Genomic DNA, 71,106 nt, shown 5'->3' on the forward strand with positions numbered 1-71,106 from the left:
TGCTGGTCAGGATGGTCTCGATCTCCTGACGTTGTCATCTGCCCGCCTCCACCTCCCAAAGTGCTGGGATTACAGGTGTGAGCCACCAAGCCCAGCCACCAAAAAGAAAAAAAATTTCTTAAAAGGCCATATAGGAAATAGTTTAGGCTTCAAGGCCACACAGTCTCTCTCTGTCAACTACTCAATTTTGCCTTCGAATCTGAAAACAGCCACAGATAAAACAAACACAAATGGGTCTGGGCTGTGTTCCAATAAAACTTTATTTACAAAAACAAATGGCCAGCCCCAAGAGCCTGGTTTGCAACTCTTGCTCGGGAGCAGAGCAGAATGTGTACTCTCTGAACTGCAACAAAGTTTGTGCTGCAAAAGCAGCACCTCTGCTGTCACGCCCCTCCTCTCTGTCCAGTGGCTCTGGACGTCCATGTAGACGTCCATGTGAACAGGCTTGCCAAGAAGGGCGAAGCGGGCAGGTGAAGCCGAGGGGGCCACAATCAAGATCCCAACACCCCTATCTTTAACAGGCAGTGCCAAGAGAATCCCATTTCAGGGGACCCACTCTACCTCACCGCCTACGGTGTCTTCCCATCTTACAGCCTCTTGATTACTATGCAGTTACCAAGTTGGCTACCACCTTACTAAGATTCTTGCCATTTTCTCATTCTAGTCAAAAGAATAAGTCAGTTTGGTGGAGAGGGTGGCTAAAGCCCAAGTTTATATTTGATAAAGATGTACAACAGGTTCTTTAAAAAAATAAATTACATAAAATTTTCTGGACGCAAACTCCTATCCAGACCACTAGTCATGGAGAAGACCAGAAGCCAAAAAATACAGTCCTCACGGAGAACCAGCTTATTCACTGTCTGTGCACTCTGCGACTGGTAAGCCTTCCCTGGGGGTCTTACTCTCAGAACTCTGGCTTGTAGGACATAACTGGTACCTCCTGCAATTCCAACAGAATATTCTCCTAGATTGGTCGACAGCAGACCCTGGACCCCTGGAGTGAACCTTTCCCAGGGTGCTCCACTATGGCACGTGGCAGCAGAATCCAGGCCACTGTTGCCATCATCCCCAGCCTGGCTGCCTTGAACAGGCAAGCTTAAAAGAATGATGCAACCTCCCTGCTCCCTTCTCAGCCAGGACAGACCAGGCATGGTCTTTCGTGGAAGCCATCCTCTCTCATCATCACTGTTGCTCAGGTGCCTGTTTAGGAGACGGAGCTGTAGTCACAACAACAGTGGAGACCGCTTTGGAGGAGCCAGAAGCTGTTCCCTGTTGGAGATGGGATGCAGGGACAGTCTGGATGCGCACCTGTTTGCAGAGAGAGAAGGTCAGGTCAATGGACTGCAAGTGGGCGCACCAGTTAAGAACAGCAGTGGAATCAGAGAGGAGCCCGATATGGCGAAGAATTTGCCCTGGGCCTTACCTGTGTGGCCTGACCTTGCTGCTGAAGCTGCTGCAACTGCTGAGCAGTGAGGAAACTAACAGGCTTATTGCCAGCAATGAGCTTAGTGCCCGCTGGCATAGTTGTGAGGATGATGTTGCGGCCCAACCCACTGAGGCTGTGGAGGGAAAGCAGGGGTGAGGTGTAACGATATCGGTGGGTATTCTCTGGCCCAGATTTAGGCCATGCATTGAAGGACAACAGGGAGGTCTGTGCCAATGAAAATCCCAGCATTTCAGATTGAAATGGAAACCAATTGCTGAGACCACCTTTCTTCTAGCTTTTCCACTTCCCATGGCAGGAGAAGACAGTAATCCCAGAAGCCCCTAGTGCTCTGGATAAAATGGCCCTTGGCTCCTGGCCCTGACCAGCAGGAATAGTGGACAGGGCCCCAGAGAGGTATGCATGTCTGCAAGAAACCCTCCCCCTAATAGCCACATCTCATAGGCTGCCCTGAGACTGCCGGACTGACTTCAATGTGCCCTTTATCCCTGTTTAAATCAAGGCCACAGGTCGCCCTCATTCCCTGAACTGCTTCGGTTCAGAGCTCAAATGTCAAAGGGAGGGCCGCAGGTGGCCCTCACATCTAGCTGAGCCCCAGATTAGCACTCCCCACACCCTTTTTTCTCCAGTATGTACCACCACGCATGCTGCTTTATTATTACTTCTCTACTTTACAATGTATACTTGGAGAACAGCAGGGATTTTCATCTGTTTTAATCACGGCACCTAAAACAATACTAGGTGCTCAATAAATACTGTTGATGAGCACAATAAAGGAGAGGTGTCAGAGGAGGGACCCAGAAAGACCAGCCACTTTGCCATTCGGTAACAAGGACTGGTAAGCCCTGCCTGCCACCTCCACCCTGAAACTGGTTCCTTCACAATGACATAGCACTCACTTGGCTCCAAGGTTGCCTTTGATGATGGGGGCTGTGACCACACTCTTGCCCTTCATTGGCTGGCTGATCACAGACAGGGGAACAGTGATCCGTGTAGGCAACTTCCCCTAGAAAGAAAAGGCAGTCAGGTTTTGTAAGACAGGAGGTAAGGAAAACCAGCAAGTGTCACCTCCAGGGCATCAGGAACTGAGGAGCGAGCACTACAGATGCTGTGAGTCCCCAGAACCCACCAGGGTCTCCAGACTCCTATGGTTTGGGCCCAGGAAACCCTAACGAAACTACTTATATACCATAGCCAGGTGATATCTGATCTTTTATCATCCTCTTTCATGCTACCAAAAGCAGCAACAACCCTACCTATCTGCTTTCAATAGGATAAAACCTGTATCTAAATCACAAAGGCAGGTGTGTCCTCGCTTTAGCACAGTCCAAGATTCTCAGTTCCTTGGAGGACAGAGACTTATCTCTGTATCCCTCAGTACATGGCACAGTGCTGGGCACACAATCACTACTTGGTGAAATAAATTCGAGGAAGGACAGAGGGCCTCAAGAGTTAATACCTAAAGCACACAACTACTCACTGCAGTGGAGGGCCACTGGTGAGGAACAAACAGCAGGGCGTGCTAGATTAGGGAGAGGCCATGCTCTCTGGTGCTTTCCATTTCTCCCGGAGATAAGAGAGATTAGCTAGGGGACACTAACAATAAACTCAATCAAGTTTTGAAGGCCGGGCGCGGTGGCTCAAGCCTGTAATCCCAGCACTTTGGGAGGCCGAGACGGGCGGATCACGAGGTCAGGAGATCGAGACCATCCTGGCTAACACGGTGAAACCCCGTCTCTACTAAAAAAATTAGCCGGGCGAGGTGGCGGGCGCCTGTAGTCCCAGCTACTTGGGAGGCTGAGGCAGGAGAATGGTGTAAACCCGGGAGGCAGAGCTTGCAGTGAGCTGAGATCCGGCCACTGCAGTCCAGCCTGGGAGACAGAGCGAGACTCCGTCTCAAAAAAAAAAAAAAATCAAGTTTTGAAAAGTCCAACCCCCAAGCTAATAAAGCCTAAAAAGAATTTTTTTTTTAGAAACTGAGAAGGCCTAGAGTCTTTGGGACTTGGATGGTTAAGACAGGTCACTGCGTCACCTGTTTTCAGACTGCCTTGGTTTTAATGCTTGACTGGTAAAATTTATATGCAGTAAAATCTTATGTAAATTAAATCTGAGTTTTAAAAAATTCAAGAGGGCTGGCTGACAGGATGCTGGGAGAGGGCATCAGCATTCCACAGAGGCAGGCTAACTCTAAGGAGATGGGCACTCAGCTGCAAAACTGCGCCGCAGGTCCCTGCACCTATCTCCATGGGGTTCACCCACAGCCTGGAGCCTGTTAAAAAAGCATGCAGAGGGCAACAGGCAACAGAATACCTTGAGATGGTGCCTCCAGATACATTTACTTATGGTTTTATTTTCTTCCTCAAAATGCCTTTGTTGCTTAAAACATCTCAGACCAGTGTATCACCTAGAATGATCCCCTCAGGAACTACCTAAAAAGCTGACTAGACAATGGGAAAAAGCACCATCAATACTTCCTGCCCCTCCAAATGCTCTCCAGTTGCACCTACCCAGGTTGATTATAACAGGACAGATGACACTTGATACAACCTTTCTATGTTAGAGGGATTCAACAGAAACAAAAGTGGATCAAGTGAGTGCAGTTTCTCCGCTTCCTTATTTCAACTTTTATGATGTAGAAACCTAAGTAACTACTATTGTGTGTGTGTCTGTGTGTGTGTGTGTGTGTGTGTGTGAGAGAGAGAGACGGAGTCTCACTCTGCCACCTAGGCTGGAGTGCAATGGTGCAATCTTGGCTCACTGCAACTTCCACCTCCCGGGTTCAAACAATTCTCCTGCCTCAGCCTCCTGAGTAGCTGGGATTACTGGCACCCATCACCACGCCCGGCTAATTTTTGCATTTCTGGTAGAGACGGGGTTTCACCATGTTGGCCAGGCTGGTCTCGAACTCCTGACCTCAGGTGAGCCGCCTGCCTTGGCCTCCCAAAGTGCCGGAATGACAGGTGTGAGACACTGTACCTGACCAACGATTTCTTTTTTAACCACACTATGTTAGGGTTTTCTGTTTTGGGTGTTCATTTGACTTAGGTTTATATCCTTCTTCATTGCTCTGGCTTTTATGCCAATTAATGAAGGTTTCCCTACATAGCTTGCTCAGTAAAGTGAAACTGTATTTTATACTGTCCATACACACCTCTCTTCTGAACAATGCTCCTTACCTAGAGGCTAAAGCATAAACACACATGTATCCACAGACACCTGTGTGGATATGAGGATTTGGTTTATGATAAATGTAGCCTTTCAAGCTAGTGGGGGAAGCAACAGTTGATTAGTCTGGCAAATTTGAAAACTGGGAAATGAGATTTCAACTTCATCCTATTCACAAAAATATATTTCAAATGCATTAACAATTCTACTTTTTTTTTAAACTCAAGGTATTTTATGAAAATAAAGGTTAACATTTTATAACCTTGGGGTAAGGAAGACACAGACACAAAACCTACCAGCCATTAAAGGAAATGCTGATAGATCTAATTAGATACAATTACAAAGCTCTGTAGAGCAAGAGACTCCATACATAAGGTTAAAAGATGACAGGTTGGAAAAAAATATTTTCTATGCATATAAAGAATTCACATCCACAGATTCCGTATCTTCAGGATGTTATAAAAAGCCACCTCAAACAATATGAAAATGCCAAATACCGCAAAAGAAAAGTGGCAAAGATTTACTCACCAGGGAGCACATGCCAACCTCCAAATGAATGGATACTCAACTTCACTCACATCAGGGATATGAAATCAAAAAAGAACCCCCTTTTGACCAGTAAGACATGTATACGAGGTTAAAAAGCCGTGGTATAAGCATTGGTTAAGGTAAGGTCTAGGGGAAACAGCAGGCTTGCTGATAGGGGCACACGTGGATGTGGCTTTTCAGGAGGTGCCGCTGGAGTATCTCAACTCTCCATGTGTGCACCCCTCAAGGCTGGCGCTAGCAGTCTCCGCTTCAGAAACGTTCACACATAAGCCCAGAAACATTCGCCACTGCCTGGCTAATAGTGGAAACGCATCCTTGAGCAGAGCCCCTTCTACTGGTTGCTATACCATGAAAAAGACCCCAGTCAGTATCTGGGTATGGCCTAGAATGATCAAGACATTTATAAAAAATAAAGAAAGCAGGCAGGGGCAGTGACTCACGCCTGTAATCCCCAGCACTCTGGGAGGCCAAGCTGGGCAGATCATCTGAGGTCAGGATGTTCGCAATCAGCATGGAGAAACCCTGTCTCTACTAAAAATACAAAATAAGCCGGGTTTGGTGGCACACGCCTGTAATCCCAGCTACTCGGGAGGCTGAGGCAGCACAATCGCTTGAACCCGGGAGGCAGAGGCTGCAGTCAGCTGAGATCACGCCAATGCACTCCAGGCTGGAAAACAACAGCGAAACTCGGCCTCAAAAATAAATAAATAAATAAATAAATAAATAAATAAAGCAAATCACAGAATATATAAAGTCTCTCATGGGTGTTTTTTAAACTACGTGTACATGTATGAAAATGCTCAAGAAAAGGACTAGAAGGATAAATGCCGAACTACCAACAGCAATTAATCTAATGAAGGGAGAACTGGAACACGGTCAGGTTTTATTTCATCTGCACTGTTCTTTACTATTTGAAAAGAATGTATGCATGCACCACACTTTGATAAATTGTGTTTCAAAGGAAAACAAAAGTCTACCAGTAAACCAATCTCTCTGGGGTAAATGAGGTGATATTTAGGGCCTCTAATTTCCACTCCTAAGAAGTTGTTTCCTAGTTTTTAGGGAGTCTCTTGCACAACGGGCAGCTGAACCTTAAGTTTTCTAAAAAGAAAGCCTAAGCTTCACCCTAGTTACTCACAGCCTGGGGCGTGGACACAACCGCGGTGCTGACGGGGACCTGCCGCACGGTGGGGGCTCCCGTGCCGATGCCGATGGGGGTGCTTGCAGTCCCAGAAGCCACAGCCACAGTCTTGGACACGGCAGCATTCATACTGGGCAAGGACACCGCTGAAGTATGGACAGTTCCAGACCCACTGGCTACCGAGGCCCCTTGCTTGGCGTGGGTTGCAACGGTGATGGTCTGGCCTGCTTTGGGAGGCATCACCCCCAGGCCCTGCACGATGCGGATCGTGGCAGCTGGTTTTGCTTCTGAAGAGGCCACTGTGCTTTTTCCCTTCTGGTCAGCCACGCTCACGCCAAGGGCTGGCATCAAGCGAAAAGCTGAACTTGAGGCCTCTGTTGGCTTGAGGTCAGGAGTCACTTTGACCACAGTGGTACCTGTTGGAGCGGACGAAGGGGCACTGGCTGAACTGGCCTTGGCAGGGCTATCAGCTGCATGGACTGGATTGGAAGTGACGTGTAAGGTGGCAGAGATGCCTTTGCCTGTGGTGTTGCCTCCTGTCCCGAAGAGGTCCTGGGTCAGTTTGACTGTGGTAACCTGGGACTTGGCCAGCGTGGCCATCATGTCCGGAGTGATTCGCAGAACCGTCTGGCCCTTGGCATCTGTGGTGATGGAAGAGGGCGGCAGACGCAACACATCCTTACCCTGGATGTGGAAGTTAGTGGCTGTGAGTGGAATGCTGTTGCCTGTTGGGGGCTTCACACCAAGCTGCCCAGTGATTGCCACCTGGAAGAGGAGAAGCAGCACTTATGAGGGATTCACACTAGTAAACCGGTTACAAAATACAACTAGACAAACTTCCGTTTCATGGGTAGATGTTTTGTATTTTTTTAAACTTTTCATTTTGCAAACATTCACAGAAGTAGAGAACAGTATAACAAACCCTTATAACCTTTCACCCGGCTTCAAAAATTAATCCTTTGTTTTAGCTATCCCTCCCCACTGTGGTGGGGGAGGGAGGAATTAGAATATATAAAGGTAAACCCAAGATCTATTATTTTACTGATCAGTATCTCTGTACACATCTATAACCTAGAAAAGGACTTTTTGAGACGGGGTCTTGCTATGTCACTAGGCTGGAATGCAGTGGTACAATCAGAGCTTACTGCAGCCTCGAGCTCCTGGGCTTCAATGTTCCTCCTGCCTCAGTCTCCTGAGTAGCTGGGACTACAGGTGTACCAGAGCCTGGCTTCGCACCTCCTAAGGCCAAGTCCCTCGTGTGTAACAGATGCAAGCCTTTTAGCCTTACTCAGGGACTTCCTCTCTCTGTGGTGTGATCGATCTTCTCCCTTCTACTGGACCATGGCCATCAGAATGCAAACATGCTGTAATACCTCCCATCCTAAAAAACAACCAATCCTGGCTAACTCTACACCTCCCTCCACCTACTGTACTCCACACTCAACTCCAGTTCTCTGCTCTCTTCAAAAGCAAAACTCCTCTAAAAACTACCTATATAGTCACCCCTCGGTATGTGCGAGAGACTGGTTCCAGGATGCCCCCAGGCAGATACTAACATCCACGGAAGCTCAAGTCCCTTACACAAAATGCACCATCTCCATAAAACCAACAAGCATCCTCCCATGTAGGTGAAATCATCTCTAGATTACCTGTAATATCTAATACATCGTAAATCCTGTGTAAATAGCTTCTATACGGTACTGGTTTTGTAATCTGTATTATTGTTCACTGTATTGTTATTTTTTATTGGAGTTTTTTCCAAATAATCCATGGTTAGCTGAATCTGAGGATGTGGAACCCACGGGTACAGAGGCCGATCGTACTGTCTCCACTTCCTCGCCTTACCTTCTTTTGAACCCATTCCCCAAAGCCACCAATCCACTGGACCAGTGAAGCCCATGCATTACCCTGATCCACCGAGTCTCATCTCATGCTGCCACTACATCTCACACCTTCCCAACTACACTCTTCTCTCTCTTGCAGTCTCCACAACTCCATTTTCTCCTGCTTCAAAAAATGATGCCACCGTCGATCCAAGCACCCAAGCCAAAGCCATGGATGGGGTAATTCGTACCTTCCTCCTCTCAGACCCCTACTCAAGCCACCAGCAAACTGTACTGGCTCTCCCTTCAACCACATCCAGACTCCACTACTCCCCTCCACCTCCGATGAACAGTCACTCCCATCTACGGCAGCCTTGCCTCTCACCTGGACGACTGCTACTGCCTCCTACAGGGGTTCCCCATTTCCATTCTTGTCCCCCACTGTTCATTCTACCCAGCAGCTGGATGCGTCTTTAAATGCAAACCAGATCAAGTCACCCTCGCTCACCATCTTCCAGTGGTTTCCCCTCACATTCAAATTAACTTCAAAGTCCCACATAATCTAACCACTGGCAACCTCTCCCATCCTCATCTTCTAACACCCTCGCACTTGCTCCCTATGCTCCAGCCACAATGATTTTCCTCTCGTTCCTCAATCATATTCCTGACACAAAACATCTGCACTCGCCATTCCTGGGCCTGGAATGTTTTATCTCCCAATCATCACTTCATGGCACGCTCTTTCTTCCATCTCTTTCAAATGTCATCTCCCCAGAGAGACCTTCTCCAATCACTCCAGCTAAAATAACACACTACTGCTCTCCACCTGAGCCTGTCTACCGACCTGCATAGCATTTATTACTATCTCAGACTGAGGTACTTGTCTCCTAGCTCTATCAGAACACGAGTTCCGCGAGGGCAGGGACTTAGTCTGTTTAATGTACTATTAAATCCCCAATACTTAGGACAGTGTCTGACTTAATGTTTGTTGAACAAAAAAAAAAAATTACTTTATCATTATGTGGTTCCATTTCCTCATCTGTAAATAATAAGAGTGCCTACCCCATAGAGCTAAGAAGATTAGAATATTTAACAAGCAAAAAATGCTTAACGCAGTGCAGGCACACAGGAGGCACTCCTATCAGTATTAGTTGCTATACTGCTTAACAATTCTTTGAGGTTCAATGATTATTCTTTTATATTCACAATCAAGAAAGGACAAGCAAATTCTACTTTTACGAGTGGTAAACTGAGAAGCCAATAAAATATGGCAATGGGGATTTAACTAAATAAATTCATGGAGAGTCTACTCTAAATCCAGAAACTCAACTATTAAATGCTGAATTAAATGGAAAGAAACAGAAGAAATCTCTTCAGCATCTATAAAGGCTGCACAGCCTTTGGTGGGAACTCACAGCTAAGTATCTATCAGCTGTGAGTCAAAGATGACAGATCTTCTTCCCATGTGCCTGCAGTCTGGCCAAGAACCTCCAGCTCCAGTGGGCCCTGCTCCAGGATGAAGGATTGAGATCCCCCTGGAAAGAGCCCCACCTACCTGCTTGATGATGTTCTGTCCCGTGACGTTTTGAATGACAGCGGCCGTAGATGCACTGGCAGCAGAGGTCCCAGGAGAACTCGTGGCTGGCTTACTTACAGGGCTGGCTGTGGCAGGGAGACTTGTCACCGTGAGCCCTGTCTGTCCAGGTCCAGGCCGCTGCACGGTGGCTGCCGTAGTCTGCGCTTTGACTGGCACAGTGGCCATTACTGTCTAGTTCAGGGCATGAGGCCGAGAGCTTAATTAGACTCTAAGATGCAGACCAGCACTCTAAGCAAGTCTCCCTCACCATGCCCAGGAAGCATTCCTCTCAAAGAGCTTCTAATCCCACAGTACTTAAGGCACATCACTCTCTAAAATGGACACTGTAAACGTCTTATTTGTGTACATCTGAATTTTCAGAATTTTACATTTAACATCTCATTTTATTCCTACACACTGAGGACAAATACTATTTTACCCCTTTTAGAGTAAAGGAAACTGAGACAAAGAGGATATAAATCTTCTCTAAACTCACACAACTAGTTCATAGCATAGCTAAGACTAAAGGCACAGCAGAAGGAGCCTAAGATGTAGACTCACAAGGTCCGAATTTACAATCCGCCTCTACCAAGATCCTGATGTCAGGGTTCTGGGGAAACCACCAGACTCCTCTGAAGATCTGATTCTCAACACATAAACACGCTATCTAAAAATGCTTCCATAGCTTTGAACATTAAGTGGCTTATTCTGATGAATGTCATCACCAGTAGCAATAATCTACGGCTCCCCAGGTCCTTACCCAGACTCTGCCCATCCGACTCTTCAGCCCACCTCTGGGTCTGCATCCCTGCTGCCCAGTGACCACAGCTTCCCTCTTTACCTGAGGCAGTACTTTGGTCTGCGTGGCAGTGGCTGAAACCCGGATCTGCGGTCCTGCTGGCATCTGTGGCAGTGTCTGTGCTGGCCCTGCCGACTGCTGGGGAATAGCAGGAAGGCTAGGCTGGGCCACCACTCGCACCTGGGACAGTCCGGCAGAGCCAGAGTGGCTCACGACCCGGGCAGCAGCCTGAGAACTGGGTGTAGTCTGGCTGGAAGCTGGGGAAAGCATTGTTCCCAGATGTGGCATTGTTGGTGAAGACACCAGAAGAACACTATGAAGAACATCGGGGAAAGACAAAAACCAAAAACTTGGGACATGCATACAAAAGGACTCTAGAACGAAAAAGCTGAAGAAAAGGAGGAACTTACCCTGAGCTAGACTTAGCTGGTTCTGAGACTGTGGTAGGGCCACTTTTGTTCACCGCCGATACAGGTGGAGGGGAGATGGGAATGGCAGGCAATGCTGGTGTGGTGGGGGTTACAGGTGTGACTGGGGTGGGTGGCATACTGGAGTCACTGAGGCTCATCTGGCTCTGCTCAGAAGGGCCACTGCTAAGGACCTTTATGGAGCTCTCCTTGCTACTGGACTTCTACAACAGAAGACAAAGAAAACTCACCTGCAGGTGTTGTGAAGATCCCCCTACAAGAAGGGATGCCCCTACAGCTCCTGACGCCCCACACTAAGTAAAAGGCGAGCAGCTACTCTTAGTTGCCTCCATCCCAGAATCCGTAAGGCAGACACTCTCCTGAGGTCACTTACCACCTTGGATGGGGGCTTGGGTTTTTGCTGAAGAGCTTTTCTGGCTTTAGCTGCAGCTGCTTGTGCTTGGTGAATGCGCTCTGTGAACAAGAGGGGCAAGCTTCAGCCAGAGTTTAACCTTAGCAAACTACAAAGAGGGGCTTTGTTAAAAACCAACACCTTGCTGGTGGACTGAATCCTGCCTCTACCATCTTGCCCTACCTATATGCCAATGAAAAGAACAATGGAATTGGGGCAGAAAGTCAGAAAGTATCCCCAGTCAGGCTGGACACCATGCCCAGAGGCCTCACACACCAAACTCTTCTTCACTCCGGTCACGATGCAGGTAGATCCACAGCTTTCGTCCAATGTCGTATTTCACACAAGGATCTTTTTCATAATGTAGCCGATCCAGTGCACCACTCACTACTGTATTTACCTACAAATCAGACAAAGGGAAATAAACAAGTCAAGTTCAGATAACAGAAGTTATCTGGACTCCAGGGAAAAAAAACACGTCATTGTATCTCAATCACAGCTGATACAGATTCTATCTCAGCCTAGCTGCATATTCCCAATAGTTCACCAAATCGTTTGGCGAGACAATAAATGCTGTAAGACTACTGAGATACTGATCTCTTTTCACTGTAAGGATACTGTGAAGTAAGTGACCAGCCTGTCCTTTACCATAAACTAAAAGAAAGCCTAGAGCCAAATTTGTGTTTCACTAACAGCAAGGGTTTTGATCACTTTGCATTTTTCAAGATACACTTTTCACTTCATTCAGTTTTTTAAAAATTTGTTACACTTTCTATTTCTTAATAAGTTTTCTTAAATCCATTCTGGAACAAAGCAAAAGGAATCTCTTCTCCGTCCTACCTGAGTGCTGGTGACATCTGGTGCAAGAAACTGGGAGTCCTTAAGCAGCTCACAGATTTCTGCCCGTGTGCCTTCTCCATTAGGCAGTCGAGCCGCAGCATCCCGAACTGATGACGTGAGAAAGCACACAGTCCACAAGTCAGGCAGGGCTCCTACAGGGTACAACCTCCCCTACCTGCTGTGGTGGGCAACGCTCCCTGGGGTTCCTGCTCCTCTACCTTCCCTGACGCCAGATTAGGTGCGCTCTGCCCTCCAGCAGCTCAACCATTGGTGTTCCCTACACACTTGTCTTTTTTTTTTTTTTGAGACACAGTTTCGCTCTTGTCGCCCAGGCTGAGGTGCAAGGGCATGATAGCTCACTGCAACCTCCACCTCCCGGGTTCAAGCAATTCTCCTGCCTCAGCCTCCCGAGTAGCTGGGATTACAGCCGTGCACCACCATGTCCAGCTAATTTTTGTATTTTCAGTAGAGACAGGGTTTCGCCACGTTGACCAGGCTGGTCTTGAACTCCTGAACTCAGGTGATCCGCGTGTCTTGGCCTCCCAAAGTGCTGGGATTACACGCATGAGCCACCACATCCAGCCCCTATACACTTTTAAGAGTCACTTTTAGGTAACACCTTAAGAATTCAGAGGGCCTGTGAACTCAGGTGGGAAGCAAAATTACATTTTAAACTGAAATTAAACATTTCCTTCAATTATGAACAAAGGGAACAAACCATATACTGGCAGTGCTGTGATGGTGTAATGGAAATCAAACATTTTCATATATTACAGCTACTGCAGATAGCTAAGAATATCATTTATACTCATTACTACTTGGAAATTTCAAGAAATGTCAGACCTCATGCTAGATCTTGTCATATAACATCATAGTAACAACACGTATTTCTGCACCATAAACTTGTCTTAACATTTTGATAACTATTTCAAAACAAATGGTCTCTTTTGTAACTGTATTTTATTTTATGCATTTAAAAGCATAATTCTGAGAAGGGGTCCACAAGTTCCACCAGATTGCCAAAGAGATTCCTGGCATTCAAAAAGGTAAGAATCCTCACTGTTAAATGAAGCACAGCCTGGAGGAAGCAAATTCCTATATTTAACCTATTTAGCTGGTCTGGGAGCAACTCCTAACTAAACGTAAACGTAAGCCCAGACTTGAGGAAGAAGACCGGGAGCTGAAGATGCCCCCTTCAGCTCCCAAACTCCAACGCTTCAAAAAACTATGCCTTGTTCTCAAAGTCTACCCTGAGTGAAGGGGTGTGGAGAGGACAGAGTTCAGAGCCGATAAGAGAAAAGCTGCAGGGTGAAGAAAGGGATCTCTGATAAGCAACACGTGCCACCTACCAAGAGACAGAATGGTAACGTAGGCAGGCCGGTCGGAGCGCAGCAGGGAGTGCTCCCTAGCCTTGTTGAGCGAGGTCTCCTTGTCAAACACGCCCTTCACTGGCCCCACCACAGATTCGAAGCCGTGCATGCGAAAGGTGAACGCCTTATGGGGTTGGCTATACCGGTAACGCTCCTACCAAGAGACAAGGGACAAGGCTCCTAGGTCAGAATTAGTGGGGTTCTCTCTTGGGCCTGCTTACAATATAAGCAGATCCACGTGGAACAATAAAAACAGGAAGGAACAAGTGATTCTAGTAGGAATGCTCAGCCAACCACAGTGGAAAAGGATGGCTCTCAGAGCCAGTCACTGAGCAGAGGGACAAGGAGGTAACATAAAGGCACTTTGCTACCTGGAAGACAAGATCATCCAAGTATTTCTTACTCCCCTTCCCCACACTGTTTCCACCCCCAACAAGTAATCCCAGCCAACAGAAGGTCTAAGGGGAAGGGTATGAGTTTCTTGCAAGAAGGCAGATGCAGGCGAGTCAGGCTGAGAGCTTCTCTCTGCACGGCTCACAGAGGCAGAGACTCACACTGGCTTTCAGGTACTTCTTACCTGCTCCTGAAAAACCCGCTTCTCCTCCCCCGTGCTGGGCCGCACCACATAGTCAGTTCTTCTGGAATATAAAGAACTCTATATCAACCCTGGGAGTTGGCATGTGTGTCAGACCCACTGCCCCTGCTTCAGAACCATGCCCACTGTGACATGGAAAGATGTCCCTCAAGAAGCACTCAACTCTTACAAAGGAGAAGAGCCCACTTTCCAGCTCCTATGAAGGAACTCCTGTTGGTATTTACAAAATCACTTGGTTCTTAGAAATCCAGAAAGGTACTGGGTGGATAGATGCGCAAGAGGCTGACATCTTTACCTATTGTTTTCAATATTGCTGCTAAGTAGGTCCATTCTAATGGCAACAAACAATTCGGCCTTAGAGGAACAAAGGGCTTCAAGTGCGTTAGATAAGGGTTATTTTTCTACCTCCAGGGAAAGTACCCAGGGGCTTGAGATCTACACTTCCATTACATAAAGAAAAAGTTCTGCCGCACTTGAGACTGGGCCTCTGTCTGGTGTCAGAAAACTATGGAACCATGCCAGGACAGAAATAGAAACAAGGGACAATGTGATATAAAGAGCCTAGGACTAAGAGTCAGGAGATCTAAGTTCTAGAAGGTTAGTCCTAATGCTAACCTTCAGCAAGTCACTTAACTTCATGCTTCCATTTATTGGACTAAGGTGGCCTAGATGAATAATTCTCAAGTAGGAACCCAGGGAGGAGTACACATTAAAAAAGTATGTCCACCTACAAAGGAGGTTATATGCCCCTTAGAGGCTCTCCTGCCAGCCCCTCTCTCCACCAGACCCCATTCCACAAGGAGTCCCGCTCACTCAGGGGGTGCGGCCTGCCTCAGTATGCCAAGTCAGGAAGAACCAGGGGACTCCTCAGAGCTCTGAAGCCCATTACAGCTCTAGCATACCAAGAAGTATCAACAAAACCAAGGCAGTATCTGAACTGGTTTCCCGGGACACCACCCACCACTACAGTATTGTACTCACACCCGAGGGACAGGTGTCGTGGCATCTGAGCTGTCTTCATTTTCTTGCTGGAGAAAAAGAAAACGTTGACAGGTAAATGGACTAAAGAATTTGGGCAAACTTAAGAGCTCTGGAAACCTAGTGAGAAGGATCTGGTATTTCTTAAAAAACCATACCTTACAGAAGGCCTGATCTTTGGTCTCTAGCCATAGCTGGAAGAGGGCAGCTAATTCCTTTTCATTATCTTGGGATTGGCCTATTAGAGGAATAAAGAGATAAAAAATAAGAAGGTCTAAGGTATTACTGAGAATCCTGCTTTCTCTTTACTAGCTTTATCTACACCACAGAGAGATTCTATCAGGAGCTGTAACAACAGTCTTTCATACAGCCACTGCCTTCCAGCTGGTGGAAATCAGCCTGGACCACCACTCTTGGATGCCATCTAATCAAATCATTCACTCTGTAGGCATCTGCTGAGTACCCACTGTGCCACACATTGCATGTGAAGCTAAGGTTACTCAGTGAATTCAGTCTCCACCCTCACAGGAATTTACGGTCAAGTGAGGAAAGAGCACACGTTTCAAAATCAATTCAAAAGGTGGTAGGCATCACAAAAGATGTAATGATCGCTTATACCAAGGTAATTATTCTATTTTTGTAGGTAAGAAAGGTTTCTGGCTATTGGGGCACAGAGAAATTCTATTCACTAGCACAGCAGTTAAGACCCTGGGGCAGGAAAAAGCTTGACTTCCCATGACCCGCCTAGAAAGAGACAAGCCCTGTCTCCTGTGCCCTCCTCTGAGGTCACTCTGTTCAGGCTGTCTGAGACCCTGATGGCACCTGTGTCTCCTGCCCAGGTTAGAAGCCACAGGACCAGCATCAGCCAGGTTTGCTTATGTGATGAATGCAGCTACCCTTCTCAAAGGGGCTGTTAATCTTTGTTTTCATAGTCAGTACACAATACCACTATTTGCAGAAAGCTCTCGACAATGGCAGAGTAGCTTCAACCAAAGCACCTGGCCAACAAGCTTCAAATGCTTATTATCTGGCCCTACATGAAACAGTCTGCCAGGCCCAGGTATACGTGTTCCCTCCATGGCTACTGCAGCCTGACTGACGGGGGGAGTGCTTGCAGTCAGCTACCATCATCACCTTCAGCTCACGGTGGTTTCACCTCCACTGTTCCACCAGCGACTCATGCTCACTGAAAAATTCACAACTTTCTTCATGTTCACAAATCGTTAGTCTTTATCTTACTGAATCTTTTAGGAACTATGGAGGAAAATGACCACTCCCCACTTCTCAGGCGCTCCTATCTTCTGGCTTCCAAGACTTCGGAAAACCCTGCTCCAGGCTTTCCCCACCTCTACAGTCGCAGCCCCCGCCGCACTCTCATGCTCTCACTCAGGCCCTCTGCCATGAAGAGCCCTCCTCCGCCCTCTCTCCTCACTCTGTGCTCCCCCCCAGGTAACAGCATCATCGGTGCCCTGCACCAGACACATGCTAACACTCTCCCTCTTAAACTCTTTGGTCTGAATTCCAAACCCACACATCCTACTGTCTATTCAACAGCTCCACTGGAATACCTCAAATGCAGCTCTACAACTAAAGTCAGGCTGGGTGCAGTGGCTCACACCTGTAATCCCAGCACTTTGGGAGGCTGAGGTAGGTGGATCACCTGGGCTCAGGAGTTCAAGATCAGCCTGGGCAACATAGGGAAACCTCGTCTCTACTAAAAATATAAAAAACAGCCAGACATGGTAACGCACGCCTGTGGTCCCAGCTACTCAGGAGTAGGAGCAGGCAGGAGAATCGCTTGAGCCCAGGAGGCAGAGGCTGCAGTGAGCCAAGATCGTGCCACTGCACTCCAGCCTGAGGCACAGAGCAAGACTCTGTCTCAAAAAATAAATGAATAAATAAATTTTACGAACTAAACTCAGGATCTCCAGCCTCCAAGTCCAGACCTCCACAGCTGCTACATGCACAAACAACACCTTCCTCCACCAGCTGCAAATCTAGCAGGAGCCATGCCTCACACCATTCTCCTTCATTCCCCACAGCCAAGCCATAACCAAGCCCACCTAAATCTTTCTCAAACATATCCATCCTCTCCCGTGTCTAAATTACCATCAGCTCTCATAGCCTGTGGGTTGCGTGACTATTTTAGATCACATCTTCCCCATGGAAAGGTTCTAACTCCTCCACCTCGAATGCTGCTGCCTCCCCTCTGCTTGCCTGGCTTGGTCCTACTCATCATACACCTCTGCTCAGATGCTGCTTCCTCAGGAAGGTCCTCCCAACTCTGCACACTACATCAATTCCTATTATAATATTTTTCCTTTACAGAAAGGATCAGTTTGTCATTAAATCTAAATAAGTATTTGTTCCCCAAACAGACCTTAGGCCCTATGAGAGGAGCGCACTGTCTCAGAAGCCATTGTATCCCCCCAGCACCTAACAACAGTGCCTGACACCTAGAGGCTGAATAAATGTAATAAATAACGAATGGATGAGTCACTGTTTTCATAACCTGCTCTCCGTACACTTCTCCACAGACCACTCAGCACAGAGAAGTGCCTGTGAATTTCAACAGGAAACCAACACGGATTTCTCTCTTTTCACCATCACCAGGCAACAGCCTCCAAGTGACTTCAGATGCATGTTACGACAACTTACACACTAAGTGGGCTTTATAAACTTAAAAATAAGGACCCTGTTCTTTAGAAACAATTTATTCAGGGCTGCTGCACATTTTCCTCAATAGCAAAGCCCACTTTTAGGAAAGAAAAATATTTATAGTACAAATTAATCCAAAGTCATTGGTATGATTAATATAAATGTTGACGCTCTTGCAAAATACCCTTGCAGATTTAAATTTAGCCATCACCAGACTACATCATACAGAAAGGGTATTCCTTCCATCAGCATTGGTCCAACCAGAGGAGTCAGTTAACCCATCTTGAGAGTACAAAAGGGTCTTGAAGGACTCCTTCCCAGAGCAAAATAAGATCTAATATTGCTTTTTTAAACCAATCTGCAGGACCATATTGATTGGAAGGCAAAGAAACTTAGGGGAAGAAATGGGAGAATGAAAACCTGTTAGGGGTAGGTAACATGGATTACTTACCAAGCAACTTCCACTGTTGGGTTTTTTCTTTGAATTCAACAAACGGAGAGAAACTGGAAGGAACAGCTGCAAGAAATGGACCACATAAACAAGCCATACAGGTGCATCCCTGAACTCTGAAACAGCTTTTGAGTGTTCCACAGTGTATTAGAAAAGTAGGAACCTTCAAGGCATAGCATTATGCAAAAGCATAATGGACTACATGAGTAAAGCTGCAGTTTACTCTATTAATTAATTCGACAAAAAGGGGAAAAAATACTGACCTTACAAAAAAAAGCACCTTACCTCGACTTTCTCCAGCTAGATACTGCAGGGCTGGTAGTACCAACTCAGCCCAGTTGGGGGCCGCAGAGAACCAGCTGTTGAGGGAGCTGGCTGGTGATGACTGCCAATCCAAAACTCGCTCCTCTAGCTGAGGGAAAGCAAAGGAAGAACCCAGTTAGACTTCTCTTCTATACCAGCAATTCCACACAAGTGCCACCACAAGCTGGGGCGTATGCATCCGGAATTTGTCCAAACCACAAAGCAAGTTAACTACAGAGCTTTGAGAGGAACCCAGACTTCCACTTCTCAAGCTCTAGACGATTCAGGATGTGAACACTTTGAATACTCTAATGTACCTCCAACTTTTCCAAAATGCTTACCATAGGAAGGCTAGCCTGACTCTCCAGCAGCAAGATCTCTAATAGAAGAGAGAAAAAGCTGGAAGATATTTCATTGATTCCAAGGCAAGGCTTGAGGTCTTCAAGGGGCCTAATGAGGGAAGAAAAATAAAAGAATCAAAAAGACCAAGAACACATCCCTAGATTGATTCAGACCCCCAAGCCTCCTAGCAGTCACAAAAGAGTTCAAGAAAGGAGCAAACAACACATTTTCCCAGCAGTATCCCTGGGACTCCAGGTCTACAAGTCCAACACACTTACAGCTACGACAAGCCCTGGGGGCCAGGGCACAGCCTATGGCCTACCCATTCACCCTGAGAATCACAGAATCCCTGATGCTCACTTACTCTTCCTTGATAGCAGGAATTGCCAGCGGAGAAGGGGCCTGTGAGAGAGATGCAGCCCCTTCAGTATTGCTTAGAGGCTCAGCCAGGTCCTCCACCTCTGATTTGATCGTTTTTATTTTCTTCTTCTTCTTTTCCTCTTTTTCCTTAACCTTTTTTTTAAGGACAGCCAAGTCATATAAGGCTGGGAAGAAAAAGTAACACCAGTCACAGAAATGTATCTCCTACACAGGGAAGTGAGGGGTCTTATCTGCATATTCTCTTCCCAAGGCCCACCAAAGATAGAAGTCTCAGTAATAAAACACTCAATGAAACCAAATTCAATGAGTGATTTACAGCTTTTTTTTTTGAGACAGGATCTCACTCTGTTGCCCAAGCTGGAGTGCAGCGGTGCAATCATAGCTCACTACAGCCTCAACCTCCCTGGCTCAAGCGATCCTCCCAGCTCAGCCTCTCAAGTATACCGCTTAATTTTAATATTTATTATAAAGAGTTCATAGGCCTGGCACAGTGGCTCACGCCTGTAATCCCAGCACTTTGGGAGGCCGAGGTGGGTAGATCACGAAGTCAGGAGATTGAGACCATCCTGGCTAACATGGTGAAACCCCGTCTCTACTAAAAATACAAAAAATTAGCCAGGCGTGGTGGCAGGTGCCTGTAGTCCCAGCTTCTTGGGAGGCTGAGGCAGGAGAAGGGTGTGCACCTGGAAGGCGGAGCTTGCAGTGAGCCGAGATCACGCCACTGCACTCCAGCCCGGGTGACAGAGCAAGACTCCGTCTAAAAAAACGAAAAACAAACAACAAAAAAGCTGATGCTCTGTTGTGCTGATTTTACATTCATTTCCCACCTGTAAGCCCATAAGAGGTAATAATAAAGGTTATCAGCATGAAGGAGGCCATGGTTTCATTTATTTGTGCCACATGTTATGGGCTCGTGCAACTTAACACCACAGTCAGATGAAGGCTCCCAGAGGGCGCCCAGTCATTTACCTGCGAGAGAGCCCTTCCTGCCAGCATTTACTCGAGTCATGATGTCATTGAGAGTCAGGTCCCCTGTCAAAAGGTCCGGGTGATCCTAGATGTGATATCCAAAACTTGGTCATGGAGGCCCAAAAAGGAGCAAAAACTAAGGTGATTTTGCAAATTTATGTAACAATTAGATGGTAGGTACACTTGGGGAAATCACATTGAATAAAAAATATAGAGAGATAAAACTATTCCATTTTTCCCTATCATATACCCATTTAATTAAAAAAAAAAAAACCTTGATACTGGTGCATAGAACCCAGTCCCAACCTTCCTATCGTACAGCATTTAGTTATAAAGCTCTTCTGCATTCCTGGTCTCATGTGCTTTGCAAACTGTCTCGTTAAGTATTATTATGTTTTACAAAATGTGGAAACAGGGTTTAGAGAAGTATCACAGTAACTAGAAAAGAGAGAGAACTCAGTACTGACTTCCAACGTGAGGTTCTTCCCATCTCACCTCCTAGCCTTAGAAGGACTGTCCTTTCTTCTCAAAAAGGCCTCATCTTTTCTCCACTGCACTCTCTGAGGTGCTAGCTACCTCCACTTGGTACATGGAACAATGGAAACAGTAAAAAGTGGGGCAAACCCAGGGCCCGACTCCTGGCTCTGCTGCTTCCTGGCTATAGGACCAATGACAAGCTCCCTGACCTCTCGAGCACTGTTGAGGTGGAGACGACCGTTCCTATACTCGACAGTGTCACTGTAACAACGAACGCAGACACTACATTCAGCAGGCCCGGTGAAGTCAAAGCCGCCATGCCTCACATCGTTGATGCCAGCCAGCCTCACCGGCTGCTCCTGTGCCCACATGGTAGGGAGGACATACAAACAAGGCAGTGATGCCCCATGTCTTCCTCAGGACAGCCAATCCTGAAACATCAGGCTGAAAACCACACGGCCGCAAGCCCTTCCCATCTTACTGGCTGATGTTTCCGCTTCTCATGGTGCTTCTTTAACATAATCTTCAGGTCACTGTCCCCCAGTTCTATTTTATCTGAGAAAACAAACCAAACGACATTCACTACCATGATTCTCCATAAATTTACAGCTTTCTGGTCACTTGTCCAAAGAAAGATATTTCTGAGTTTCCCTTCTGACACCTGTGAACTACAAGTACTAAAAATCTTTAAAGTCACAGGATCAACACTTCCACTTCTCCTTACATTGGTAATAAATGACTTCAGTGACTCAGCTGGTTCTAAAACACACTTAAGGCTCTTAACATTCTTCTTTGCTTCCTATTCCAAATAAAAACTCTTCTCCAAACTCACAGACACTCTGGAGAATGGCTTGGCTCTGGTTATTCCTTTGTCCTCTTACTGAACTGTCCCTTCGTACTGCTGTTTCAAGATTTTGCTTTCTTTAGCCCAAAATATCAGCTTCTGAGAAAAAATTTCACAACAAAGGAAAAAAGGCAGGCCTATCTCCAGATGTAAAAAAAAAGTAAAATGGTACAAAAACTTTACCAAACACATCGCCTGGTTCTAGGGAGCTTTGTTTTCCTGGTAGTTGGGAATGTGCCCCCGCCGACCCCCCCCAAAGGAGTTCTCAGGTCTCCACCGCAATGTCCCAGAGTGGTGACGGCGGCAACGCGGGTCTCACCTGCAGTTTTCATATCCGTGGTTGACAGTGTGGGCACCACCCTCAGGGGCACCGCAGGACTAGGAGAACGTGCTGGAGAGCTCGGAAGCCATGAGCTGAGATCTTCAAAAGAAAATTGTTCTTGTAAATCCAACGTGGCTGTGGACTCCAATAGGGGAGATTGGGTAAGTGGCCATTTGGGTTCAACAAGGGTAAGCCAACAACATGGAGGCCAGGGTTCCACACTCCTTTCTGACCCTTCCCCAGAGGAGCTGGAGCACACTTAGGTCATCTAACGGCTCTTCCAGGAAGAGGGACTTCAACAGAGTGCTGGGGTCGCATTGCAGCAGGCCAACAGCCACTACTACTCTCCTGTAAGGGGAAAACAGTTCTCTCAAGTGGCCAATGGGACCAGTCAGGCCCACTGTGGAGAACCCTGTCATGCAGGGAGTCGCCTGGTGGGCTCTCATCTAAGCTCAAATGCCACAAGGCCATGAGGCTGAAAAAGGCCATGTAGTCACTCCCCATCTGATGGCAATGCCTTAGCAACCCAAAGACCAAGGCCTTCTGAGCCCCGCTACCCACCCCAGACCAAGACAACTCAAGAGGGTTTCTCTGCTGGGGAGATAAATGGCTACCACTGGCTCCAACCGGACAAGCGGCCGGTATCAATCCAATACCCCAGCTACCCCAAGTGCCCGAGGACACTCACCCTCTTCATCAGATGACAGGGCTGTGTCACCACACTCTTCCTTCACTTCCCTCAAGACCTTCAAGTAGCGCTGCTGGGTCCGCCACTCCCGCTCCTCAGGTGTGCGGGACGGCGAAGGGCGTTTCTGCCGGAAGGGAAGGGCGGGGCCGCTCCGCCGGGCCATCTCCAGCAGATCCTAGGAAGAGATCAGGTGGGGGTACACGTCATCATCCAAGACCTGTTCTGGAACAATGAACACTCTACAAGTCTACATTTTCTTCTCTTCAGTGTTAAGCCCAACTCCCTCCCTCCAGATCACAAAGAAAGATACACATCTATATTAATACACCCCAATAAAAAGAACCTATATTGATTACATGAAGAAAAATCCCAAATCTGAGTGTTGAAGTGCCCTACTAGGAATGAACACTTTTTTATACCAAGTATTTCTATACCAAAGCGTAAAGGATGACTTAAAACCCAAACAACTTTGCCTCTAAGAATTTCCAGCGGCCACTGAGCCTACTATGCTACCATCCATCACAGCATTCAGAGGCCCGTGCACACCTTCATATCCATTCCAAGGAATCCTGGTTTCCCTTAATAACCCATGATGCATCCAAAATCCATCTGTTTATCTTGGTAAACACTGAAGCTACCATAATTTCGTCAATTTTAAGAAGCACTTTTTTTTATGTTTTAACATCTCTGAAATCAGGACACATTTGAAGTTTATCATAAGAAAGGATGGCATAGCTTAACTGTGTCACAGATTAATCGGTAGCATTTTTTTCTTAGTGGCAACTTTTGCGTTTTGCACCTGAAATAATTCTTGCAGTCATGATACCTGTGACCGCCCACATTTTATATCCAGTTCCCAGCACTACTTACACTCCGGGAAGCAAGAATTTGCTTCAGCAGCCGATGGAAATACTGCTGCTGGGAGTTGAGGTAGCGCTTGTACTGTGACTTGAAGCATAGCTGCCGGTACTTGACCACCTCGGGGTTAAAGTGTCCATCTTAAAAAAATAAAGGTACATATATACATCAGTCAACAAATATACATCATCAGTCAACAAATGTATTGAATGAGTGCTTAACATGGTAAACTCTGTACCATAAAACTTAAGGGAAAAGTGAACATCTAAGAGAATCAGGAAACAGAACCAAAAGTAAAAGTGTGCTGAGAAGCAATGACAGCTCATTTAAGGCTGATGCCCATTATAGCCACAGTAATGCAACTGTCTTCAGCAACACTAGAACTGATACATGGCATGGGTCAGGGTGCAATATGCACGAAGTCCTGCCTTGACATTCCTCACTTGTATGCTTACCAGACTACCATACTGTTTTGGGGGAAACATGCCAGCACGAGACACAGTGCTACCATTATGGAAGGTCACTTACAGAGCCCCTCTAAAGCCAAGCGGGTCTCCCTGACTTCTGCTCTGCCAGAGGAGACAGTGCACCCTCAGCTGTAGTGAAACAGATCTCTGACAACCATAGAGGGCAATTCCTTTTTACACTAGTCACCCACCAAAGGTGGGAATGTTCATTTTAAAGCCTTAAACTAATGAGATTTCAGATGATAAGCCTGCTCTCTCTGGTCATTAGCAGCTGTCAAGTTGTCGAGTTTAACAGAATTCAAGATGTGCTGCCCATTCAGGGCCTTGTGTCAGAACAAAGTCACCCTGGAAAGGAAGGGGAGGAGGCTTCCTTGGCTCCTCTCCATGGTACAGAAAGCAAACTGTAACTTAAAGAGTGCTCCAAACCATTCTGCAACCCCCAACATAATAACTGATGCAGTTGAGAATCACCCATGGAAGCAAAAACCACTGGGTAAAACAAAGGCTTTTGGAAAATGAGACTATCACATGATCCATGATCCTAAAGCATCATCCCACAGTGCTTCTTTATGATAAAGGAAAAAAAGTATCCTTACAAGCAAGAGGTATGGCAGATACCACTTAACCAAGTGATCAAATGTGGCTTTACCACAATAGAAAAAACTGACACCATGTGCCTCCTGAGGTGATACAATGGGAAAGACCACATTTCCTATATCGTATTCTTGCCGAAAGCCTTTAACCCAATCTAATCAAGAGAAAACAAAATGACAAACTCCCAGGAAGCAGGACATTTTATAATTTAAGTGTCCTGGCTCTTCAAAAATGTCAGTGTACTGAAAGACAAAAACAAAAGGGGCAAACGGCCCTAGATTCAAAAAGCTAGAGACATAAGGCCCAAGCACAATGCATGAACCCTGAACAGATCCTGGATTTACACAGCCACTCTAAAGGACACTGCAGGAACAATTAAGAAAATTTGAATATGAAGGCCGGGCGCAGTGGCTCACACCTGTAATCCCAGCACTTTGGGAGGCCAAGGCCGGCGGATCATGAGGTCAGGAGATCAAGACCATCGTGGCTAACACGGTGAAGCCCCATCTCTACTAAAAACACAAAAAATTAGCCGGCCTGGTGGCGGGCCCCTGTAGTTCCAGCTACTCGGAAGGCTGAGGCAGGAGAATGGCGTGAACCCGGGAGGTGGAGCTTGCAGTGAGCTGAGATTGCGCCAGCGCACTCCAGCCTGGGTGACAGAGCGAGACTGTCCCCCCCCCCCCAAAAAAAGGAGAAGAAAATGTGAACATGAAATAGCCTATGATATTATCTGCTCAATGCAAAATTTCTTGTGTGTGGTAACAGGGTTGTCATGATATGGGAGAGTGTCTGTTAAGAGACATGGACATGCTTAAGTGCTTGGCAGTGAACTGTCATATTTTCTGCAGCAAAAAGTGTATGTACCTAAACACACACACACACAAACCTTGATATGTACAATAAAGCAAATGGCAAGCTGTTTTTAAAAATTTTTAAAGACCAGGCATGAAGGCACCTCTAGTATGCTGGAATTTTTTTTTTTTTATGTAGATGCTGGTTACACAGCTGAGATCATATTATGTATTTTCTATATATAAGCCAATAAATTTTATTTTATTTTATTTTTTTTGAGACAAAGTCTCGCTCTGTCGCCGAGGCTGGAGTGCAGTGGCCGGATCTCAGCTCACTGCAAGCTCCGCCTCCCGGGTTTACGCCATTCTCCTGCCTCAGCCTCCCGAGTAGCTGGGACTACAGGCGCCCGCCACCTCGCCCGGCTAGTTTTTTGTATTTTTAGTAGAGACGGGGTTTCACCGTGTTAGCCAGGATGGTCTCGATCTCCTGACCTCGTGATCCACCCGTCTCAGCCTCCCAAAGTGCTGGGATTACAGGCTTGAGCCACCGCGCCCGGCCTAATTTAATTTTTTAAAACACAGCCTAGACAGCAAAGTGTTACACAAAACCGCTCTCTGCCAGCTCAGTATCTGTACGTGAAGATAAAGAGAAGAAAAGGAAGAAAGGAATACCCACATAAGTGAATGTGTGCCCATCTACCACTCCCCTCAAAGAAAGAATACTGAGCTACAAACCTCGGAAAAGCTTCTGGGCAATGTGTAGAGGATTTCCGAAGCGGAAGTTCTCCCCACTGAACAGGGCTAAGATGAGTTCATTCTGCTGCTCAGCACTGTCTTCAGGAAACTGAGGCAGAAACTGCTGGAGGTGTTCACGTTGAGAATCACTTAACACTTCCTGCCATGTTGAGAGGCTGACAACATCAAAGAAGATCTCAGGCTAGAAGAAATAGGAAAGGTAAACAAAAGTAACATAAATGTTTAAGTTTTTTATATGTGTGTGCACACAAAACATTACATAATATACCTAAGATTTACCAATTTAACCATTTTTAAGTGTAGACTTCAGTGGCGTTGCATTCACATTTGCCGTGCAACTATCACTACCAACTTTTCATGTTTTGTTTTTTTTTTGAGATTGAATTTTGCTCTTGCTGCCCAGGCTGGAGTGCAACAGCACAATCTTGGCTCACTGCAACCTCTGCCTCCCAGGCTCAAGCGATTCTCCTACCTCACCCTCCCAAGTAGCTGGGATTACAGGTGCGCACCACCACGCCTGGCTATTTTTTGTATTTTTAGTAGCGATGAGGTTTTACCACGTTGACCAGGCTGGTCTCGAACTCCTGACCTAAGGTGATCTGCCTGCCTCGGCCTCCCAAAGTGCTGGGATTACAGGCATGAGCCACCGTGCCTGGCCTACATTTTTTAAAATAAACTCAAATTCCAATGATCTGAGATGAAAGACTACATATGAGCCACAGTCTTATATCAAACAGTAAATAATAATCCAGAGGAAAATGATTTTAGTAGAGAATCCCACTTGGAAGCCGCCTCTGCCAACGAGGGTATGAGGGTGGACATCTGAATTCAGCTTCAACTGAGTGGCAGGAAAAGCTTAACGTGAAAGGAATGAACTTGAGGAACTGAAGTCACTAGCTAAGAGTGAGAAGAAACAGGACGGAGTTCATTTTCAACTCACGAGTTATATGCTGGATACCTTCCATGAGCAAAGTACTAATTTGGCCTGGCATATATATGGTCTGAGGTGGGGAACAATTAAATATGCAGTTACAATGTAGTTAAAGAAGTGCTGATGTGTATGGAAGCAAACATCCCACATTTACAATGTCAGAGAACGCTCACCAAAAAACAGTCGTTTAAGACAGGAGAGGGACAAGGAAAGAGAAAAAAGATGGTCGGGGAGAGGGTGAGAAATCCACAGAGCAGCACCATACAAACACAAACACAATTAACACAAAAGAAAGGACAGCAGTTACCTGTGGGGGAATGGAGAGGGATAAGACAGTGTGCGTGGTGGCGGGTTTCAGTGGTCTTGGTAGTGCTCCTACCCTAACTGAAGGCTATACCCATGTTTTATTATTGTTTTACCTGTGTGTATATATATGCATTTTATAGACTCTTCTGTGTGATACATTTCTTTTTTTTTTTTTTTTAAAGAGTTCAGGCAATATTTGGCTAGAGCAAGAACAGGGAGGGAGGTGGAGGCAGCAGACAGCAGAAAGATGCAAAGGACGGCAAGCATTTCAGGTAGTTGTGACTTTATCCTTAAGGACAATGGAGACCCACCAAAGGGTTTCAGCAGGAAACAACCCAGAAATCCAACCACCTACTCCCGGCATCTTTGCATGAATGTAGCAAAAGCACCTCAGTCCCAGTGCCCAGGATTTTCCCCTGCAAGCCTATTTTTGCCTCTACTATTTTATTCCTAGCATCGAACTCAGTGTCTGGCATAGAGGTGCCTAATGGAACAAGTGTTTGCTGACTACATGAGTAACAGAAAGGGACTGTCCTGAACGAGTATGCCAAGAAAACATGGATGGGAAGTATGTACACCAACTGCAGTACAGTCGTTAGTAGCTGGGAGAGAGGATCAGACGACAGCACACTGGTGGCTTTCATTTTATCCAGGACGCTTGACATACCACCAAAGAAGAACGTAAAACAAAAAACTAAATTATCTCTTAAAACTGGGTGATGCACAGATGACTGTTTGCTGTATCATGCTCCACACCTGTATGTTCCAAATATGGAAAACAAAAGAAATACGTAATTAAATGAATGTTTTCACGTACATAGTGGCTTGCAAATAATAAGCACTTAATAAACAGTAGCCACCTTAATGATGATGATGACGCATCTTGCCTGTGAAAGCAGACAAAAACAAGCTGGCATCCCATCCCAAGGCATATACTATTACTGAGTAGCGGGTTACCTTATGGATACAGAAAATACGTGTAGATTTTGCTTAATGTTCCACGACATGGTAACCATTTTAAACACATATATAATTCTGCTTTTAAAATATACCTTTCAAAAATATTTGTTTATTTTCTATTAGTAAGTGGTCTTATTCACATAACTGAACATAACCATGTAAAACATTTATTCATTTCCCACTGAAAGGCTTCCCAATGGAACTGTTTTCAGTAGAACATAGATCCAGGCATTAAGCATTTCCAGTGATGTTCTACGGTTGAAAAGGTAGTGGTGACCAGAACCAGAGGCCTTGTCCGTGCTTGCAATGGGACTCAATATTATCCTGCTGGGCAAAAGAAACGCTAAGAGATACAATCGTGCCATGACTGAAAAAAGCCAGGAGCACAAAAGACACCAGATAGCCCACAGGTTGAAAAGAGCAAACGACACTACCTCTCCCATGTACCAATATGCTCTGAATCTAAAATAAGTCCGGGCAGCAAACTAAGAGCGACAGTCTATTTCCTATGGTTTATTAAGTTTGGGCCCTGCAGAGAAGACTGCCAGAAAAGCAGCTACAGTTTAAGTGGTCTGGACATTTCTCATCTGAACATAAACAACGATCAGTTCATTCAGATTGCTGGGTCCCTACTCAGTTGCTGGAATGAGGGCAAGCATGGGGCAATCCAGGCCAGACAAAAGGAGTGAACTGGGGTGAACGACCCCAGGCTGTGATGGATTCCCTGAGTCACCAGGACCCTCAGGGGCTTAAGGCCCTACACAGAAATTCCACTGCCAGCCTTAGCACCATTAGCACCACTGCAGCGGCCTCCATGGTACTCCACTGACAATCAATTTGTAACCACAGTGCACACCCTCTTAGTGACTACATTTTTAGACCACACATCAAATTATTAATGTCAACCAAACTACTACATTTAGTGATAAACATGTACTTCATAAATATCAGGGAATGAAAGTGTCTCAAATAGTTGAAAAGAATCAAACGAATAAAGGACACTACCTCTAAGTTTACAACAAAAACATTTAAAATACTGCAACTGCTAACTAACAGATTTACTAACACAGTAAGACACTGCGTCAGAGAGGAATTAACTGCCAAATATTTCACAGTGAAGATTAAGTACTCACAACAATCTTCTGGTTTCAGTAGAAAAGACACCCACTGACGTATTTTTTCATATTTGTTTTCCATAATTTCTACTTTTTTTTTCTATTTTTAATTATTATTTCAATAGTATTGGGGGAACAGGTGGTGTCTGGTTACATGGGTAAATTCTTTAGTGGTGATTTCTGAGATTTTGGTGCGCCCATCACCCAAGCAGTGTACACTGCACCCAATGTGTAGTCTTTTACCCCTCACACCACTCCCATCCTTCCCCGCAAGTCCCCAGAGTCCATTATCATTCTCACGCCTTTACGTCCTCAAAGCTTAGCTGCCACTTATAAGTGAGAATGATGTTTGGTTTTCCATTCCCAAGTTACTTCACTTAGAATAACGACCTCCATTTCCATCCAGTTTGCTGCAAATGCCATTATTTCATTCCTTTTTATGGCTGAGTAGTATTCCATGGTTAAAATATACAACCTTTTTTAATGGATGAAAATTATCTTGTTAAAAATAGGGCTTATATCACGTTATCAAGTTATTTTGACATGTTACTAAACATGCAGAATGCAGCTTGTTTCCTTCCTTAATCAGATATTAAATAGACTCTAAACTTTAAAAAAAGATAAGCGATCAGGCTGCCTGCAATGTAGAAAATGAACAAAAGGGAGCACAAAAGACTGGAAATGTAGAGTGGAAAAGGTTTCCCATAACTGTTACAAGGAAGCTGACAGAGAGGAAAAGGTCGCAATCACGTTACTACTCACATCCTCCAGAAGGTCCTCAGGCAGACTAACTCGGGTGCCTCCCAGGAGGCAATCCTCCATGATGCGCGTGCCATGGCCATCTCCACACGGACCAAGTTCCAGAGGATCTGTCAGCATATGGTCTAAGGAATCCATTGTTCCTTCTCCACAGGTACTCTGGACAAAGACATGCATCTTGAGACAGAAAGGCAGAAATTCCAGGGATCTAGCTGATGCTAACATTCCTCCAGAAGAACATTCAGCCTCCAGCCAGTTCTTACACCTTATCCTTGCACCCTAATTACAGCTAAACAGCTTTTCTCCCTCCCTTTCACCACAGCATTCTCACTGGAATTTTCAAGTTTTATCTGGAAGAGTTCTTTTCTCAGAATGCTCCTACAGTAACTCCTAAATTCATAAATTTCATATGCCTTCACTTTACAGATGAGTAAAATGAGACGAGATTAAATGATAAACAGATCACAATCTACAATTTACACTTCTCAGACCAATAATCACTCTCCCACAATGTAGTTCTTTAACAACTGTTTTTTAGCAATTAATTCTTTGTTGTTGGCTGGGTGCAGTAACTCACACCTACAGTCCCAGTACTTTGGGAGGTTGAGACGGGCAGTCCCCTTGCATCCAGGAGTTTGAGACCAGCCTAGGGAACATGGCAAAACCCCTTCTCTACAAAAAATAAAAATAAATCAGCCAGGCGTGGGGGCACACGTCTGTAGTCCCAGCTACTTGGGAGGCTGAGGTGGGAAGATCGCTTGAACATGAGAGGGAGAGGGTGCAATGAGCCGTGATCACACTCCAGCCTGGGCAACAGAGACCCTGTCTCAAAAAGAAAAAAAAAGAAAAAGAGAAAGAATATTCTCTGTTGCTCTTTCACAAAAGAAAATTTGCTGAAAATCAACCTACACTAGTAAAATGCAAATGCTAACGGTCACTTTATGAGGGCCTATCAAACGCCAGGCCTTTCACATATCTCATTTAATTCCTACAACTGTGCAAAGTAGGGTCATGGGTTTTTACAACAGAATTAAAACTGAAAGTCGGAGTAGGTCAGTAACTTGCCCAACCCCAGAGGCAGTACTGAAATTCAGGTCTGCCTGCCTGCAAACCCATGTGCTTAATGCTACACACAACACCTCTTGTATAACCTCGCAACATTTAAATAATGAAAAGGAAGCTTACTGACATGACTTTATTAGTCCACATAAATTCCTGAGGCCCCACACACCTGACCATAACAACCAGTAAAGTCAAAGGCCAGTCTGCCTTCAGGTGGTCCGTCTGATCCGTATAATCATGTAAATTAATGCTACTTTTCTCCTTCCTTTAATAACTGAACACTGCTGAACACCTTTAGAAAACTACATATTACAACATTTCGGACTGACGGCTGGGATTAGGTGTCAAGTTGACAGCACAGGACTGCACAATGCTAACAGGACCACACGGAGCTTCAACTCAATCACTCTGCTAACATTTACTCAATCCATCCTTTCCAGCTCCTACTTCTACGAAGTGGGCTAAAAAACACACTAAAATGAAAAGAAAAAACGATGTTAACAGTCAAAACACCAGAATTCCAGCCAAGGTCTGCCAGTAACATTCCACAAATCTTACCAAGCCAGGTGTCAATTTCCTTATTTGATGAAGGGAAGCTGGACCGGGTCCTCCCTCCCGTTGTTTCCAATGTGAAATCCTGCAATGAATAATCTCCAGATGAGTGACAGTGTGAATTACGTAATACAGGTACTTTTCTTTCCTAAAACTCTCAAATGATAACAGATCTATAATAACTACATGTAAAGTGAAGCACGTTCCACTAAATTATTTCAAGTTCCCTTGAAGAGATTTCAGATCCATGTAAAGATACAGCAAAAACTTCAGGGTTGGGTCAAGGCAGGTGGGTGGTCCCCAAGCAACTCTGCCCCATCATCGCCCTTCAGCACACGGGGAAATGACATCCTGACCATGCCTGTGCCTAAATAAGTGAAGCGGGTGAGACAGCACATAGTATATGAGTTTAACGAAACTTCAAAATAGCAAAAAAAATTGCAGAAGCAACCTGATGCTCAGCATAAAACCTTCTTAACAGAACTGGCATACAACAGACTATCAGCTGCAAAGTCAGTGTCCTACCTGCCTCTTGGGAGGTCTATCTCTATACAACTTGCTCACAAGTTTCAAAGACGGTACACGTCTAGCTAAATTTTATCTAGTCCAGTGACAACCTTTGCACTGCCACTATTCTGAACAGAATCTCAAAATACCAAAAGCAGGCAGCTGCCAGGGAGTTGGACCCCGGAAGCCCAGGATTTCCAGGTCTTGGTGCGTTCTGAACCTCTTCACTAGACCAGGAAGGCCTGTCGGCCTCTCATCACTGGCTTTTCCTCAGCACCTGGTCTAACTTTCCCCGCTGGACCCTCCCCAATGCAGAAGCTAAACCCTCGGGTCCTTTCGGAGCAACAGCCGGCTCCAAACCCGTCAACTCCGCAGCAAATCCCGCTCCGGTGCCAGCCCGGCTGGCCCAAGGCCGGGGTCCAAACCTCAGAACTGCACGACTCGGCCCCGCCCCTCCCCCACGCGTGCCTAACCCTAACCCCCAGCCTCACGCGTCGCACCGCTCCCCACGCCCCGCTCCGGCTCCCCACGCCCACAGGGGCAGCGACCTCGCGGACCCAGCCGCCTGCTCCCGCTCCCACCACTCCCCTGCGACACTTTAACCCTTTCGCCGCCCCTTGCCCGCCCTCACCTGAAACGCAGGCGCCGGTCCCCTAACCCGCAGCCCTTCTCCGGCCGCGGGATCCCGGACGCGCTCGCTCCCGCAAGGAGTCTGGGTGCGCGCACGCTCTGGGCCTGAGCGGCGGAAGGGGCGGGGCAGCGCGGGGCGGGGCCTGGAGGGTGCCGGGGCGGGGCCACAGCGGGCGGGGCCTGAAGCGGGGCGAGTGGCACGACGGTCGGCGAAGGTGCCTGCGCGCGGCTGGGCCTGGGAATGCAGGTTCCAGCTCGCTTGCGCGTCTCACCTGATGTAGGAGCTTCCAGAGGCCCCAGAGAGTGCCTGTGTTTGCCTGACTGCGAATCAAAGTTCCATAGCTCATGAGCGAAGGCACGTCTTTTAGCTGACGTTTGCAGAGAGCATACCCTGCCCCAGGCCCTATGCTAAGCACTTCTTACCCACCGTCTTTGTGCTGCAGCCCTGTGAGCGATGCACTATTAGTGCCTATTTTACAGTTGAGGACATGAGTAGAACGCGACCTCAGCCTGTGCCTCTGAGTTCCTTCATTCCTCCTTCCCGTCCCCGGGCCCTCGATGTCCAAAGAAGGTAAACACATCGAAGGATCACATTTTAAGTTAAACTCCATCATGTTGCTCTTGTTAGATATCAGGACCCTTTCCTCTTATTCACTGGGTTTTGCTTAGTACGGCTTCACACTACTTATTCCACGTACTCCCAGCAGTGGCGCAGAGACCATCCTCAGTTCTCCTTGTGGATGGAACCAGAGAAGCCGGCCGGCCGAGCTAATGTTCTTCCTTTCCTGGAAAAGAGTGGTTTCCAAACCACCCAATCTCTGTTCCTCTACTGGCTCCACAAACGCCCTAAGTTCCTGTTACACTGTTGAGAGGCTCTTGAATTAGAAACGATCAAGTATAAATGGCAGTGGAATATCACTCCGTGGTTGTCACTGATATTTCCCTACGTTGCGATTGTGACAAGACCAGAAAGAGAAAAAGAGTAAAAACAATGTAAACTATAATTTTTGATTGACTTTATTTTTTAGAGCAGTTTAAAGTTAACAACAAAATTGAGCAGAAAGATCAGAGATTTTCCAAATACTCCCCGCCCCACCTCCCCACATGCATCGCCTCCCTTTTAATCAACATCCCCTACGAGAGTGGTACATTTCTTAGAACTGATGAACCCTGCCCGGCTGGTGCCTCACGCCTGTAATCCCAACACTTTGGGAGGCCGAGGCGGGTGGATCCCGAGGTCAGGAGATCGAGACCATCCTGGCCAACATGGTGAAACTCCATCTCTAAAAATACAAAAATTAGCTGGGTGTGGTGGCGGGCGCCTGTTAGTCCTAGCTACTCGGGTGGCTGAGGCAGGAGAATTGCTTGAATCCGGGAGGCAGAGGTTGCAGTGAGCCGAGATTACGACATTGCACTCCAGCCTGGCGACAGAGTGAGACTCCGTCTCAAACAAACAAACAAACAAAAGAACTGATGAACCTACATTGATACATCATTACCCACCATCACAGTATAATGCAGAGTAATTTCACTGTCTTAAAAATCATCTGTGCTCTGCATATTCCTCTCTCCCTGTCTTCTATCCCTGGCAACTGCTGATCTTTTTGTCTCCATAGTTTTGCCTTTTTCCAGAATGTCATCTAGTTGGAATTACATAGTATGTAGCCGTTTCAGATTGGCTTCTTTCTCGTAGTAACAGGCATTGAAGTTTTCTCCATGTCTTTTCATAACTCGATAGCTCCTATTTCTTTTTAGTGCTAAATAATATTCCATTCCATTGTGATATTCCAATAGATACACCACAGTTTTATCGATTCGCTTACTGAAGGACGTCGTCATTGATTCCAGGTTTTGGCAATTATGAATCAAGCCAATTGCCAAATTACCTTCCAAAGCAGCAGTGAATGAGAGTTCCTGTTGCTTCTCATTCTCACTGGCACTTGATATTGTCAGTGTTCTGAATTTTGCCCATTCCAATAGCTCCATAGTGGTGTCTCGTATTCTTTTTTGTTTTTAATTTTTATTTTTTTGTAGAGACGGCGTTTCGCCATGTTGCCCAGGCTGGTCCCTAACTCCTGGGCTCAAGCGATCCACCCACCCCACCCTCCCAAAGTGCTGGGATTACAGGCATGAGCCACTGCACCTGGCCTCATGTTGTTTTAATTTGCATTTCCCTGATGTAGAGACTCTTTCACATACTTCTTTACCATCTTTATATATTTTTTACTGAGGTATCTCTTAAGGACTTTGGCCCATTTTTTAGTTTTCTTATTGTTGAGTTTTCATTGTTCTTTGTATATTTTAGATAACAGTCCTTTATCAGATATGTCTTTTACAAATATTTTCTCCCAGTCTGTGGCTTATCTTTCCATTCTCCAGTCTCTCTCAGGGCAGAAATTTTAAAGTTTAATGAATTCCAGGCTACCAATTATTTCTTCGTGCCTTTGGTGTTATATCTAAAAAGTCATCACAAGACCCAAAGTCATCTAGGTTGCCTCCCATGTTATCTTCTAGTTTTATAGTTTTGCATTTTACATTGAGGCCTATAATCCATTTTGAGTTACTTTTTGTGAAGAGTGTAAGGTCCAGGTCTAGATTCATTTTTTTTGCATGTGGATCCCCATATGTTCCAGCACTTTTTTTTTTTTTTTTTTTTTTGAGACAGGGTCTTACTCTGTCACCAGGGCTGCAGTGCAGTGGTGTGATCTCAGCTCAGCTCACTGCACCCTCTGCCTCCCAGGCTGAAGCAATCCTCCTGCCTCCACCTTCCAGGTAGCTGGGACTATAGGCATGCGCCACCATGCACAGCTAATTTTGAGGTGTTTTTTTGTTTGTTTTGTAGAGATGGGGTTTTGCCACGTTGCCCAAGCTGATTGTAAACTCCTGGACTCCAGTAATCTACCCACCTTGACCTCCCAAAGTGCTGGGATCACAGGCATGAGCCACTACGCCTGGCCTCCAGCACCATCTCTTCTTCTTGAAAAGACTATCGTTTCTACATCGCCTTTCCTCCTTTGTCAAAAATCACTTGACTGTATTCATCTGGGTCCGCTACTGGGCTCTCTCTACTCTTGCATTGTTCTACTTGTCTTTCACCAGTACCACATTGTCTTGATTACTGTAGCTTTATATTAAGTCTTGAAGTCCGGCACGGCGGTCTTCCAACTTTGTTGTTCTCCTTTAATAATGTGTTGGCTATTTAGGGTCTTTTGCCCTTCCATATAAACTCTAAAGTCAGTCTGTTGATATCCACTAAGTAACTTGCTGGGATTTTGATTGGGATTACATTGAAGCTATAGATTAAATTAGGAAAACCTGACATCCGGACAATGTTAAGTCCTCTTATCCATGAATACTTTCATTTATTTAGTTCTTCATTGATTTCTTTCATCAGATTTGTAGTTTTTACCATATAGATATTGTGCATATTTTGTTAGATGTATACCTAAGTATTTCATTTTTGGGTGTGCTAATGTGAATGGTACCGTGTTTTGCCTTTCAATTTCCACTTGTCCATTGCTGGTATCTAGGAATATGATGACTTTTTAAAATTAACTTTATACCCTACAATCTTGCTATAATTGCTTATTAGTTCCAGGATTTTTTTTTTTTATTCTTGGCCAGGCAGGGTGGCTCACACCTGTAATCCCAGCACTTTGGGAGGCCAAGGTGGGTGGATCACTGGAGGTCAGGAGTTCAAGACCAGCTTGGCTAACATGGTGAAACCCTGTCTTTACTAAAAATACAAAAATTAGCCAGGCATGGTGGCAGGTGCCTGTAATCCCAGTTACTTGGGAGGCTGAGGCAGGAGAATTACTTGAATCCAGGAGGCAGAGCTTTCTGTGAGCCAAGATCACACTATTGCATTTCAGCCTGGGCAACAGAACAAGGCTCTGTCTCAAAAAATTAAATTAACCTTACATCCTGCAACCTTGCTATAATTGCTTATTAGTTCAGTTTCTTTTTTTAAATCTTTTGGATTTTTGTCACCTGTGAACAGAGACCGTTTTATTTTTTCTTGCCAATCTGTATGCCTGTGTGTGTGTGTATATCTATATCTATATCTATATCTATATCTATATCTATATCTATATCTATATCTATATCTATTTTTCTGTCTCATTGCATTAGCCAGGACTACCGGTACAATGGTAAAAAGCAGTGGTAAAAGGAACATCTTTGCCTGGTTCCTGATATTAGCAGGAAAGCTTTGAATTTCTCACCATTAAGTATGACGTTTGTTGTAGGGTTTTTGTGGATCTTCTTTATCAAGTAGAAAAAGTGCCCTTCTATTACTAGTTTGAGAGTTTTTATCATAGGTGGGTTTCAGAGTTTTGTCAAATGTTTTTCTGTGTCCATTGATATGATTATGAGATATTTCTTCTTAGCCTGTTGGTATGATGTTTTACATTAAATTGTTTTCAAATGTTGAACCAGCCTTGCATACCTGGGATAAATCCCACATGGTTGTGGTGTATAATTGTTTTTATATGTTGTTGAGGGCTTTTGCATCAATGTTCTTGAGCTATATAGGTCTGTATTTTTTCTTGTAATGTCTTTGTCCGATTTTAGTATTAGGGTGATGCTGCCCTCACAGAATGAGTTAAGATCCTCTTTTCCTCCCTGGTTGTCTGAGGATAGACCACCATCATGAACGATACAGTAACTGCTCAAACTAGAAAGTTCATGACCAACCGACTACTACAGAGGAAACAAATGCTCATTGATGTCCTTCACCCCAGGAAGGCAATAGCGCCTAAGACAGAAATTCGGGAGAAACTAGCCAAAATGTGCAAGACCACACCAGATGTCATCTCTGTATTTTGATTCCGAATTCATTTTGGTAGTGGCAAGACAACTGGCTTTGGCATACTTTATGATTCCTTGGATTACGCAAAGAAAAATGGACTCAAACATAGACTTGCAAGACATGGCCTGTATGAGAAGGAAAAGACCTCGAGAAAGCAATGAAAGGAACACAAGAACAGAGTGAAGGAAGTTAGGGGAATTGCAAAGGCCAATGTTGGTGCTGGCAAAAAGCCGAAGGAGTAAAGGTGCTACAGTGATGCCATCTGCAGCCACTGGGGATTTTTCACAAGATGAATAAACTAAAGACTTTTTTAAAAGATGTATTCTCTTTGCTTCTATCTTATGAAGAAGATTGGAGATAATTGGTATAATTTCTTCTTTAAGTGTTTGGTAGAATTCACCAGTGAACACATCTGGCCTGGTACTTTGTATTTTGAAAGGTTAATTATTGATTCAATTTATCTCATATATATGAAATATATGTGTATATATGTATATGTATGTGTATATATGTGTATATGTATATATGTGTGTATATATGTACATATGTATATATGTGTACATATGTATATATATGAAATACATATATATATGCCTGTTCAATTGTTTATTTCTCTTCTATGAGTTTTGGCAGACTACATCTTTTAAGAAATTGGTCCATTTCATCTAGGTTGTTAAATTTGCATATGCATACAGTTTGAAGAGTATTCCTTTATTAGCCTTTTCATGTCCATGGGATCTGTAGTGAAGTCCCCTAATATATATTTTTTTTCTTTTTTGAGATGAAGTCTCACTCTGTCACCCAGGCTGGAGTGCAGTGGCACAATCTCGGTTCACTACAACCTCGGCCTCTCGGGTTCAAGCGATTCTCCTGCCTCACCCTCCTGAGTAGCTGGGATTACAGGCACCCACCACCACATCTGGCTAATTTTTGTATTTTTAGTAGAGACAGGGTTTCACTATGTTGGCTAATCTGGTCTCAAACTCCTGACCTCAGGTGATCCACCTGCCTCAGCCTCCCAAAGTGCTAGGATTACAGGGGTGAGCCACTGTGCCCGGCCTATATATTTCTGATATTAGTAATTTGAGTCTTCTTTCTTAGCATGGCTAGATACATCAATTTTATTGATCTTCTCAAAGAAGCAGATTTTTGTTTCATTTATTTTCTTTATTGATTTCCTGTTTTCAATTTCATTGATTTCTGCTCTAATTTTTATTTCTTATATTTATTTTGGATTTGTTCTTTTTCTAGTTTCCTAAGGTGGAACTTCAGATGATTGATTTTAGATCATTATTTTGTTTGTTTATTTATTTATTTATTTATTTATTTATTTATTTATTTATTTATTTTTTGAGACGGAGTCTCGCTCTGTCTCCCGGGCTGGAGTGCAGTGGCGCGATCTCGGCTCACTGCAAGCTCCGCCTCCCAGGTTCACGTCATTCTCCTGCCTCAGCCTCTCGAGTAGCTGGGACTACAGACGCACCCGCCACCTCGCCAGGCTAATTTTTTGTATTTTTAGTAGAGACGGGGTTTCACCGTGTTAGCCAGGATGGTCTCGATCGCCTGACCTCGTGATCGGCCCGCCTCGGCCTCCCAAAGTGCTGGGATTACAGGCTTGAGCCTAGATCATTATTTTCTACCATATGCGTTCAATAATAAAATTTCCCTCTCAGTACAACATCCCAAACATTTTTATGTTTCATTCTTACTTAGTTTAAAACAAAAATTCTGGAGGCCAAGTCTCACTCTGTCACCCAGCCTGGAGTACAGTGGCACAATCACAGTTCACTGCAACCTTGACCTCCCAGGCTCAAGCAGTCTTCCCACCTCAGGCTCCCAAGTAGCTGGGACCACTGTGCTCAGCTAATTTTTAAAAATTATTTTTTGAAGAAATGGGGTCTCACTATGTTGCCCATGCTGGTCTCAAATGATCCTCTTGCCTCAGCCACTTAGAGTGCTGGGATAGGAAGTATGAGCCACTGTGCCTGGCCCACAATATTTTTTAATGTGAGATGTCTTTTTTGGTTCATGTGTTATAAAGAAGTGTCTTTAATCAGCAAGTATTTTGAAAATTTACAGCTGTCTTTTTTATTGCTAGTTTAATACCATTGTGGTATAAGAGCAGACATTGTATGATATGTGTTCTTTTAAGTTTGTTAAGTGTATTTTATGCCCCAGAATGTGTCCTATGCTGGTTAGTGTTCCATATGCTTGATAACAATATGCACTCTATTATTAGAAGAAGTCTATAGATCTTATTTCCCATTGATCTTTGTGTTGAGCATAACTATGTCCTTACTGATTTTCTGCCTGCTCAATCTGTACATTTCTGAGAGATGATTCCACCATTATAGTTGGAGACCACTGACCCTCTGTTTCTCCTTGTACTTCTGTTTTTGCTTTACACGTTTTGATGCTCTGTTGCTAAGCACTTACCCATTAAGGGTTCTTATGTTCTCTTAGAGAACTGACCCCTTTATCATTATATAATGCCTCCACTTTATCCCTGATAACTTTGTCTGAAGTCTGCTGTCTGAAATTAATATAGCCACTCCCACCTTCTTTGATTAGTGTTAGCATGGTATATATTTCTCCATCCATTTGTTTTTAACCTACATGTCATTATATTCAAAGTGGTTTTCTCATAGACAAAGTATAGTTGGGTCTTGTTTCTTGATCCAGCCTGATAATCTCTTTTAACCGGTGCATTTGAACACTGATGTTCAAAGTGATTATTGATATATTTGGGTTAATATTGACTATATTTGGATTAATGCTGACTATATTTGTTCCTGTTTTCTATGTGTTCCCTTGTTCTTTGCTCCTATATTGTCTTCCACTCCTTTTCTGCCTCTTGGTTTTGAGATGGGGTCTCACTCTGTCACCCAGGCTGGAGTGCAGTGGCACAACAGAGCTCCCTGCAGCCTCAAACTCTGGGGTTCAAGTGATCGTCTTGCCTCAGCCTCCTAAGTAGCTAGGATTACAGGCACATGTCACCACGCCCTGCTAATATATATTTTCATTTTCTTTACAGACAGTCTCACTATGTTGCCTGAGCTGGTCTTGAACTCCTGGCTTTAAGTGATCCTCCCACCTCAACCTTCCAAAGTGCTAGGATTACAGGTGTGAGGCACCACACCTGAACTCTTTTGTGGTTCTAACTGAACATTTTATATGATTCTATTTTCCTAACTTTCCTAGAATATCAGCTTTTTTTTTTTTTTTCACTTTTTAGTGGTAGCTCTAGAGTTTGCAATTAATTCAAGTACATTTTCACATAACACTATCCCACTTCATTGATAGTGTGCATATCTTTTTTATTTTTCTTTCTTTGAGATAGAGTTTTGCTCTTGTTGCGCAGGCTGCAGTGCAATGGCATGATCTCGGCTCACCACAACCTCCGCCTCCTGGGTTCAAGAGATTCTCCTGCCTCAGCCTCCTGAATAGCTGGGGTTACAGGCATGCACCACCATGCCCAGCTGATTTTGTATTTTTAGTAGAGACGGGTTTCTCCATGTTGGTCAGGCTGGTCTCAAACTCCTGACCTCATGTGATCTGCCTGCCTTGGCCTCCCAAAGTGCTGGGATTACAGGTGTGAACCACCACGCCCGGCCATAGTGTGCATATCTTACAACGAAATAATCCTAATTCCTCCCTCCTACCCCCCCATCCCTTATATCATTGCCATCATTCATTTCACTTACATATGAACATATATACAGATATATTAGTATATATCATTGCTATTATTCTGAACAAACTGTCATGTGTTAGATCAATGAAGAGGCCAGGCACAATGGCTCATGCCTGTATTCCCAGCACTTCAAGAGGCTGAAATGGGTGGATCGTTTGAGCCCAGGAATTTGAGACCAGCCTGGGCAATATGGCAAAACCCCATTTCTACTAAAATAAATACAAAAAATCAGCCGGGTGTGGTGGCACGTGCCTGTAGTCCCAGCTACTCAGGAGACTCCGGTGGGAAAATCGCTTGAGCCAGGGAGATCAAGGCTGCTGTGGGCTGTGATTGCACCGCTGCACTCCAGCCTGGGTGACAGAGTGAAACCCTGTCTCAAAAAAGTAAAGAGAAAAATAAATCAATGAAGAATAAGAAAAAGCAAGATTTTTCTTTTACCTTCCGTTATTAAAGGTAATAATGATGCTCTTTCTTTAAGTAGATCTGAGGTTCTGACTTTTATCATTTTTCTTCTCTCTGAAAAACTTCTCTTCTTTTAATATTCTCTTCAAGGCAGGTCTACTAGCAACAAATCCCCTTTACTTTTGGAGGATAATTTCATGAGGTACAGCATTCTAGGTTAGTCACTGCTTTTTTCTCTCAACACCTTAAGCATTTCATTCCACGCTCTCCTTGTGTGCACAGTTTCAGAAGAAAAGTTATTTTTTGTTCATTTGTGTTTTGGTTTTGAAGGACTTTTTGCATTTACTCTGTATGTCCTCTGAGCTTCCTGGATCTGGGGTTTCATGTTCCATATTGATTTGGGGAATTATCAATCATTATTGCTTCAAATATTTCTTCTGTTCCTTTCTCTGGCTTCTTCTAGTATTCCCATAAGGCATAGTTATACCTTTTTTACATCATCTCACAGTTTTTGGATATTGTCTTTCAGTTATAGAGGTTTCTATTGAGATATCCTCAAGCTCGGCGATTCTTTCTTAGGATTTTTTTTTTTTTTTTTTTTTTTTTTTTTTTGAGGTGGAGTCTTGCTCTGTCACCAGGCTGGAGTGCAGAGGTGCAATCTCGGCTCACTGCAACCTCCACCTCCCAGGTTGAAGCGATTCTTCCACTTCAGCCTCCCGAGTAGCTGGGATTATAGGCGCCCACCACCAGGCCTGGCTAATTTTTGTACTTTTAGTAGAAGCAGGGTTTCACCATGTTGGCCAAGCTGGTCTTGAACTCCTGACCTCAAATGATCCACCCACTTCAGCCTCCCAAAGTGCTGGGTTTACAGGTGTGAGCTTGCATGCCCAGGCTATTCTTCATTTTTTATCTCTAGCATTTTAGCTTATTCTTAGGATTTCCATCTCTCCTTACATTGCTTGTTTGTTATTGCTTGTTGTCTGCTTTCTCTAGCAGAGCCTCTTTCATACTGATCACAGTTGTTTTGAATTCCCAGTCTGCGAATTCCAGCGTCTGGGCCATATCTAAATCTGGGTCTGATGTTTGCCCTCTTTCTTCAGACTTGTGTCTTTTGCCTCTTAGTATGCCTTGTAATGTTTTTCTTGATAGCTGGTCATGATGTGCCAGATAGAGAGAATTTCTGTAAGGAGGCCTTGAGCAATGTGGTGGTAAGGTGTTGGGGTGGGGGAAGCATTCTGTATTCCTAAATGAGGCCTCAGTCTTCTGGTGACCCTGTGCCTCTGGACTGTGTCCTTCACGTGTGCTACGCGGTTATCCCCTCTTAGATGAGGGACGATGGCTAGAATGAGCTGGGTTTGGGTATTTCCCTTCCTCCAGGTGACTGAGGTTCTGCTATAACTTCAGCAGGTTATGTGCTTGTTACAATAGAAAGATCAGAAAGCTCTGGAGTATTTCAAAATGGTTCCTTCTCCCCTTCCTCTGCTGGAAACATGTGGGGATTTTTCTCCGAATTTCACTGTGAAAACCTAGTCAAGCTCCTGGGGATAAAACTCATAAAAGTGTGGGTCTCCCTTGACCCCCCTCCAGTGACTGAGTTCCCTGGAGTTTTTAACTTCTCAGATTTCTCCACGCTGAGCCTGCAGCAATTCATCAAATAGAGTTCACATTTTCCTAACCTGGCCCTGGTTCTCACAGAGGTTACTGCTCATGGATCTTTTTCTCATGGGTTTCTGTTCTATAAGCTATGATTCTCTGTATCTGCCTGTTTGTCTTTCCAATTTTGGGGACAGCAGTTTGTCCTGTGAGCTCAACTTTCTGACGGATCTCAGGAGAGATGTTGATCTTTCCATGTGCTCAGCTTCTTACTTATTGCTAGGATGGAGGGACCACTTCCATGCTTCCTGCATGCCATGCTGGAAACCAGAAGTTGCAATTCTTAAAAGAAAAAAAAAAAATAGCTCTTGTAGCTTCACACATACAAACAGGCTTATTAAAAAATATATTTATTAATTTTTACACCTGCTGCATAGCACAAGACTATTAACACTATAACTCACTGAATGTACAATAAATGTTCACATTTAAATAACAGGATAGGGTCAACATTTTCAACCAGTGGGTCAGCTTTAGCATCTCATGAAGTGCTTTTTAGACCTAGATATCTTAAGAGTTTTTTGAAAGGATACTGCCGAGTCAGAAAACAAGAAGATCAAAACAATAGGTTTTTCCAGAAAAACAGGAATTTTACATGATGAAATGTCTATTTCTGTCAGTACAAATCAACAATAAAAACAAAATCTACATCCAACCTACTCCAAAATACTCACACTGCACTGAATGAAGTCTACAGTGTCAAAGTGTCTTGAGAGAGGCCACAATATCCACACTGGCTACATACATGTTTTCCAAATTTAGTTTTCTGATGGCTCATCATTTGCCACCTCTTGAAATCCAGGTCCTTTTAAGAATCTATGACCTTGGAATGAATGAGCAGAATACCTGATCTGAAAGCCATGTGACTTGGCTCGACTGCCATCTGCATCTCTGGCTGATAATATACAAATCAGTTTGAGAGTCTTTATTTCACATAAGGACCAAAGAAGAAGAAGAAAACTTAGAAGGGAAAGCAACAAAGAGGTCCTTCCACAATATTTTCCTCTGTGTATTTTAAAACTTAAAATAACTGTCATAAAATGAACATTCCATTCAGTGATTCTTTTCAGTTTTCCAATAAGTTATTCCTGAGGGGAGGGAAGATACCTTATGGTTCAAATTAAAAAGAACATAACAGGGCCAAATTTCAGTTATCAAAGCTAAAACTGGACCTTTAGAAAATGCTACTATTCGTCCCCTAGAAAGGCTTTCTGGACAGGACACTGGGATATTTGTAACCATTACACTGTGGGACTTAGGGAACCCGAGTCTGTATTTTGTAATGCAGGGTCAATATTTCCTGTTGAATATCTTTCTCCCAAAGACAGAGAGTCCATTTTCAGTTTCCGTACATTGATGAAGTAACTTTCTCAAGTTCTCTTAGCACTCAAACACTGGGGAATAGCGATACGAATGCGGCCTCAGAAATAAAGTGCGAAATCTACCCATCAAGACAGTTCTTTTAACAGAATTGTTCACTTTTCAGAAACTGTCTTTATCATCAAGAAGCTACTCTACTTAATTTATAGAACCAGTTTTTACCCAGAAATGTAAATTAATTAACTTCATTTGAAATGAAGTAAGGTCTTTCTGTTCTGGAGAATTCTACTATGCAATAATTATTCTAAAAACGTGTTAGCATGTCACAGAAAGTTGATAAAATATATACTGATTTTTTAATGCCCAACTAATAGTATGTTCATAAAGACTGGATTTCTTCCAGATCCCTTATAACTACTTTATTATAAGTTTTCCTCACATTTTAATTTTTTCCCTAAGTGTGAAGCTGATCATCTTATTAACAGGTCCAGATGAGTTACAATATGTTTAAAGTTAAAAGTGTTAAGAAATAAGAAATGCCACCTTTCCATCCAACTTTAAAGAATGTTCATTTTAAGACAGCATTTAAAGTACTAAAATACACTGAACACTGTCAGCAAGAGTTAAATGTACACTTAGTCAAGGAATATATCCTTTACCAATGAATGATAAATGGATCCTGCAAGGCAGAACAAAATTTCAATTCTCTCTCTCTCTCTATCTAGTTTTGGTAATTTTTCTTGATACCAATATCTCGTTCTTACCACCACAACCAGAGAACGGGAGGCAACGTTTTAATGCAGGGGTTTAGATTTTGCTGACATCAAGCAGACTTTTCTCTTTCAGGGAGTCCACCTTTGTGAAACAATGAAGAACTATCAGAACATGAGCTTCTGACCTAATCCACTGAGGACCAGCATCTCTGGAAAGCACTACCAACAGCCTAACAACAGTTTTCTAAAATAGGGAATTTAAAAAAAAAAATCAGCAAGAAAAATTTAGATGACAGTTTTCGCTTCAGAACGTCACTGTCAAAACTTTTGTTTCATCATTTTCATTTTCTTATTCAACAAGCTCCCTTTGTTAAATTACTGAAAACTAAAACAAGATAAAGCAGTTCAGACCTAATACACACCCACAAAATGCCCCTTCTCCTCCGGTGCCACGGCTTGGAATAAGAAGTCCAGTAACCATGGACTTGGCACATCCTGTCTCCACCTTTGGTATGAACACAATACGCCACTTAATATTTCCACAAAGGAAAAGTAAGGCTTGTCAGTGTGTTAAAAGACCAACTCAAGAGCAAGGCAAATTCCCTCCATCCCGAAATCTACTTTCCCCTGAAAGATCTCCGTTCCGTGGCAAAAAACGAAGGGTTTGAAGAGTCAATTTGATAAAGATGACCTTGGCAAAATAAACCCCAGTGGATGGATGAGAGACAAAACTGTCGTTTCCAGACTCTTGAGTGACTAATAAATCTTACAAAAGAGCTCTAAGTGTCAGAGCTTCAGACTTAGGAGAACAGACATGAGGTGGGTGCTGGATTCGAGCTCCGGGGTGGAAGTCATGGTTTGGTGATGTGCACCTCGCTGCTTCCGTTCCCATTGGTGGTGGTGGTGATGATGTACTGTGTGGTCTGCTGTTGGCTGGTGGTCTGGGGATCCAAGGAGTCACTGTGTGCAGGTGGCTGGACCTGGACTCCACCAGAGAGGGCGGAAGTTTGCTTTTCCTCCAATTCTGGCTGACTTTCTGATAACACATAATGACCCTTAAGGAAGAAGAAAAGGATGTTTAAAAACCTGGGGCCTTAAAGGGAGGATGAAGCTACTAGGGAAGGAGAGAGATGCGAAGAAATGTCACAAGGGACCCAAAATAGGCATCTATGAGAGATGCTTTACTTAGGTCCTTTAGAGAGGGCGGATCAGTCACAATAATTGACTACAAAGGTAAGCTCCTTAAAGGAGCACCTTAGCAGTTTCACCAAATGCTAGAGTGAACAACTTCAGGTACAGTAATTTGCATCATGGTGGTAACACTCGTGGCAAAGAAAACGTGCTGTTGCAATGCTCATAAGAATTTACACATTCAGAAAAGACAGTTGACTGTCCATTCGATCTTAAGACTAATACAGAATGGATCCAAGAAGAGATATTTAAAGTCTGCTTGAAGAGGCAGAATGACCCTGAAGACAGGTAGTCAAGATCAATGGTTCTCAGAGTTCAGAATTTCAAAAGACCAGCAAAATTTAAAAAAAATAATAAATGGAGGCTGGGCGTGGTGGCTCACGCCTGTAATCCCAGCACTTTGGGAGGCCGAGGTGGGCGGATCACCTGAGGTCGGGAGTTCAAGACCAGCCTGACCAATATAAAGAAACCCCGTCTCTACTAAAAATACAAAAAAAAAAAAAAAAAAAAAAAAAAAATTAGCTGGGCGTGGTGGTGCATGCCTGTAATCCCAGCTACTTGGGAGGCTGAGACAGGAGAATTGCTTGAACCCGGGAGGCAGAGGTTGCAGTGAGCCGAGATCGTGCCATTGCACTCCAGCCTGGGCAACGAGAGCGAAACTCTGTCTCAGAATAATAATAATAATAAATGGCTCCCAAATTTTATTTTGTCAAGTGATGTCATTTAAAACACGCTACCATCAAATAGAGATTGTAACACTCAAGAGCACAGGAAGAACAGGATCTCAGAGTGAAATCCCTCACACTGAATACATTTAGCTTTATGAAAACTTACACATCGTCTTTGTTTTCTTATTTTTCCCCTCATCATGAAAACATCTTCAGAGACCTGTAGCTGTGGCTATTTTGTTACATCAACATTTTTAAAGAAATGTGTCTGTCAGTCAGAAGGAGGGTTGGTCAGCGACAGAACAGAGGAAAAGAGACGTCACAGAGAGACTCTCAGGCAGTAGCCTGTCTGCACTGCCCAGAAAAGAGCCATCGCCAAATACCCATTTGATTCCACTAGGGCCAGATGTTCTGAGTTCACCCCCCCAGGCAACGTTCTGATCATGATTGTTTTTTCCATGTGGGGAGGGGGCTGTTTGTCAACCTAGGGTCCATTGACTCCTAGGGGGGTCCATAGGTCGGCTGCAAAAAATGCATGAACCCCCAAAACTGTCCATTAAATTAGTGTGCATGTACACTACGGCAGGGGGAGAGATACAGTCTTGGCTAAAACCATTCTCAAATGAGTTCCAGGCCAGAAAAAGAACAAAGTCAATGGGTCGTACAGGGAACAAAAAATGTCCTGGTCATGCCAGTGTGATTACCCCATTTTACATTCGCTACTGTTTTCACTGACAATTAATAGTGTCACTCTGGATTTACATCTCTCTCCTAAGTCTAGTTAATGTGACCTTGTGTGCTGAGAAACAGGTGAGCTCTCCGTATACTAAAAAGAAAGAAAGAGAGAAAAAAATATCAGGGTTTTGAGACCACAAGACTAGCTAGCTACCCTCTGAAACCTCTTAAGAAAATCTTCCCTTGGTAATATCTCAATATTGCTAGCCATTGAAGAGCATTTTTCCTTTTTTTTCTTCTAGCTTTATTAAGATATAATTAAAGAAAACAACCTGATTAACATATCCATCAACTCAAGCACTTGCCATTTTATTTTATGGCAAAAAACATTATCTATACTAACAGTTTTCAAGTATACGATACATTATGAACACAGCCAGCATGCTGTACAGAAGATCTCCGAACTTATCCACCCGGGAGTATTTTTCTTTTTTTTCTTTTCTGAGACAGAGTCTCACTCTGTTGCCCACGCTGGAGTGCAGTGGCATGATCTCGGCTCACTGCAACCTCCGCCTCCCAGGTTCAAGTGATTCTCATGCTTCAGCCTCCCAAGTAGCTGGGATTATAGGGATGCACCCCCACACCCACCTCATTTTTGTATTTTTAGTAGAGGCAGGGTTTTACCATGTTGACCAAGTTGGTCTTGAACTCCTGACCTCAAGTGATCTGCCTGCCTTGGCCTCCCAAAGTGTTGGGATTATAGGCATGAGCCACTGAGCCCAGCCAAGAGTATTTTTCTAAATTCCCATGTATGTACTCTGTCTTCTAATAACTTAAGAGGCAGGCCAGAACAAACCAGTGAAGATAAAAACAGAAGGAGACACAATCAACATTGTACCTGCCCAACTTAGATAATTTAAGGCAATGTTTTTCACTTTCAGGTGGGTGAAATGTTTAATACAGCTCCATAATTGATTCATTATATTATTCTCTCCCAACCCAGTTGAGGGCCAATTGTCTTGAGGACTTAATCTTTCCAAGAAGCATATAAAAACACTCACAAGGGCCGGGCGCAGTGGCTCACGCCTGTAATCCCAGCACTTTGGGAGGCCGAGGTGGGCGGATCATGAGGTCAGGAGATTGAGATCATCCTGGCCAACATGGTGAAACCCCATCTCTACTAAAAATACAAAAATTAGCTGGGTGGGTGGCGCGTGCCTGTAATCCCAGCCACCCTGGAGGCTGAGGCAGGAGAATCACTTGAACCCAGGAGGTGGAGGTTGCAGGTGAGCCAAGACTGCACCACTGCACTCCAGCCTGGCGACACAGCGAGACTCTGTCTCAAAAAAAAGAAAAAAAAAAAAAAGGCTCACAGCGATGGAGCTAGGACCAATACAGTTATTAATTGAACAGATATTTATTTATTGAGCATTTGCTATATCCTAGTCTCCTGGATAGGGCACTGAGGATAAAGTGATAAGACCCAAGACCCAGCTTTCAAAGAATTCATCAACTACGGTGAGAAAACAGAGTAAGCCAATCATTAAAAGGTAAGTGGTGACAAGAGTTATATAGCACCACAGGTTGCTTACCGAAGTAACCGCCTTCACCTGGCCAGTAGTAACTGGAGTTGCCACACCACTGTCTGTAATCACAAACTGACCTGGGGGAAGTGTCATCATTTGAATCTCAGATGCTAAAAAACAGGAAATATTCATAGTTCAGTGGTCTCAGATTTTAACACAAATCTTAGAAACAAAAACATAACCAGCAGCCACAGTCCCCACTGATGTGCTTGCCATGAGAGTCTGACAATGATATGATTTCTCTGCTGCGAATTGAGAAGAGACTGGTACGCGGCGACCCAGTGTCAGAGACAATCAGTGCATTGCCCTTCAAATGTGGCTTCTCAGTATCCACAAAGACAAATACTCGACAATTTTTAAAACCTTGAAATAAGTCACAAAGAGTTACCTTTTAAATCAATATTTTTATCTTTTATATTCAGATTTGAATTTGTGACACAAATGTATCCACACTTGGCTATCATAATTTAATCCAACTTGAATTTTATTTCACCACCAGTGTTATTAGAGCAAATTGAAAATAAAGCCGACCCTAGGATCTTGTTGATAAATAATATTTTCTACTAAAAGAATGAGACTTTCTTGGGAAAATGGCTGATTCCAGACCTGGGCAGAAAGCTTGTGAGACAGTTGTGGGGACTGTGTCTTCTCAGCACACAAGATGTGATGAAAGGCTATCGGGCCATGTGGGAATAATGCAGGAGCCAGTTAGAAGAGGCTCCTACAAGCCAGAGAAGGGGATCACTTGAGGATCGGTAAGGATCACACCTGCAATCGGCTGAAACACACCAGGCGTTGAAACCCATGGGTACGTAACCACACTAAGACGTGCACACACACCCCTATCACCTTGGATAGCATAAGAAATCAATTCATTTTGTGAAAACTGGTGAACAAAGGAAATGAATTAGGTATTTAAAGCATTTATCCTGCCTTTCTTGTACAAATTGTACCTGAGAGAAACTTGGTAGTTAAGGTAAAATTTTTTTCTTTATAAAAGTTTTCTAGCTAATTAATGAATAAGGTGCTAGAATCATGGCCAGGCACAGGGACTCACGCCTGTAATCCCAGCACTTTGGGAGGCCGAGGCAGGCGGATCACTTGAGGTCAGGAGTTCAAGACCAGCCTGGCCAACATGGGGAAACCCCCATCCCTACTAAAAATACAAAAATTAGCCAGGCAAGGTGGCAGGTGCCTGTAGTCCCAGCTACTTGGGAGGCTGAGGCAGGAAAATCACGTGAACCTGGGAGGCAGATTGCAGTGAACCAAGATCGCACCACTGCACTCTAGGCCTGAGTGACAAAGCAAGACTCCATCTCAAAAAAAAAAAAGAATATCACAACTTTGTAAGCCCTAATGAAATAATGGCGCTAAGGAATAAACACCGATGGCTCCTAACATCACAAAAAGAGAGACAGCTGAACATTATGTGCTCTTGATAGAAGTATACACGCCAGCTATGAAATATCAGGAGGCAAAAAACAAACTGCACCTGAGCAGCCTGCAGATCGAATTGCCAGTCTACAGGAAATGAAAGGAACAGAAGAGCACATATTCACTGCATGGTAACACGGGAATCCCACCAGCAAAATCCAGAATGCGGAAAAGAGCACAAATGACCCAGTTTCCTCAACACAGAAATTATAACTTAAAAGAGTGAACACATACATTAAAAGAAACTCAAAACTCATCATCAATTGCAATGTATGGCCCTTATTCGGAACCCAATATGAGCAAACCAACTTTTTTTGTTTGAGATGGAGTCTTGCTCTGATGCCCGGGCTGGAGGGCAGTGGCGTGATCTCAGCGCACCACAGCCTTCGCCTCCTGGGTTCAAGCAATTCTCCTGCCTCAGCCTCCTGAGTAACTGGGACTACAGGTGCGCACTACCATGCCCGGCTAATTTTTGTATTTTTAGTGCAGGCGAGGTTTCACGATGTTGGAGAGGCTAGTCTCGAACTCCTGACCTCGTGATCTGCCTGCCTCGGCCTCCCATAGTGCTGGGATTACAGGCATAAGCCACTGAGCCTGGCTGAGCAAACAAACTATTTTTTAAAAAATTTCTGAGACAATCATAGAAATACAAAAACCCTGACTGGGCATTTTAAATGTATTTGTGGGTATTAAAGAATTACTGTTGGCTGGGCACAGGGGCTCACGCCTATCATCCTAGCACTTTGGGAGGCCAAGACGGGAAGATCACTTGAGCCCAGAAGTTTCAAAACCAGCCTGGGCAACACAGTGAGATCGCATCTCTACCGAAAAATTTAAAGGAAAAAAAATTGGCAAAGCATGGTGGTATGTGCCTGTAGTCCTAGCTGCTGGGAGGCTAGGGCAGGAGGATGGCTTGAGCCGAGGAGTTGGAGGCTGCAGTGAGCTATGATCACACCACTGTACTCCAGACTGGGTGACAGACAAGACCCCCTCTCTTAAAAAATAAAGAAAGAAAAATTACTGTCATTTCTCTTTAGGTGTGATAATGTTGTATGGAGTTGTGCTTTTAAAAAATAGTTTTTTTCAGCTGAGCATGATGGCTTATGCCTGTAATACCAGCACTTTGGGAGCCCAAGGCGGGAGGATCACTTGAGCCCAGGAGTTTGAGATCAACTTAGCCAATGTAGTGAGATCTTCGCTCTAAAAAATTTTTTTTAAATTAGACTACGTGTGGTGGCTCACATCTGTAAACCCAGCACTTGGGGAGGCCAAAGTGGGTGGATCACTTGAGTCCAGGTCAAGGCTGCAGTGAGCCATGATCACGCCACTGCATTCTCCAGCCTGGAAAACAGAGCAAAACCCTATCTCAAATAGTCTTTTTCTTTTAGAGATATATACCAACATATTTATGGATGAGGTGATATGATGGATCATTATCCAGCTGGAGGATGGGAGATAATGATTGGCGCACATATGAGACAAGGTTAGGTGTAAGTTGGTAACTGCGGAGGCTGGACAATGGGTACAGGATGGTTCGTTACACTCTCTCTACTTTTGTGTATTTTTATATTTTTCCCTAATAAATTTCAGTCCCAGAATCTTTTCTACAGGTTAGAATGCTAGCTCATCCTATTTTTACCATGAGTATCTTCATCACTCCACTTTTTTTTTTCTTTTTTGAGACAGAGTCTCGCTCTGTCACCCAGGCTGAAGTGCAGTGGCACGATCTTTCTGCCTCAGCCTCCTGAGTAGCTGAGATTACAGCCACCCACTACCACACCTGGCTACATTTTTTTGTATTTTTAGTAGAGATGGGGTTTCACCATGTTGGCCAGGCTGGTCTCAAACTCCTGACTTCAAGTGATCCGCCCACCTTGGTCTCCCTCCAAAGTGCTGGGATTGCAGGCATGAGCCACAACACCCAGCCCACTCCACTTTCTTTCACAGGAATTATACTGAGTACAGAGGTCAGTCTATTCACCAGATTCTAGTGGTAAGAGAGTCCTTCCCTGAGTGGAAACTAGACCCAGCCCTTGTTGTGACGTCCAGTGTTTAAGAGTATAGATTGTGGCTGGGCGCGGTGGCTCATGCCTGTAATCCCAGCACTTTGGGAGGCTAAGGTGGGTGGATCACCTGAGGTCAGGAGTTCGAAACAAGTCTGGCCAACATTGTGAAACCCCGTCTCTACTAAAAATACAAAAATTAGCTGGGCTTGGTGGCCCGTGCCTGTAATCCCAGCTACTCGGGAGGCTGAGGCGGAGCTTGCAGTGAGCCAAGACTGTGCCACTGCACTCCAGCCTGGGCGACAGAGCGAGACCCCATCTCAAAAAAAAAAAAAAAAAAGAATATTGATTGTAAAAATTAACTAGATGGTAGAGTTTGAGCCTGACTCCACAGCAGATCTATGTAACATAGCCAAGGATCAATCATGACAAAGACGGGCCCCCCCAAAATAAATCAACAGTAGAAGAAAGATCAATACTTTCCCTTCTCAGCACCTATTCCTCCTAGATTCTACTACTGAGGTCTGTTACGTCTACTATTCCTTCCAGACCTTCCATGATAAAGGTCTCACACTTCCTGGCCTGCAACCCAAAGCTGTTTCCCCACCAAGGGGTTTACCTCCTCTGACCTCTGTCAGCCAGCCTGTTACTGTTTCCATAGCACGAATATCAGGGTTTGGGAATCAACAACTCATCTGTCTCTCTCCTTTACTAGATGGTGGTCAGCAGCACAGTGGGGTGGTGTAGAGTGTACACTCTGAAGCCCAACTGCCTGGGTTCCAATCCTCTGTTTACTGGCTCTTGGAAAAGTGAGTGTATGGAAATTGCCTTGTCTGTAAAATGCAAATAACAATTGTACTTATCTCATAGGTTGTTGTGAATACTGACTGTGATATATATGGTTCGGAATCATTCCTGGCCATACAGTAAGAGCTTAATGAAAGTTGGTTAACATTATTATTGTGTGGTGTTACTGATACCAATGAGAATATTATTCTTGGTATAGCCAGGGTCTAGCACAGTGATTGATACACAGGCATTCTACAAATATTGGTGGAAGGGATGACTCAACGTAGCCTATATCCATCTATCTTACCACTTAATTACATAGCTATGCTTCCTCCAGCGATATAACTGACGTTTCAAAAATGTCCTATCAGGGTAGCTCTGTGAAATCAGAATACTACACCTTGAGATTTGTCATGAAACTCATTGAAGTACATGCACTAGAGAGTATAAAAAATGGTCAATAGATACTTTAAAAATCTATCATAAGCTGAATAAATTAAGACACATGGCTGGAGATCTCCCACCCCTGACCGACACGGCATCGTCCCTTCTTACTTACAATAGCCACGGAAGGAATTCCAAGCACTGGGCAGGTACGTGTGCTGCACAGAGGAATTCTGCTGCTGCTGCTGCTGCAGGGCCTGCCCCTGTGTGGAAGAACTGCCCTGGATGTGGGAGGGGCTGAGCCCCTGCTGAGCCTGCTGGGCTGAGGGACTCAACGGCTGCCCAGATACCTGGGGAGAAAGAGAAAGCAATGGTAGGGAATTATGAACTTCTAATATAGTGAAGACTCACAAATAACTGAAGGAAGTAAATCAGACTAATATGAATTATAATGCTGAAACTATCATTGCTTATTTTTTTTTTTTTGAGACGGAGTTTTGTTCTTATTGCCCAGGCTGGAGTGCAACGGCACGATCTCGGCTCACTGCAACCTCTGGCCCCCGAGTTCAAGCTATTCTCCTGCCTCAGCCTCCTGAGTAGCTGGAATTACAGGCATGCGCCACCACGCCCGGCTAATTTTGTATTTTTAGTAGAGACAGGGTTTCTCCATGTTGGTCAGGCTGGTCTCAAACTCCCGACCTCAGGTGATCGGCCCCCCTCGGCCTCTCAAAGTGCTGGGATTACAGGCATGAGGCACTGCGCCCAGCCTATCATTGCTATTATTAAAAGTAATACTTTAAATAAGAATAAAATCAATGAAAAGCAAGCATAACCATGAAATTCTAATTTGTTTTCAAAGAATTCTCTACCAGAGTATGCAAAAAAATTAATTTCAATCAACTGTTAGAAAGATAAATGAAAGAAAATATAATTACCTACATTATATAAGGTTAAAAATAATAGGAGGTGAAGTAACTTCCCTGTGTCGCAAAACTATCTGGAACACAAAATGAAATGGAACTCAAAGTTCATCATTTCCATTCACCAGCACTGACTAATCCCAGCTGGCTGGTGGAGTTCAGCACAGGTGAGTGAGGAGGCCCCTCCTGACAACAGGATGAGGCCAGTGCTCTCCAGCCTGCCACCTGCAATCCCGCTCCAAACTACCCACCCAGCTTCCTTTCCAAACATCATTTCCTGTTAGTAATCCAAACAGAATAACCCCGTTTCAGAACTGTACCCCTCCTCCAAGACCTCAAAGACCACTTCTACAAAAATGCCCTGGACTCCCTCCTAAACCTAATCTCTCCCTCTCTGAACTCTGAGAACTTATCTATGTATCTCAATTCCAGACTCAAGCATACAAACACAGTAACATACAATATACCATAATACTCCACAAAGCCACTGTTCCAAACCATAGAAGCCACTTAGCCATTGCATTTAGAATGGAAAGCAAAGACCACTGTTGTTTCTAGGATGTCATACCACAGGACTCTATGAGGGCAGAAACAGCTAACAGCTTAATGTGTGTCCACAATACCAATATAAAACTTGGAGGCAAAGGTAAGATCCTTTAATAAAAATCCAAAAATAACAGTATCTCAGTAGCTGAGGAGACTAGGTCTGAAGGGAATGTCCTCCCTCTCATTAACTCTGATAGTCCCTGAGGCCATGCTAACACCTCCAAATAGTCTGTGGAGAAGGGTACCTGGGCAGAGGATGGGGCCGAGGCAGTAGGCTCGCTGACCTGGATGTGCTGCACCTGGATGGCGTGCTGGGGGTAAGGCTGAGGATCATGGAGCTGGCCAACATCCACAGTGGACTGCTGTGACTGGTGAGGGGAAGTGGCCTGGAAGGAGAGAAAACAGGCCCAGAAACCAGATATATATTGATTGAGATTAAGGGAAATCCTTCCAGAGAAAAGGTTCAGTTAAAAACAATATCCTGGGCCGGGCGCGGTGGCTCAAGCCTGTAATCCCAGCACTTTGGGAGGCCGAGACGGGCGGATCATGAGGTCAGGAGATCGAGACCATCCTGGCTAACATGGTGAAACCCCGTCTCTACTAAAAAAATACAAAAAACTAGCTGGGCGAGGTGGCGGGTACTTGTAGTCCCAGCTACTTGGGAGGCTGAGGCAGGAGAATGGCATAAACCCCGGAGGCGGAGCTTGCAGTGAGCTGAGATCCGGCCACTGCACTCCAGCCTGGGCGACAGAGCGAGACTCCGTTTCAAAAAAACAAAAACAAAAACAAAAAACAACAACAACAACAACAAAAAAACAATATCCTGGCCGGGTGCAGTGGCTCATGCCTATAATCCCAGCACTTTGGGAGGCCAAAGCAGGTGGATCGCTTGAGCCCAGGAGTTCGAGACCAGCCTGGGCAACATGGCAAAACCCTGTCTCTACAAAAAAATACAAAAATTAGTCAGGTGGCCGGGTGTAGTAGCTCACCCCTGTAATCCCAGCACTTTGGGAGGCTGAGGCCAGGGGATCGCTTGAGGTCAGGAGTTCAAGACAAACCTGACCAATATAGTGAAACCCTGTCTCCACTAAAAATACAAAAATTAGCTGGGTGTGGTGGTGAGCACCTATAATCCCAGCTACTCAGGAGGCTAAGGCAGGAGAATCACTTAAACCTGGGAGGCAGAGGTTGCAGTGAGCTGAAATCGTGCCACTAGACTAGCCTGGGCAACAGAGCAAGACTCCATCTCAAAAAAAAAAAAAAAAAAAAAATTAGCCAGGCATGGTGGCATGCCTGTAATTCCAGCTACTGATAAGGCTGAGGTGGGAGGAATATCTGAGCCTGGGAGGCGGAGGCTGCAGGGAGCCATGATTGTGCCACTGCACTCCAGCTTGGGTGACAGAGTGAGACCTTGTCTCAAAAAAGAAAGCAAAAACAATATCCCAATATATGCCAACAGAAATAGAAGAATGGAAGGGATTTCAGCTCCAATGCTGCACTCGCAGATAGCCCACACCTAGACCAAGCCAGAAAACAGGATAGAAAAAGATCGTTTAAAGAAATGTGCTTCTAACACGTAAGCCACTAATGTTATTAGATTCTGGAAGAGAAGGAGAGAGAGGTAGATAGTTCCTGACAGTAAGCTGAAAAAGAAGTTGTCAGGAATCAAAACTTTCGGTTACATTTAATGATCTACACTTGATCAATTAAAAGAGATCAAAGAAGAGAATTTGCTTTTAGTTTGTCACCATTAACCTACTACAACCATGGTTCTTAACCTTTTATGTATCATAAACATCTTTGAAAAAGTAGCTAAAGTACAGGCACTTTTTCTAGAACAGTGTACCTATACATCATAATTTACAGGCAACTTCAGGGACTCATACAGGTTTCTCTAAAGTCTGAAGTTAAAAACCCTCCATAAGAAAAACAAGACAAAAAATAGTCAATGACAGTGGCAACTTCCAATCTCCTGTTCCCATGTTAGTTTTAAATGTTCAGAGACCAAATGATTTCAAAGCAACAAGTTTGTTCATTTGTGCCTTGGGGACACTTCTCCTCAGTGTAATTAAATGAAACAATAGTTCTGGGAGAATCACTTTCATTTAGTTCCTTAGTCAATAAGAATGAGTTATTCATTATCTGGTAGAAGGAACACAGTTATACCTCTATACTACAAAGGCACTGACTGATACGCAGAGATTGAATCAACATTATTCCTTTTTTTTTTTTTTTTTTTTTTGAGATGGACTCTCACTCTGTCGCCCAGACTGGAGTGCAATGGTGTGATCTTGGCTCACTGCAACCTCTGCCTCCCAGGTTCAAGCAATTCTCCTGCCCTAACCTCCTGAGTAGCTGGGATTACAGGGATCCACCACCACACCCGGCTAATTTTCATATTTTTAGTAGAGACGGGGTTTTGCCATGTTGGCCAGGCTGGTCTTGAACTCCTGACCTCAAGTGATCTGCCCACCTTGGCCTCCCAAAGTGCTGGGATTACAGGTGTGAGCCACTGTGCCCAGCCATCAATATTATTCTTTACAACCTTTCTTTGATATAAGACATTTGATACGCAGGTCGTGATTCATCAAACTGGCTCATTACGAAGCAGCCAACCAGGATGGCAAAAGATAAGGATTCAGAGGAGGGTCAGAAACAGGTGCTGTGGCTACTGTTCTGCCATAGCACAGGAGGCTTGTATATGCTGGAGCCTAAAATTTCCTGACTACCATAGACAGAAATCTCTTACACTGCTAAGGCCAGGGGCCTCATCAGCCTGAAAGGGGAAGGGGCATTTGTAAAATGCCCAAGGCTCAGAACTTCCACGCACAAGGACATTACATAGATCTCAGCCCCAGATCGGAGAATGAGGTGCTAGTGGCAACACGGCATTCGTAAGGCTAAGGGAAACCGAGGCACGCAGTACCGGGGCCACTTGCACCACTTGAAGCTGTATGTGCTGAGGCTGCTGGAGGCCAGACGCCGACTGCGACACAGGGATATACTGAATTCTCTGGTAATCCCCTTGTGGCGTTCGGTAGTCTGTCGTCAAGGTCTGGGACAGTTCTGTCATTGCTTGGGTGAGCAGGTCTGTCGTCACCACAGTCTCTCCGGTGGCGCTGTCCGTAGTTAAAACCGCTGGGGTGGCACTGATCACAGCTGTCGTCAGTGGTGTGTGTATGGTGTTGGAGAGCTGGGCGAACTCCGGATGCTTCTTTCGAATGTGCTGGACCATCTTGGTCTGAAAAAGCAAGGCAAAAAACAAGAATTATTATTAGAATTTGTGATTTTCCATTTTTCTCATATGTAAATCCTCCAAAGATTCCTAAAGTCTTTTATCTTATGTCTTAAAAAAAGAAAAGTCAGAGCAACACTGACTCTATGCCTGTACTTCCTGGGGTAACATAATGCTATGAAAGCAGGAAAGGGGGTGGGAATGAAGTAAAGCCTCACCTGGTCTCACACCACCAGCAAGGTCTCAACATCCCCCCCAGCTAGTCCCTGCCGCAATCAATCACAATCCCCCCAGCCAAAACCACCTCCTTTGTAAAGCCACCACTTAACCTTCTATGTGGTGCTTCCATCAGCCTGAACTCACCAACTACAAGCACAGAACATTCAAACGTGAGGCCCTCCGTAGGCCAAGGGAAAAGGAAAACAGCCAGCTGCTTGGGCTGCTGTATGGCACTAATTCTGGGGGAGGTCCACAGTATTCTCTTTCCGTTCTCTGCTGTGGTCCCTGTTTACAGTGACTGGGACAACATCTCTCTCAGTCCCCCGTCAACTCAGAAGGAGCCGTCCAGGCCATGTGGATGAGAAGACATCTTCCCTTAAGAGGTTCCTTACGTGGCCGTTTTGACCTCAGCTTTAGTCAGAAACTGCCCCTACCTTGCTGCTGTACTGCTTGGAGCAGTGGGGACAGCAGACGGGAGGGGTGGCGATGGTGCCCGTCAGCTGGGTGTGTGTGCTCAGCATGGGGTCGGGCTCTCCAGGACCAGCGGGCCGGAGCTTCCGAATGCTCGGTGGGAGCTCTGCTCCTGGGTGGTTCTTCAGGATGTGGGCTTTGCGCTTGCTGGCGCTTTTATAAACCTGCAAATGTAAGTGCCTTGCCATGAAAGCAGTATACGGTTCCACTTTCTTGCTTAAAGCAAACTAACAATTTCATTATAAGGCATTGAGGAAAAGTATTGAAGTAGACCCAAATAAAATATATTAATACGTATATTAACAGATCTATTGAAGGACAACAAGCATATACCATAAATTAGAATAAAATAAGAGGCCGGGCGCAGTGGCTCAAGCCTGTAATCCCAGCACTTTGGGAGGCCGAGACGGGCGGATCACGAGGTCAGGAGATCGAGACCATCCTGGCTAACCCAGTGAAACCCCGTCTCTACTAAAAAATACAAAAAACTAGCCGGGCGAGGTGGCGGCGCCTGTAGTCCCAGCTACTCGGGAGGCTGAGGCAGGAGAATGGCGTAAACCCGGGAGGCGGAGCTTGCAGTGAGCCGAGATTGTGCCACTGCACTCCAGCCTGGGCGACAGAGCGAGACTCCGTCTCAAAAAAAAAAAAAAAAAAGGAGAATAAAATAAGAACATAATGTAGATAGGCCAGGTTTCTTTAATCCATAAATCTAAGATAATAACTGTGAAAATACCCTTTATCCTAAAGTGTAAAATTTGGATATGATACACAGACACAGGAAGGTAATTGTTTTCGAGGCCCGTCCACCTCAGATGAGAGCTGCCTGTGACAGCTCCCATACGATGTACGCAGCTGAAGACCAGGAGCCAGAGAATCTTCCAAATGGCAACGTCAATAGCAACTGCTATCTATAGTGGGAATCTATGTTAAAAAATGCTTCTCACTTTTAAGCTGATATAGCTACATTATATAAGGAAAGGATGGCCGGACGTGGTGGCTCATGCCTATAATCCCAGCACTTTGGGAGGCTGAGGTGGGCGGATCACCTGAGGGCGGATCTTCCTGGCCAACATGGTGAAACCTCATCTCTACTAAAAATACAAAAATTAGCTGAGCGTGGTGGCGGGCGCCTGTAATCCCAGCTACTCTGGAGGCTGAGGCAGGAGAATCGCTTGAACCCAGGAGGCAGAGGTTACAGTGAGCCGAGATCATGCCACTGCACTCCAGCCTGGACGACAGAGCAAGACTCCATCTCAAAAAGAAAGAAAGGATATCATGGTGGAACAACAAATATATATTCTGTGTCTTTTCTGAAACTACACAAAAATAATGGAGTAGTACAAGTAGAGTACTCCACCACGAAGCTTTCCCAACCCCCGCACCTTATAGAAACCCCCAATCTACCATATATGTTATAGGTCATATGATAAATGCTCTCATTTTAGAACCTAGGAATTTGAAATTAATTCGTACACTAGGCACTCAGTAATAAGCCTCTTCTAGTGTAACAAAAATCACAGAGAGAAGGGACAGTAAGAAAAATGAAGTCAACTATTTCTTAAGAAAAAAAAATTGGCTTAAAATTAGGCTGTATTTCTAGTCCTTTCTTGTCTGAATACGGAGAGACAGGGAACCATCTGGTCAGAGTGACAAACAAATCATAGCATATATTTATAAATGCGGACGAGTCAGCTCTAAGCAGGGAACCCCAGTGGCACACCAGCATGAGTATTTCCCTTTTACCTTATCGCAATACTGACAAAAGTAATCACGATTGGGTTTTATGATGGGTAGAGTTAACTCTGGCACCTCTTCTATCTTCATGTCTGGGTGTCTCTTTGACAGGTGATTTACCTAAAGTGAAAACAAAGAACAAATGAGAAAAAGAGATCCCATTAACCAAACGGAAGCTACACAAATGCCTCTCAAAATGACCGCCAGAAGCTGAAATTCTCTGAAGCAATGCCCCAGAACAATAAGGCATTTGGCCAGGACCAGCATCACCAGACCCCATCTGACACCAAAGCACTCACAGTCAGGGTTAACAGGAGTTAATAATTCACCAGACAACTGAAGGTGAACTCACTGTGGTGAATTCAGCCATCAACAGTCTTTGGCTGAAAGAACTACTATTGGAAAAAGGAAAATTACACTGATATGAATTTCTTTGGTGAGTTCTCCTCATGCAAACCTGTCTTTCATGATTTAATGCCCTAGCCTTACTAAGCACATGGAATGAGATACAGACCAAGGTTCTGAATTTTAATTTGCCCTATGACTTTCCAGCTCCTGGCAGAAATATATTCTGCACCTGTAACAAGGTCAAAATGAGTTGAGAGCAGAGCACTGGCTGTCCTGATACTTCAGCTAATCTGGATGCACATACTGCACATACCCTGCTTTGATGGAAAGCTTCCTTCTACTGCTGTTTGATATCTGGAAAAGAGAGGCATTAAAAGGAAACAGCTGGGGGCTGGGCGCAGTGGCTGATGCCTGTAATCCCAGCATTCTGGGAGGCTGAGGAGGGTGGATCACCTGAGGTCAGGAGTTTGAGACCAGCCTGGCCAACATGGTGAAATCCTGTTTCACCATGAAATATAAAAATTAGCCAGGCATGGTGGTGGGCACTTGTAATCCCAGCTACTCAGGAGGCTGAAGCAGGAGAATCACTTGAACCTGCGAGGGGGAGGTTGCAGTGAGCCGAGATCACGCCATTTCACTCCAGCCAGGGCAACAACAGTGAAACTCCATCTCAACGATAAATAAATAAGATAAAATAAAATAAAAGGGAACAGCTGGGGAGAAGGCAAACACCCCACAAGAAAATACATTGAGGGACACAAAAGAGGGAAATAAAATAAGGTGAGAGCAGAGATTGAGATGGGTAAAGAAAAACAAAACTAGTAATGAAAAGTGATTAAAAAAAAAAAAAGCCTCTTGCAAGAATTGACCCAAAAAGCAGCAAGAGGGCAAAGGGAGACTGGAAAAGACAGAACTCCAAAGTGGGAATTGTTTGCCTCTGTTTCTTCCCCTGGACATTGACAAAACCATTGATCAATATGACTTAGGACAGAATACAACACAAAAGTCACCATCATCGACAGAAATGAGGTGTGCTGGGAAGACAGAGGAACCCGCGGCCACTTGGCACTGACCAGCATGCCGCGCCGGCGGAAGCCCATCATGCACAGGCGGCACTTGAACGTGAAGCTGTCGTAGTCTGTGGACGTGATGCGGGGCTTGAACGTCTTGGAGCGGCTGATGCGGTCAGCTTTCTTGGCCTCCCTCTCAGGATTATGCATCCTCTGCATGTGTTCCCGTAGTTTGTCTTTTCGCTATTTGGAGAGAATTTTTGAAAACAGGGTAGACATGTTGGTAGAACATTTTTAATTGAAGGGATAATTTTAAAAATCAATACAAATTAGCAGTAGCCACAAGCCTCCAAGAGACGTTTGAGTTGCTGGAACACTAGGACATAGAAAGATGTGTTAAAACTGCCTGGGAGTTACTCTGTTCACTAGCAAATATGTGCATTCCAATGAACCTTGGTTTAAAATGACCATTAAATAGGAAAGATACATACTGACTTTTGAGAATAAAGACTGTGCATTTATGTAGAGGAATTAAAGAGAACATGGAATAAGCCTGGTATAAAAGAAGACAAATTGATAATAGGTAATACTAGGTTTTGGAAGCCATGCGTAGGCCGGGTGCAGTGGCTCATGCCTGTAATCCTAGCACTTTGGGAGGCCGATGCAGGCGGATTGCCTCACGTCAGGAGTTTGAGACCAGCCTGGCCAACACGGTGAAATCCTGTCTCTACAAAAAATACAAAATTAGCTGGGTGTGGTGGCGCACGTAATCCCAGCTATTCAGGAGGCTGAGGCGGGAGAATTACTTGAACCCAGGAGGCGGAGGTTGCACTAAGCTGAGACTGCACCACTGCACTCTAGCCTGGGCAATAGAGCAAGACTCTGTCAAAAAAAAAAAAAAAATCCATGTGTATACTCAATTCCCACATATTTCAGCAAACATTATATTTTTCTAAATCCCAAAAGAATTTAAGTAAGAATCTCTATCTTATGGATTTAGAACTTCTCACCTTACAGAATTAGAAGTTCAAGTAAACAAATCCATTGTTCATTATGATGGAGCATGGGGCCCAGGGCTCAGCTCCTGGTTTCACTATTTAGTGACACATGCTGATGTGAGTCCACGGAGAGAATTAGGCAGAGCCCATCCTGAATAAAAACAAAGTGCCAGCTCCCTGATCCAGTGAGGCTTTCTGCTCTGGGACACATGAATGAATTGTTATTAGTCCTGTAAAGACTCTGAGCCTTTCTACAAACCAGTTCTTCCCACCTTTTGGTACAGGGACTTTTTTAAGGACCTCATTTTTCAGCACATTTACTCAACAAATATTCCTTGAGTGCCTACCAAGTATTGGGGAGTAGGCTAAGGGCCCAGCTCGAATGCCAGACCTCCCTCACCCACCTGCCTCTTCTGCTACAATGCATATGACCCAACCGCTCTTTCTTCCTATCCCACCCACCTTCATTTCTGGAAAGCGCAGGAGGGAATGTTCAGAGCTTTGTAGGCTGCAGTAGGATGTGGATTAAGGATACTGCCCTAAATGACGGTATTTTTCTTTAGTGTTATACGATGACAAAGCACTGTTGCACTGCCGCTATTTTTTCTTTTCCTCTTCCTCCAACTCCTCTCGCATTCCCACTTTTTCCTAAGCATCAATGTTTACTAGTTCCCCTGTCTATTCCCTTTAAACAACCAATTTACCTTAACCGAATCATCACGTAAATTTCAAAGCCTAACACAAATACCACACCATGCTATGAACATCGTGACAGGCACACATTTGCTGGATGCCAAATCTCCATGAGGCCTTTCCATCCTAACATCCCCCAAACCAAATCCGCTATCTGCCCCCACTCCTTCTGCCTAAGTCGTGCTTTTTCATATCAGTGGTGTTCCCAAACATCTAGCCTCTCCAGCTGCAAATCTCCATTCCTCGTCGTCTACCCTTCCCCGTCTATCCCAGCACTTTGGGAGGCTGCAAGGTCTTGTCAGCCTCCCATGACACCTGTCTTGAACACGGCCCCTCTTCTCCACAGCCACTGCCTCCACCTGAATTAGCCCAGCTCTGAGACGTTAGGGCTCACTTACTGGTAAGTGATGACTTAGCACAGCGCGCTAGCTTAACCTGCTTCCCGGGCTTCCTCTTGCCACAGCCTCCATCACACCCCTTCTCCCACCTCCTGAACGTGGCATCGCTACTCCTGCTGCTCCCTCTGCTTGAGATGCCCATATCCCTCCCTCACTCCTCACCTCTCCCTTTCCCTAGCTGGCAAACCCTTCCGTACCCATGAGTGGATTCAAAAGTGTCACCGTATCCATGAGGTCTCCCCTATAACCCAAATCAGTGAATCCCTCTCGCGGCATTTTTGAGACGGAGTCTCACTCTGTTGCCCCGGCTGGAGTACAATCGCACGATCTCACCTCACCGCAGCCTCGGCCTCCCAGGTTCACGTTTTTCTCCTGCCTCAGCCTCCTGAGTAGCTGGGATAACAGTTATGTGCCACCGCGACTGGCTACTTTTATATTTTTCGTAGAGACGGGGTTTCTCCATGTTGGTCAGGCTGGTCTCAAACTCCTGACCTCAGGTGATCTGCCCGCCTCAGCCTCCCAAAGTGTTGGGATTATAGGATTGAGCCACCGCGCCTGGCCACTTTATTCTTTTCTCTATTCTAGTGTGAACTCCCTAAGTCAGAAGGTTCCACCTTGACTTCAATGCTGCCTTCATGGAGCTTACACTTAGCAGGACAGGCAAATGCAATACACAAATGCTACGACAGGGTCGCCAGCAAAAGGCCCTGTGGGAATTCATGGGAGAAGCCGCACTTAATCCAGGGGTCAGGAAATGCCCCATATGAAGTGACATTAGCCAGGTAAAGGAATATGACAGTTTGAAAGTGCGTTTCAAGTCAGGAGGAGGAGTGAGAGCAAGTGCAAACAAAGGCCCAAGGAGAGAGAGTACGCCGCACTTGGGTAAAGCTATGGAGTTCAGGTCACCCTGAGTGCACAGGGAGGCGGGAACCAGAGAGGCTGGCAGGAGCCAGATCTTGTAGCATCTTAGAAGTAACAAGAACTTCGGGATTTATCTGCGTGAAGAGCTATTAAAGAGTTTTTCAGAAAGGACATGACATCAGAGCTGTTCTCCAGAAAAATTACTCTGATTCTAGTTTGAAAATATGCCAGGAAGGTAGGTGGTAGTGGTTTTGTGCTGGGTCAACTTGGCCAAAGGGAACTACATTTGAAGGGAATCTCCTTCCCAGCATGGTTTCGAGTTGGGTCAGCCAAACAGAAACTCACACCAGCCTGGAAGGTGGAAAGGAAGCAGCTCCGTGCTGCTCTAGACAGTGTCACACAGAGGTAACTGTGGGTCCCTACTTATCCTCTCTTTCCCACCCAGCCACAAGATGTCTTCCTGACTGCCAGCCCTGCTGGCCAGCTCCATATCCGCCACCAGATGCAGTGACACAGTCTTCTACAGACCGTACCAGCTCTCCTTCCTGGCCCCCACTGCAGGTGGAAGGGCCTGGTTCCTAGATTCCCAGGTAAGTTCCCATTGGACCACCCAGACCAGTGCTTCTGTGGGCATACTGCTGACTTCCGACCTCCCAGCTGCTCCCTTCGACCCTCACTTCTCCATCTTCTCCTATAATTCAGTTCTCAGTCCTATAAGAAAATCTTCTGTGACACTCACAGTGGCTTTGCTTCCCTGATTGAACTGTGCTGAATATACTGGGTCAAAGTAAAAGAGAAAATGAAAGCAAGCAAAGAAATTTTAAAGAAATATTCCAAGGTGTTAAAATATGGTATCTGGCACAAAATGAAAAATCAAAAAACATTGGCTGGATGGGATGGATGGATGGCCAAACAGTATCACAAAACAGGAATCCTTTTAGATATGATTTTTTTTTGAAAAAACAGAAAAATCCCAGACCTACTTATACTTTTCACATTGAAGTTCTCTACACAATTCTAAATTGTGCTACTATATATTAAAAGGCATTAGATTATATTTTATAACACGCTTACCATAAAACAAGCTTTGAAAATTCTATTTCTCTTTAATTTCTTTGCATCTGTTACAAGCATACCCTTAGCTTTCCTCTCCTGAATCCATTTCTGATTCTTTTCCAGTTTCTATGAGAGTGTGGCCTACAATCATATTCAGTAGAATATCTTCCGATGACGGTTTTGCAGAATCACCTGATTTCCCAATGAAGCATCTTTCATTGTTTTTACATTTACTTATTTAACTTTTATTTCTGGGTCCCCTGCAGGGTTTTGCTTGGCTTCTTCTAAGTTCCAGGTGGGTTACCAACACTTATAATGTTCTACTTTAATCTTTGAGGTCATTAACATTCTCCAAAGCAGTCTAAGCCTTCTCAGCACTCTTCAGATTTCCCACCTGTATTAGATGAGAGTCCTGCTGCCTGCAAGGCTCACTTACTGGCTCTTATACTTAATCAGTGCTCAACAAAAACCTCTTGATCTGAATGTTAAGTAGAGGTATTGGTCTGTTAGGAAATCTCAATAGCAATTTAGTTATACTTGTCATTATACATTTGGATTCTTTTAGGAGATGCATTTTTACTCTACTTGTTTGGGGATTTGAATTAGCTATTTTGAGACAGTAAGTTTTCCCCCTTAATTTTATAACTAAGGCCCAAAGTGCATAACTTAGTTAGTTATGGGTAAAGCTGGAAGGTGAGTTATGGGTAAAGCTGGAGAGAGAGAGGGAGGGTGCTTGCTTGGAGCCCATTTTTTAAAGATAAAAAGCAAAAGTTCCTTGGGTTTAAATGAATCTTGCTAAGAAGGATCTATAGGAAGACAAAAACCAGTTCTTCCTTACTTTTCTCCGGCTTTAATCTGCATAAAAGCAATTTAGCTAAAAATTATATAGCATATAGTTAGTTTTATAACTAACACAAGGCCCAAAGTGCATCTCAGGTCCGGTTCATCAGAAGTGGGTGAAAAACTGATGAACTGAACAGGCATTTACCCTCAGCTTGCTATAATTCCAGTGGCCACGAGAACCACCTTGGGCTGTGTCTTGGTGTCATACCTTAAATTGCTTCCCACAGGTGGAACACAGGAAGTCTTTGCGGTCCGAATGCCGGAGCATGTGGAGTCGCAGTTTATCAGGGCGACAGAAGGCCTTGTCACACTCTGTGCACTGGTAGATCTTTTCTGAGTGGAAGCTGCGCACGTGTTTTTTCACCTGGCAGTAAAAACCATGGGAAAACTCAGAGGACACAGGCACCAAAGGAAATGACCAAAGGCAGCTTGTCAACGCTAGAGGGAGCCAAATGCATTACCATGGGTTTTCATCAACCCCCGCCGAGGAATCCAATCAGATGTGATAATTGGCCTCAATAACACATACTGTCCCTGTCACAAAGAAACAAAACAAGTAGCCAGAAAGCCTTAGAAATCCTAACCTCCCCGACGACTTGAAACGTGAGAGAGAGAGGGAGGGTGCTTGCTTGGAGCCCATTTTTTAAAGATAAAAAGCAAAAGTTCCTCGGGTTTAAATGAATCTTGCTAAAAAGGATCTATAGGAAGACAAAAACCAGTTCTTCCTTACTTTTCTCCGGCTTTAATCTGCACAAAAGCAATTTAGCCCCTTTTGATGCTTTTACATCTTCTTATAAAATCAAGTTCTGAAGAATTAAAGACATGAATGAGTGGATACAGAAGACATTACCGGTTTATGAGAGCAATATGACGCTGGCGTCATTTCTCAACTGGGACTTGCTTCCCTGACTTTTAGACAAATAAAGGAATAGGGCTTCTGAACTCTCTTAGCCACACATATCCAATGAAGAAGAGCTGACGAAGGAAGCTAAGTAGTGAGTCCTATCAAACTATTCCTATAAGACAGTTTGCTTCATTATTTTTGGAGTTTCTTTTGCCATTAAATGATGCCTTAAAGCAACCTTTCTACTAGTTTGTGTGAAGTGAGAAAATCTCCAAGACTCTCAACACTAGCAGAACTAAAAGTAAATCCTAGTCTTCTTTTCCTTTGGTAATTGAAAAGGTGTATTTTTACAAAATGTTTCATTATTCACTGACAGGCATAGGAAAATCCTATCATGTAAAGTCCAAATGAAATCATGAGTATTCTGAAATTTATCTTCACCCATTTTGCTCCAGCAAAGAATACACTACAGGGGAGGAGACGGTGGGTTCTTGATACAAAAGTACATTATATACCAACTTTCTCTTTGTTTCCTTCCGAAACGTATGGCCTCGGTTAAAGCAAGCAGGAAACCACAGTAGCAGTAGGGAGATGTTCCCAGCCCCTCAGAAATGGGAGTGTGTCTTCTACAGGCTCTGTATATTTTATAAGCAATAGATATTCACATGGATTATGAAAGATTTTTTAAAAATTATAACAGATCTGGGTGTTTATTACTTGTATTATAACTTAAACACTTTAATGTCAATGTCTGATCTGGACAATTAAGGGTCATAATAATCTTTTGTTTATAAAAGTAGTTTGATTGAAGAAATATTGTTCTCAATTGTAAAGTTGTTTCAAAGAAGGGATGAAAATGCAGGTGCTAGGCAGTCTCGGTTTTCCAAAAATCGAAGTTTCTTTTACCAACAGAAGGAAGCAGACAGGAATCTCAGTAGTAGACACTCACCTGGATAAAATCTGGGAACCGTTTCTTACAAGTTGGGCAGGTGAAGTAGCCATCATTGATATGAATGGCCACATGATCTTTCAACAAATCAAGGCGGTCAAAGGATTCTGGGCAAAAAATGCAAGAGTAAGTCTTCTGGTCTGAGTGGAGCTTCATATGGCTCTCCAAGGACGCGCTGCTGATGAAGCCCTTGTTACAGAGGTCACAGGTCAGTGGGCAGTTCCCCTCCCGCCCATGGAAGCGCAAGTGCTGGTCCAGTTTGTCCTTTTCCCGGAAGGCCTTCCCACACTGCAAGCATTTAAAAGGCCGGAAGGACTTCCGAATAAACAGATGCTGAAGAGCTGCATTCTGAAAGACATACACAAATGTGATCATTTAGTGAGGAAATTAAGAGTGCAACTGGATCACGCTTTTACAGAGAAAGAGAGGATGATCTCTGCAATCACAGACTTCCCATAGAAGTTCAACTCTAGGACACACACAGTTGAAAGATTTTTCTGGTGAAGACACTAAAAATGAAGCCATCCTCAAAGAAGTTCATCTTGAAAAGACGAGACTTTTTTGTGTTTTGTTTTACATCTATGTATGTGGGTTTTCTTTCGAAAGGGTTTAAGTAACACAAAAAAAGTGTTCCCAATAGAAGACTTGTATAATAAAACAAATCCCACAGTAGAACAGGATAAAAATGGAAGACTTGGAGGAAAAGACTTAGGGTAAGTCACACATGCAGGAATCAGGCTGGAGCAAGTCAGCCAAATGTTACTTGTTGAAATCCATGAGAAAAAGAATTTGAAGCTTGATTAAAACGTTTAGGGGAAAAAAAAAAGACAATAAAAAGAACTGAAGGGTAGTCCTTGCCAGTGGCAGGGTGGAGAAGGAAACGGATACCAGGCATCTTTTCAGGGGGATGGATACCAGGTTTCTTTTGGGGGTGATGAAAGTGTTCTGGAATTAGAGAGTGGTGAAGATTGCACAACTTCAGAATGTTCTAAAAACCACTTTAAAGGGTAAATTTTATGCCATGAGAATTATAGATCTCAATTCAAGAAAAAGAACTGAAAAGGATTCAGATTTATGTGAATGAGACATGAGCACACATCATAAATGGAATATAAGCATTTCATCACTTTCTACTTAGAAAACAGAAGATAAGGTCCCAGCATAGCTAGTTAGTTCTACTGGTTAGAATGCCATGCTAACAAAGTTAAGCTCATCACACTGTTCCCTGCCTAGACCAGGCAATTCCGCTGTTTGTTTTCAGGCACAGATTGCACTTGTAATGCTGATTAGCCATCTTGTAAATTCATGCAGTTGTTATAGGGAACCCAAGTGGGAGAGCATGGGTACTTGGTGCAAACCCATCACCACTACTGGAAAAACTACTCATGCTCTGCTGCGAGCAGATCGACAAAATCATCTCTCACACGGAGAATGCAGAATCAATCAATCTTTCAGTTACGCTTATAATGAAGATTCATTCATAAGTTCCTCAAAACACTGAGGGAAAGCTCTAGATTGCTACAAGGCGGGGGTGGGGGGAATCTTTCAAGTATGTCTGTGAATGACTGTGCCTATGTAGCTATAAACGAAGAGTAACTGAAGGATTGATGGAGATCTTAGTGCGACTTGTGTAATGAAGAAAGTGCAGTGAACAATGCTTACACTCTTCAAATTACTTGTAAGCAACAACTTTTAAACTAAATGTAATGTGAAATCATCATGGGAGGAAAACAAAATATTTTTGATTCAGTGAAATTTCTAGACATAATTACTATGTAACAGGAAATTTCCTTCTCAGGGCTTCCCTAACGGGGCTAGGAGAAAGATTTTTAAGCTG

General features: G+C 44.4%; 2 protein-coding genes and 1 pseudogene across 9 annotated transcripts in view; 1 reads left to right on the top strand and 2 right to left on the bottom strand.

Annotated features, from left to right (window-relative positions):
* Positions 1–237: 237 nt before the first annotated feature.
* NFRKB (nuclear factor related to kappaB binding protein) lies at positions 238–32,926 on the bottom strand. Of its 4 annotated transcripts, none has more exons than XM_023208641.2 (27): positions 32,824–32,926; positions 31,692–31,770; positions 30,075–30,230; positions 25,980–26,181; positions 23,405–23,532; positions 22,535–22,709; positions 21,844–21,945; positions 21,162–21,235; positions 20,204–20,288; positions 19,218–19,398; positions 18,853–18,961; positions 18,494–18,620; positions 18,209–18,274; positions 15,258–15,337; positions 15,103–15,149; positions 14,104–14,164; positions 13,506–13,680; positions 12,157–12,263; positions 11,593–11,716; positions 11,299–11,378; positions 10,908–11,128; positions 10,540–10,810; positions 9,678–9,890; positions 6,297–7,064; positions 2,344–2,450; positions 1,424–1,559; positions 238–1,308 (listed from the first exon to the last, which is right to left on the bottom strand). In XM_023208641.2, the coding sequence occupies exons 3-27, from the start codon at positions 30,207–30,209 to the stop codon at positions 1,183–1,185; spliced, it is 3,900 nt and encodes a 1,299-aa protein (XP_023064409.1). In that variant the 5' UTR covers positions 30,210–30,230; positions 31,692–31,770; positions 32,824–32,926; the 3' UTR covers positions 238–1,182. The 4 variants fall into 4 exon arrangements, with proteins under 4 accessions (XP_023064409.1, XP_031792538.1, XP_023064410.1 ...); XM_031936678.1 differs by having other exon boundaries at positions 21,844–21,981; XM_023208642.2 differs by lacking the exon at positions 1,424–1,559 and having other exon boundaries at positions 21,844–21,981.
* A 4,546-nt stretch (positions 32,927–37,472) lies between these two features.
* On the top strand, positions 37,473–37,874 carry LOC116418994 (annotated as a pseudogene).
* A 5,818-nt stretch (positions 37,875–43,692) lies between these two features.
* PRDM10 (PR/SET domain 10) overlaps positions 43,693–71,106 on the bottom strand; it is a 102,801-nt gene continuing 75,387 nt past the window's right edge. Inside the window, exons 12-22 of one of the 5 annotated variants that reach the window (XR_003307691.1) lie at positions 69,270–69,617; positions 67,685–67,840; positions 62,691–62,870; positions 61,279–61,389; positions 59,499–59,699; positions 58,537–58,851; positions 55,856–55,996; positions 54,320–54,494; positions 49,541–49,644; positions 47,440–48,099; positions 46,347–46,469 (exon numbers count right to left, since the gene is read on the bottom strand). Coding sequence is in view for 4 of the 5 variants with exons in the window: in XM_026450440.1 (XP_026306225.1) it covers positions 46,266–46,469; positions 49,541–49,644; positions 54,320–54,494; positions 55,856–55,996; positions 58,537–58,851; positions 59,499–59,699; positions 61,279–61,389; positions 62,691–62,870; positions 67,685–67,840; positions 69,270–69,617 (1,935 nt within the window). In the remaining variant the exon portion in view is untranslated. Of the gene's footprint in view, positions 46,470–47,224; positions 48,100–49,540; positions 49,645–54,319; positions 54,495–55,855; positions 55,997–58,536; positions 58,852–59,498; positions 59,700–61,278; positions 61,390–62,690; positions 62,871–67,684; positions 67,841–69,269; positions 69,618–71,106 lie in introns of those variants that run through there. The other 4 variants (XM_026450443.1, XM_026450440.1, XM_026450446.1 and 1 more) reach the window with 4 other exon arrangements.

Source organism: Piliocolobus tephrosceles, chromosome 13 (genome assembly GCF_002776525.5).
Source record: "Piliocolobus tephrosceles isolate RC106 chromosome 13, ASM277652v3, whole genome shotgun sequence".
Taxonomy (NCBI): domain Eukaryota; kingdom Metazoa; phylum Chordata; class Mammalia; order Primates; family Cercopithecidae; genus Piliocolobus; species Piliocolobus tephrosceles.

What these genes read in the sequence shown, in the direction of transcription:
- NFRKB (XM_023208639.2), bottom strand. Translation starts at nt 30,248, where the DNA reads ATGCATGTCTTTGTCCAGAGTACCTGTGGAGAAGGAACAATGGATTCC. An exon ending in CGTTACCATTCTGTCTCTTG is followed by an intron (nt 12,264 to 13,505) that starts GTAGGTGGCACG and finishes TCACGTCATCAG; the next exon opens with TTCGGGATGCTGCGGCTCGA. An exon ending in AGACCAAAGTACTGCCTCAG is followed by an intron (nt 9,891 to 10,539) that starts GTAAAGAGGGAA and finishes GCCCTGAACTAG; the next exon opens with ACAGTAATGGCCACTGTGCC.